The 68,989-nt window shown below is 58.2% G+C and overlaps 1 protein-coding gene and 2 long non-coding RNA genes across 7 annotated transcripts in view; 2 read left to right on the top strand and 1 right to left on the bottom strand.

The window, feature by feature from the left end:
* The first annotated feature begins 9,412 nt into the window (after positions 1-9,412).
* TOR4A (torsin family 4 member A) lies at positions 9,413-48,746 on the top strand. Of its 5 annotated transcripts, XM_075905534.1 has the most exons (4): positions 22,957-23,134; positions 26,902-27,004; positions 38,071-38,194; positions 46,137-48,746. In XM_075905534.1, exon 4 carries the CDS (start codon positions 46,174-46,176, stop codon positions 47,416-47,418), a length of 1,245 nt encoding a protein of 414 aa, XP_075761649.1. In that variant the 5' UTR covers positions 22,957-23,134; positions 26,902-27,004; positions 38,071-38,194; positions 46,137-46,173; the 3' UTR covers positions 47,419-48,746. The 5 variants fall into 5 exon arrangements, with proteins under 5 accessions (XP_075761648.1, XP_075761649.1, XP_075761650.1 ...); XM_075905533.1 differs by lacking the exons at positions 22,957-23,134; positions 26,902-27,004; positions 38,071-38,194 and adding exons at positions 9,413-10,521; positions 13,527-13,725; XM_075905535.1 differs by lacking the exon at positions 26,902-27,004.
* On the bottom strand, positions 38,829-42,950 carry LOC142819327 (uncharacterized). Its single transcript, XR_012897183.1, has 3 exons — positions 42,738-42,950; positions 40,715-41,006; positions 38,829-40,096 (listed from the first exon to the last, which is right to left on the bottom strand). It is a non-coding gene; the product is annotated as an uncharacterized LOC142819327 (long non-coding RNA).
* A 15,807-nt stretch (positions 48,747-64,553) lies between the features above and the next one.
* LOC142819354 (uncharacterized) overlaps positions 64,554-68,989 on the top strand; it is a 4,838-nt gene continuing 402 nt past the window's right edge. Inside the window, exon 1 of the long non-coding RNA XR_012897231.1 lies at positions 64,554-68,171. This is a non-coding gene — a long non-coding RNA (uncharacterized LOC142819354). The remainder of the gene's footprint in view (positions 68,172-68,989) is intronic.

Below are 68,989 nucleotides of genomic sequence, written 5' to 3'. Positions count from 1 at the left end.
TACATTGGCACAGACGCTTTCCCGCAAAAAGTGCTTTTGTGGAAAAGCATCCGTGCCAATCTAGACGTGCTTTTCTGCAAATGCTTTTAACAGAAAAACTTTTCCGTTAAAAGCATGTGAGGAAAATCCTGCCAGTCTAGACGCAGCCTCCGTGATCCTGGCCCAACCCCAGCCCCACCCTGACCTTGCTGTCCCTGTGGAGAAGAGGAAGCTGCCTCGCAGTTTGGGGACCCGAACTCTGACTGTTCAGGAGGCGTTCTTGAACAGACAGACACACAGACACACTCGCACAGACAGTCGATTACCGGGTAACACGTCCCCGTTGGAACAAGGCGCTAACACTTATCGACTGGAAATGCACCATCAGGCCTCTGAGCACTGAGAGGAAAGCCATGGCAGCCAGTCTGTCCCGGGAGCTTGTCTGTCTGCATCTTCCATCTTTCTATAGCAATTAGATAAAGTGCGCCTGTCTGCTAATTCTTATCTGCAAAAGCCCTGGAGTTTTGGGGTGCCTAAGTCCCCTTGGAATCCAGGATAAAGTTGCCCCCCAAAACTGAAGGGTGTGTCTGACATGGTCACTCAAAGCTCTCCCGCAGCTCCCCCTCCCCACGAATGAGGCAGGTAGGGCGCGGTGCTCGTGCAGGCTCAGGGATGGGGAGGGCACACTGGCTCGTGAGGCCTGGCCTGGGGGGGAGGCTGCTGGCTTGTGAGAAGTGGGCAGGGAGTCGCGCTGCTGCTGTCTGAACTCCGACAAGTCTGCAGGCTCCTGCCTTGCCTCGTGGGCGGCCGTGTCACTGGAGTTGCATCTCACAAGCTTCTGCTCGCCTCTTTCAGGAAACGAAGTCCTGTGCGCAAAGACAAGCCGCCGAGCGGGTAAGCACCAGGCAGCGCTGGCGAGGCTGCAGCCAGCTCCAGCAGCAGGGCGGGAGGTACCCGGTACCTGCCAGGGGCTATTGCTGGCTGCAGAGGGGGTTGGTGGGTAGGTCAGGAGGCAAGTGAACGGATTCTGCGTAGAATTAGAAATTGCATGAAGCGGCCCCCGTGGTTGAGAGGCTCGCGGAGCCTCAAAGGAGACGCTCTCCCTGGTGCAGGTTACAGGCTCCTGGTCCCCCGCGGAGCCCTGTGAGCAAACTGAAGGGAGCCACCATTGCGGCAGCTTCCCTGAAACCCCCGCGGGGCACGTCAGCCGGCTGGCTGCCCAACGAAGAGCTGAAGAAACTCTGGGCAATGTGGCCGCCGGGTCCCATGGAGCACGGCCCAGGCGGAGCGGGGAGGCCGGCTCCGGGTGGAACAAGCTTGTGTCTTGGAAACACCGGTTCCCATTGCTCCGAGTCCCCTCTGCCAGCATGACACACGTCTCCAGGGAGGAGGGACCGGTTTGGAAGCACCCAGTCGGCCTCTTCCCACCCCCCGAGGAAGGGCAGAGGGGCTCTGGCAGCCCTTAGATTTCAGGCCGGGCTCAGAACGCTTCCAGGAAGAAGCACCCAGAGGAGGGTCCTCGGGGGAGTTGCAGAAACAGGGCTGCTCTGGGGGAGTGCCCACGGTGTCAGCGCAGGGCCAGGCACGGGGGGGAGGGAGGTGCAGAGGCTGGCTCTGAGGTGCCACTCTGGCGGCTGCTGCTGTTCCCCAGGGGAAGGGACCTGGCAGACCAAGCGACCCCGGGAGGTGGCGCAGGATTTGCACGTGCCCAGGCTGTGCCAGGCCTTCCTCCCCTTATTTGCTGGGCCTGGCTCTGCCTGGCGTGCAGCCCGTTTGCAGGGAGTGGCTTGCTCCGTGCAAGGGAGCTGTCCGGCAGGGTGACAGCAGCTCTGCCTGCATCAGCAGGGCTCCCGGAGCAGACAGACCCGGCAGCAGCAACGGGGCCGCTGGGCTGAGATGGGGGCGGGGGGGTTGGAGGGATCTCTCAGCTTTTCAGTTCCGCCTGGGCTCCCTTGTACCATCCTTGGCTCTTGCCAGCAGGGCCCCGCTGCGTCGCCTCCATCACCTCTGCTCCCGGTGCTGGGATGCCGATGGAGAGGGCAGATGGGGGGCTGGGCGGTATCTGCCGTGGGTGGGACAGATGCCCTGGTAAACGGTTACACTCCCGGCCCCTCGCGCTTAGTGTCTGTGGCACATCCCCAGGCCAGAGCGCCTGCTTCTCCACCTCCGCCAGCCCGGCTCAGGCTGCGACGGGGGAGGGAACTTTTTAGACACCCCTCCGGTGACCCCCTCCCCCACTCAGCCTGCCCCTGCCCCGCGCTGCCGAGGGCCGAGCGCTCAGACCCGCTCCTGCCGGCAGGCTGTCCCCTTGGATCCGCTCGCGGGTGCTGTGCACGCTGGGCCCTGGGGGCTTTCCAAAGCCTGCACGGTGCGAGTCAGCTGCCTGGGCCTGGCTCTCCGCAGAGCCCCGCCAGCCCCCTGGGAGCTGGGGCCCACGGGGAAAGCCCTCCCCGCCCGCCGGCCGAGTCTCTGCGGGGAGGTGCTGTGTGCGCTGCCGGAGCACGGTGGAGCCATTTCCTGTCTGTTCCAGAGCCCTTCCTGAGCCCGGCTGCAAGGCCACGCCCGCGCTGAATCCTGCCCCGAGGTGAGTGCTAGAAACGGGGCCTCTGCCCGGGCTGCTTTCCCCGCCTGCTGCCTGGCGCCCTCTCCCCCGGCTCCAGTTCAGTCCCCAGCCCCAACGGGCGGAGACGGCGCCGTTGGCCCCTGCGCGTCCACCTCCTTGGCTGGCTCCTTGTGCCGCCTCCCGGGAGGCCAGAACCGGTTCCCTTCCCGGAGAGGCAGGTCAGCCACGCGGTCCAGGGGCGAGGTGCTCAAGGAAGCCGAGTGCAGTGGCCGTGGGCTGTTCCCGCCCCTCCCCGAGCCAGGAGCCTGTGCCTGGCCCGCAGCGGCGCTGAATCCTACCGCAGCCGGCCGAAGCCGCCGGTTTCTTAGCCAAAGGGCTGCAGGGCTTCTGCCCTCAGCCGGCGTCCGACTCAGAACGCTCAGCACCGCCCCCCCTTCCCTCGGAGCCTTCCCACGGGGTTCGGTCTGGGGGCTCTGGCTAGCCCAGGCCTGTCCGGCACTAGCGGGTTTCTTCCCCTTGCTCAGCCTCGGCTGACTGCGCCGGTCACTCCTCTGAGCCAGGGCGGCCGGTGGAAAGCAAACACGCAACGGGGTGGGGGAGGGTTTGGTTTCTCTTCTGCAGTCCTCTGGGGGCTCCAGATTTCCACGTCCCGAATGTCCGAGGAGGGCCGGGCCCGCCAGGGCTTGAGTTCAGAACACGTCGGCGAGTCCCCTCCCTTGCTGCCACCTTGGCGGGGGCACCGTGTGGGTCCTGTGGCCCCTTAGAGACTAACCAGCACCTAGCGAGCGTCATGAGCTCTCGTGTCCCCGGCTCCGCTCCCCAGAGGACGTGGCTCGGCCCACGCAAGCTCGTGCTCCTAGCTCCATGGTTTGGTTCTGCTCCGGGGTGCGGCAGGACCACGCGTTCCTCCGATCTTTTTGGAGGGGAAGTTTCGCAGCTGGGGAGGTGAGCAGGTACCAGCAGCCCTCCTTGCTCCCGGGGCGCCCGCTGTGTGCTTAGGCCCACAGGCTGCCTGCGTTCGCCCCTCCCCGCCCCCCAGCTCTGCGGGGGGGAGACAGGGCTGCAGGAACAAGAATCCCAGCAAGCTGGGCCCCGCTGCAGGCCCGGCCTAGGCCGCAGGCGCGCGCTCAGCCCGATTCGCGGCAATCCCCGCACTGCCCGGCGCGGGGCTGTTGGCGAGGCTGGGCGTCCTGGCCGACTCCCGCCAGCTGGGGCGTCCTCTGGGCCTGGCAGCGGCCGGCACCAGGCCACGTGCCAGGGCAAGTGTCCTGTGGTTCCCCCAGGCTGGAAGAGGAGCCCATTTACGAAGAGGTGCATTGACAGCAGGCCCAGCCGGCCGAGGGCTCGGCCAGGAAAGCGTCAGCAGCCTCCTCCCGGCGGGTCCCGGAGTGAAAGCTGGTGGGTCTCGCCATTAAAGCGCCGTGTGTTTCTGGGCCTGTCTGCTCTGCTCCCCCGGGCACTGGGCTGCGAGCGGCCGGCCGGCTCAGCTGCCTTGTTTGGAAACCAGGCTTCTGAGTCCGCAGGTGGGAATTCAACTGGCCAGCCTTGCAGGGGAGGAGAGGAGCGTGGGCCTGTGGGTGCCAGGAGGGAGCTGGGGGCGGGTGCAGGGGAGGAGAGGAGCGTGGGCCTGTGGGTGCCAGGAGGGAGCTGGGGGCGGGTGCAGGGGAGGAGAGGAGCGTGGGCCTGTGGGTGCCAGGAGGGAGCTGGGGGCGGGTGCGGGGGAGGAGAGGAGCGTGGGCCTGTGGGTGCCAGGAGGGAGCTGGGGGAGGAGAGGAGCGTGGGCCTGTGGGTGCCAGGAGGGAGCTGGGTGCGGGGGAGGAGAGGAGCGTGGGCCTGTGGGTGCCAGGAGGGAGCTGGGGGCGGGTGCGGGGGAGGAGAGGAGCGTGGGCCTGTGGGTGCCAGGAGGGAGCTGGGGGCGGGTGCGGGGGAGGAGAGGAGCGTGGGCCTGTGGGTGCCAGGAGGGAGCTGGGGGAGGAGAGGAGCGTGGGCCTGTGGGTGCCAGGAGGGAGCTGGGGGAGGAGAGGAGCGTGGGCCTGTGGGTGCCAGGAGGGAGCTGGGGGCGGGGGAGGAGAGGAGCGTGGGACTGTGGGTGCCAGGAGGGAGCTGGGGGCGGGAGGAGCAGGAGTGGGCCCGTGGGTGCCAGTGACAAGCAGCTGGCTTACACCTGCCCTGCCAAGGGGCTAGTGCATCTCCGCATGCAGCGCTCGGGGCTCCCTTACGGGGTGCGTGATCCCCAGGGTGCAGGACTGCCCAGGATTGTGTGTCTGGGCTGCTGGGCGGTTCGGAAGGTAAAACAGCCAGCCGTAGTTAGAGGAGCCCAGGGCGTTACGTTGCGAGGTGGGGGGGGGGCCTGTAGTCCCTGTGTGGCATGTGATTTCTACTGCCCTGTAGTAACCCTGTGTGTGTGCCTCAGTTTCCCTGGGCCCTGCACCACTTTCTAGCCAGGGAGGGGAATGCCGGGTGGGACTCGCTGAGGGGGATGCTCAGGCCAGCACCTTCACACAGGCCCAGGCTCCCTGCAATCTGAGCCTGGGAGAGGGGTGGGAGCAGGTGCCACCTTTTGCCCGGGACACTGGAGGAGGCAGGGCTGAGCTGCTGCTGGGGGAGAGGGGGGAGTTTTGCAGAGTTGAAGGGTAGAGATGGGGGGCAGGGCCCTGGGCCCCTTTCTCCCCCCCACCGTCCCCCCGCTGGTACTGGCTGTGTCTGGTCCCTCTGCTACCAAGCCGGTTCTATGCTGCATCTGAGCCCATAACCCTTCTGTTCTCCCTGCCACTGAGCGTCCCTGCTGGCAGCCGAGTGGGGTGTGGGGCCCGGTGCCACATGCCTGGGGGGGGGTCAGTCGGTACAGAGCTCCGGCCGCAGCATCGGTCAGGTGAGTGCCCCACAGCGAGTGGGCACCAGAGGCAGGCGCTAGACCCCCTCCCCACTGCCCCCAACCCTCTGCCCAGGGGAGCCTGCTTCTGCATGGCCTGGCGGGGGCCTCCCTTCACCCCGGGCCAGGGCGTCAGCGCTCAGCCCCGGCGCGGTACTGTCCCCTCGGCACGGCTCCCACCATTCACACCGTGGCTGCCGGGCCACTGCCCCGTGGGGGCATCCGAGGGGCTGCCGGGGTCTCTTCAGGGCCTCACAACTGACAAGCATGCGACTGGCCACACGCCACTTGGCCCCTTGTGAGCAGAGAATCCAGATGCTCCTGGAACAGCCCCAGATGGGCAGGGACGTGCCTGACAGAGACCCACCCCCCACAGAGACCGAGCCGGGCTTGCGGGGCCATAAACATTTAATGCAAATCAAAGGGTGGCCTCATGCCAGCGAGGGGCGACTGAGGCTGCGTTGCGCAGGCACCGGGCCAGGCAGGAGCAGGTCGCGCAGCCACTGGGACCAGGCCCTGCAGAGCCAGGCTGCTGGATTTGCCAGGCAAACGGGGCCGCTGCTGGTCGGCCGCTGCTGGGGATGCCGCAGGGCGTGGCTGAGCGGCGGGCCCTGTCGTCCCTCCCGCAGCCTGGGCCCGGCGGGGTCGCTCTGCTCCCAGCCTAGTCTCCTGCCCCCTCTCTCGCAAGGCTTCTGAACAAGGGGGGCAGCACCTCGCGGTTCCCCTCGCAGACCTGGTCAAGGACGATGCACTTGTAATGCCAGAGGAGCAGCAGCCCCATGAGCAAAAGGGCCGTCGCGATGCCCAGGGCCAGCAACAGCTTCTTCCCGGAGCAGGCGCCAGGCCCGGACGGCGCAGCCGCCAGGCAGGCCCTTCCCTGCTCGGCACTGGCCGAACGTGCCCCATGCTGGAGTAGCCATTTCAGTCTTGCGAGGAGCACGGAGCGGCTGCTTCCACCCCTCCGGGAACCTGCCCCAGCCGGGCGTGGAGTCTCCAGGTCCCCCCGATCCAGCCGTTCCGTCTTCATGGTCGCAGCCGCCACCAACGGGGCCTCAGTCTCGCGCCCCGGCCTGCCAGCCAGCCCTTCGCAAGGCCCTGAGGGACACGGAGCCAGGGGCTGCCAGCTAGGGGTGCAGCTTGTCCTGTGTGCTGGGGAGAAAGGGGGGAGCGTTGTAGCCGGTACCAGGGACCCACCTGATGGAGTCCAGGCTGGAGGCCTTTGCCTGGGCAGGCTGGAGGAATCGGGATGTTTCTCTGGTTTAATAGACTAGGAGCTGCCCCCGGAGGGTCTGCATTGGGCCAGGCCAGCCGGACAGATGAGCTGGCGAGCGACCCCAGGCCCAGAAGGGGTTTTGCAGCAAAGTAGATGGCTGGCTGAGGGGTCAGGCTTGCAGCCGGCACCTTCTGCCCTCCACAGCATGGGGGAGAGATGGGGGAGGGGACACAATTTGTAGGAGACACCCGGCTGGTCTTGGCCCCCGGGGACAGCAGCAGCAAAGCTCTCCCGGGGGGGGGGGTGCTCCAGCGCCACCAGCAGGACCCACCTGCCTTCTCCAGAGTCAGAGGGGAAAGTCCCTCTTCTGCGCTGGCAGCGCCGGTCACCACGAGCCGCCGGAGCGCGCAGGGAGCCTGGAGGGGGCGTCTCGGGCGCCAGCCGCCCGCTTCTATCGGCTCCGACGGGAGCCGCTGAAGCATCTCCAAGCAGCGGAGCCGGGAGGGGAGCGGTTACTAGAGGCTCTAGTCTAGGAGTCAGCCCGACCCCAGGGGGTGGGAAAAGCAGGAAATTAGCCTCCGGGGGCTGGAGGGAGCGGGCGCCCCGAGTCGGCTCATCTCGGACGCCCGGCCCAGCGGGGTCAGAGGACCCAGGAGGGCCCCCTGGCGTTGCTGGCCGCAGTGCCTCAGCCTGCAAGGCCACAAGCAAGGTCTGTGGGGATTCCTGTGTGCACCTAGCGAAGCCGAGCCCCCCTCCAGCCAGGCACCCCCCTCCCCACGCTCTGCTGGGCAGAGGTGCCCGCCCCTCGCCCAAACTCTGCAGAGCCGGGCTTTCCGTGCCGCTTCGGCTCCCCGGGCCCAGGCACACAGGGGCAGGGTGTCGACTGGTTCCATTGGGTGCCCACTGCCTCCTGTTTGCCCCACACGGCTGAGTGCCCCTCCCCGCGCCAGGGCGGCTGGACCCACACAGGGCCCTGGTGCCTGGCCCGGGGGTAGGGGCTCGGGTGTGGCCAGCTCGGCTCCGAAAGGGCCTTTACGAGGCCTGGATCCAGGCTCCCCATGGTCTTCCCGCAAGGCTGCACAGCGGGCGTGGGCTTGACTACCCCAGAAAGCCCCGAGCTGGCCCCCGGCAGAGTCCAGGGGCCTTTGGCTTTCGTGCCAGCGATGGAGTCGGGGGGACCTCGGTACAGGCAGGGCCCCTTAGGGGTGTCACAGGGCGAGACCGGAGCCCCTCCCCCAGCAGCTGTGAGGTGTCACATCACCTGCTTTTGGGGGGCAGGGCTCCTTCACAAGCACCCCCCGGTCATCCCTTGGAGGCCCCCAATGCATACAGCTGCCAGGCCTGGCGGCTGCTGATCGCCTCCTGCTGCTTCAGCACCCGTCTGCCAAGGGGGGGGGGGGGGGGGCAAGGCTACTCCCCGCCAGGCACCGGTCCAGAGGCTTTCCTAAGGGGGCAGCTGGGTTTGAGACAAGGGTGGCTGCCCCCAGGCCTGCTTGGGGCAGGGAGGCCAAACCGGCAGCAGCCCACTGCGGAGAGCCGCTTCCCTGCCCGAGACGGGACTTGGTCCTCTCAGCTCCAGCCTTTGCTTCCCAGACGGGCCGCTGACCACTACGGAGGCAGCCCGAGCAGGGCCTCGCGGGCCTGCAGCTCCCTGGCAGGAGGAGGGCTCCGCTGCGGCCAGGCGGCTCGGCTCGGGCCCTGGCAGGCTGGGGGGCTAGGAAGGGGAGCGGTGCACAAGCAGCACCTGCCTTACCTGAAGGAAAGGCCCCAGGCAGCCTGTCCGTCTGCAGCCCCGCTGCTCCTGTGCCGTTAGCCAGCCCGGCACCCAGAGCAGGTGCAGCCGAGCAGGTATTTACTGCGGCTCCTGGCCAATCAGGCCTGGCCACTCCTAGAGATGATCTCAGCTGCGGAGGGAAGGAGGCTGCCAGGCTCCAGCCACAGGCCTGAGTGGGGGGGGTGCCCTCCTGCAGCCCCCAGGCAAGTTACTGTCCCTTGTAAACACCAGCTGGGCCATTTTCTGCTCCGGAGCTGTTCCTGGTCCCCCGCGGAGCCCTGTGAGCAAACTGAAGGGAGCCACCATTGCGGCTGCTTCCCTGAAACCCCCGCGGGGCACGTCAGCCGGCTGGCTGCCCAACGAAGAGCTGAAGAAACTCTGGGCAGTGTGGCCGCCGGGTCCCATGGAGCATGGCCCAGGCGGGGCGGGGAGGCCGGCTCCGGGTGGAACAAGCTTGTGTCTTGGAAACACCGGTTCCCATTGCTCCGAGTCCCCTCTGCCAGCATGACACACGTCTCCAGGGAGGAGGGACCGGTTTGGAAGCACCCAGCCGGCCTCCTCCCACCCCCCAAGGAAGGGCAGAGGGGGCTCTGGCAGCCCTTAGATTTCAGGCTGGGCTTGGAACGTTTCCAGGAAGAAGCAACCGGAGGAAGGGCCCCAGGGGAGTCACAGAAACAGGGCTGCTCTAGGGGAGTGCCCACGGTCTCAGCGCAGGAAGCAGGTTGTGTGCCGACTGCCGTGCAGGAGAACAGGCCTCTCGGAGCAGCACATGCCTACGGGGGCGGGGGTCAGTCGGTACAGAGCTCCGGCCGCAGCATCGGTCAGGTGAGTGCCCCACAGCGAGTGGGCACCAGAGGCAGGCGCTAGACCCTGTCCCCACCGCCCCCAACCCTCTGGCCAGGGGAGCCTGCTTGTGCATGGCCTGGCGGGGGCCTCCCTTCACCCCGGGCCAGGGTGTCACTGCTCAGCCTCGGCGTGGTACTGTCCCCTCGGCGCGGTACTGTCCCCTCGGCACGGCTCCCACCATTCACACCGTGGCTGCCGGGCCACTGCCCCGTGGGGGCATCCGAGGGGCTGCCGAGGTCTCTTCAGGGCCTCAAATGACAAGCATGCGACCAGCCACACGCCACTTGGCCCCTTGTGAGCAGAGTAGCGGGATGCTCCTGGAACAGCCCCAGATGGGCAGGGACGTGCCTGACAGAGACCTCCCCCCACTTCCACACTGGCAGAAGTAAGTACCTAGAGGAGGGTTTACTAGCCCCGCAGGAGAATAATCGAGGAGCTGGTGACCGTTGCCCAAAGGCATATCGGGATTGGCCGTCTGAGGTACTTGCAGAGACCATGCCAACACGTTGCTCTGCGGCGCTCAGCCAGGCAGTAGAGGTCACATCTATAATCATGGGCTTGGGTGGTGTTTTGCCAAATTACGTGGGGAGTTTCGATTCTAACATTTATAATAGTGCTGGGGCTGTCCTGGCGCTTCCAAAGTAAATGAAAAAACCCTGAAACTATTGTATTTAACCTGGCGGGTTAGAGAGCCCTAAAGGCAAGAGGAAGGACCTGTGGGGGTAAACTGAGGCAGTCCGTGGTATCTTGCTGAGAACTGACAACTCAAATCCTAAATTTGAGGTAGGCTTGGGAACTCAGCCCAAACAGTTAAACTTGACCCTGGTTTCCCTGGCAACCACATTCCAACGGGGCCTTATCAGAGTGGCGGGTCCCACAACAAACCGTGCAGAAGATTTTCGCACAATCTCCTTATTCCTAGGAAATAAGCTTGGAGCCAGCCCAACAAAATCCGGCTCCCAGCAATAATTTTGCTGCCTTGCTTGCATCCCCCCACAGCTAATGGTTTTGCTGTTCTAAATCTTTGCTGAGCCCTCTGAGATCCTGACAGGGCGCCCGATGTGACTACCGCCAGCGCCCCGCTGACCTGGCCCCGATGGACAGTCACTTAATGGAGGATGCCATGCTTAGTTCCCGCCAGGCGCTAATGAAATGTGTTCGGTCTCTCTATTCCCAGGTAAAGGAAGGGGACCCCCACCGGCAGCTGTCTGTAGCACGGCCCAGCAGGGGGTGCCCTACCGCCCCAGGACAGGGGCTAAAACCAGCTCTACAAGGTAAGGGAAGTGTGCGCTGGGGGAAGGGGCAGTCTGGGGCTGGGACCATGAGGGGACAGACTGAGGTCACTGGGGCTGGGGGTGATGGACCCCAACCCAAGGGGGCTGAGGCATCCTGGCCCCAAATCCTGTAATCACCCCACGCCTGTGCTGTATCCTGGGCTATGTCTAGGCTCCATCGACGGAGCCATGTCAAATAGTTTATTCGGCTTTGTCAAAGCAGCGGGGATTTAAATAATCCCCGCTTCATTAAAATAAACATGGCCGCCGCGCTGGGCCGACGATCAGCTGGTCCGGCCCAGCGCGGCAGCCTAGACGCGGCGCGGTCGACAAGGGAAGCCTTTGCCGACCGCTCCGGTTTGCCTCGTGAAACGACGGAGCCACGTAGTCTAGACAGAGCCCTGGAGAATCAATAAAACCCCTCCATTCTACTGCTGGAGGAATCGGTTCTTGCTGCTATGGGGGTGCAGGAACGGGGGACCCCGACTGCGTCATCCCACACCAGCTGGGCCGTTTCCTGCTCCGGAGCCAGGCTCGGCCTCCCGCAGCGTCACCACCCCTGCTAGTGCTGGGTGCCCCAGGGACTGTCCAGGTATTGGCTGGGCCCCTTCCCCGGTGAGGGACCCTGGCCTGGGCCTGAGCTCCCAGGGCAGGGCTTAGGGGCCGGGAGAGCCTCTCATGGAAGATGCTGGCGCTTGGCTCAGGGCAGAGCCGCCCCGCTGCAGAAGGAAGGGCCAGTGACTGGAAAAGGCTCCGAGTGCCAGGTGCCCTGCTGGGAGCTGGCCCTCGAATGAGGATGGGGGCCAGTGTTCCCTGTAAGCTGAGCCCCTAGGCAGCTGCCCAGGGAAGATTTAAAGGCCGCCCAGCTGCTTAGCAGTGCGCCCACAGCCAGCAGCCTGTGTTTCTGTTGGTGGTGCACTTCCGCACATGCCTTGGTGCGCAGGATAAAATGTATCCCGCACATGGATGGGAAAGATTAGAGGGAATGCTGGTGGGGGCCCTGGCTGGGAATCAGACCCCAACCGACGGGGTGGGGGAAGATGTGGCACCTGCTGGCACAGGCACCCTGCTAGAGACTGGGCCTCAGGCAAGCAAGGAACCTGGCAATGTCCCAGCCCAGTCTCCCCCCCCCCCGCCCCGAGGAGGGAGGAAGGGCCCACGTGACACTGGCACGTTTGTAGCTCCTTACAGAGCTGGGGGGAAGGGTTGTGCCCCCCTCCCAACACTGGGGGGGAGGGGCAGGCGGCCAGCAGCTGGCAGGAGCCCACGCTGCCTGATGCGGAGCCCCCCTTTCCTGCCAGGTAGTGGGAGAGGAGGGGAAGAGGCAGCGCAGCCCCCCGCCCCCACACTCCCAGCCCCCTGCCTTAAGGCCCTAGCGGGTAAATGTGCTAGTCCATGAATAAAGGGGAGCTCAGCCAGGCAGGGGCTAGAAACTCCCCTGGGGCGTTAAAGAGCAGGCCCAGGCCCGTCTGCGAGTCTCCCTTCCCCTTGGGGTGAACATGGAGAGCTACATGCAGGAGGAACCTCCGAGGCCTCTGGGAGCTAATCCAGGGCTCCCCCGCTTTGGGGCAGGCTGGGGTCTCGGCTCAGACAGCTCCGAAAAGTGGGGGAGGGGCATTGAGGGGAGTCAGCCTGAACCCAGCAATTGTGAAAAGCATCCGAGAATCAGAGTCCACCGTTCCCTTTGGCTCGAGCCCAACCCGGCCCTCCGGCCCGAAGCGAGCGGGGGTTTGATTTCCAGGCTCTGGTTCACTCCGGAGGAAGGGAGACCCAGTCCCCAGCCGTCCCTTCTGGAACGGAGCCGGCTGCAGGGCTCTCCGGTGAGCGAACGGTTCCCTTTCCCCTCGGCTGCCTGCGGGCTGGGGATGCGAACCCGGGCGGTTGCTGCATTGCAGGAACGGGTCTGTCCCAGGCTAGAGGCTGTCGGGGGGCAGCGCTTTCTCCCGCTGATGCTGTTCCACCGAGTGTAGCCAGCAGGGACCTCGGCACCGCCGCAGGGATTACACACGGGACCCCCACGGCTCCAGGGAGGGTGCCGCGGGTCAGCCAGCGTCTCCCAGGGAGCCCTGCGTGTCCCAGCCCTGTCCTGCCTGCGCCAGCCGCTTCCCCGCCACGGGCTGTGTTGATTTGGTGGGAGGGCTGCAGGCGAGGGGATCAGTCCAGAGTAAACAAGCAGGAAGCAGGCCAGGGAGCATCTGCTTGTGAGGCAGCCCCTGGTAAATAGCCCAGCCTGCCCCCCCTCCCCAGAGCCACTGTGCAAACCGCCAGCCGGAAACGTGGGAGCAGGGGAATGTCGCGTCCCTTCAGAGCCGTGCTCTGGGCGAGGTCCCCGCGAGGGGCGGGTGACGCTGGCGGGGCCTTGGGCAGCAGGGGCCGGTTGAGGGCTGGAAGTGGCTCTCTGGGGGAAGCGGCCTGGCAGGTTGGGGTCCGGTTCGGCGGGACCGGCCCGGTTCCAACCTGCTCTGGCTCCGAGATGGGGAAGAGCCGTTTGCCCCTCTCCGTGTGCAAGGCCTGCTGAGGCTGCTGCACTGCAGGCCGGAGGAGCCCTGAGCACTGCTCCTGGGGGGCGAGCCCTCCTCCGCCCCGCTGTGCCCCCTCGGTCTGGGCAGAGGTTCCCCCTGGCCCTGCCTCACGACCGCGAACCCGCCCAGAGAACCCAAGAGACACACAGCTCACTCCCTGGAGCGAGTTCCAGCTCCCCACATGCCCAGGCCAAACCTGCTGCAAGCCATGCAAGCCCCCCAGTAACGCCTAGCTGCTCGCCAGGGCTGTCAGCCGGGGAGGGCCCTGCAGTAACGCGCCAGCCGCCCGTCTAGGAATCAAAACCACAGAGCACTAGATTCATCGAGAACATCGAATCAGCCAGTCCTAGGGTTGCCAGGTGGTTCCAACAAAGATACCGGACACACTTGGCGTGACCTCACAATCGACATCCCATCTGATGTACAAGGTCCCCGACAGTTCTATTGGCTCATTTCCATTTTCTCAATTTGTGTCCCGAACAGAGAGCTCAAACACTGGACTGTCGGGTTCAATCCCGGACACCTGGCACCCTATCGAGACCAGTCCCCTGCCTTCACGGCAGGACCAAGTACCTAGCTCGCCCCTGACCGCGTCTGTCCAACCTGCTCTTCAATATCTGCAGGGATGGAGATTCCACAACCTCCCCAGGCAACTTATTCCAGTGTTTGACCATCCTGACAGGTAGGAGTTTTTTGTAATGTCCAACCTGAACCTCCCTTGCTGCAGGTTAAGCCCCTTGCTCCTTGTCCTGTCCTCAAAGGGCAAGGGGAACAATTTCTCTCCCTCCTCCTCGGAGCAAGTGGAAAGCTTGGTGCCCCCAGCTCTCTTCTGTCTCTGAAGAGCAGCTACAGCTGCGCCTGGACTAACTCCTGCAGGGAGCCCACGCACCGGGGCGGGAGTGTCAGAGTGCAGGGAGCAGTTGGGAATGTCTGCCTGATACCCACCGCGCTGCCGGTGGCTGGGGGATCATGGCTGCAGCTGCCCTGCGCCTGCTGGCTCAGAGGCTCCCACCCTGCGGAACGCCTGGCCCACGGGGCACGTCCACCCTACAAAGCCGGGTTCCTTTGGCTTTGAGCAGCGGATGTCGCAGGTCCCCGCTCGGTGGCTGTGGTGGCCGGAGTACACCCCCACTGCTGGGGTTGCGTTGTCACAAGGTGCGGTGCCCTGGGGGAGCTACCCCACGGTCCCTGCCGCAGCCTGGAACTCTGGGTGAGGGTCCCAGCGCCTCGTGGGATGGAAACACTGCCGCGGGTGGTCATGGGTGCATGTTGGCAGCCTCCCATGTCTGTCTAAGCGCCTTTCTTGTCAGGCGGCAGCGCTGTGTGGCTCTGGGGTAGCCCGGATACACCAGGCCCTGCGTGATTACTGATTTTGGCCTAGTGTAGCCCTCCAGCCTAGTCCATATAGTTTAGTGCCCCTCTATCAGGGGAAATACAGCCCTCCAGCCTAGTCCATATAGTTTAGTGCCCCTCTATCCGGGGGAATACAGCCCTCCAGCCTAGTCCATATAGTTTAGTGCCCCTCTATCAGGGGAAATACAGCCCTCCAGCCTAGTCCATATAGTTTAGTGCCCCTCTATCCGGGGGAATACGGCCCTCCAGCCTAGTCCATATAGTTTAGTGCCCCTCTATCCGGGGGAATACAGCCCTCTGGCCTAGTCCATATAGTCAAGCCTTTTTCACCAGCTTGGATGCTGGATTACGGGGGTTTTGGGGGAGGTAGGGGGACCCGGGCCCTCCCGCTCCTCTGGGTCCCAGCGCAGGCCCTATTGGCAGTGTCAGTACCCACTGCCTGGTTGGTGGGGATGCCTGCCGGAACACGCCGACCGCCCGGAGGTCCTTCCGCCGCCCAGGGCTGCTTCCTACCTCTCCCCTGGCCGAGGCGATGTCCTGGGGTCTGTGCTTTGGCTTGCAGCAGGCCTTGCTCCAGCGGTAGCGGGGATGGCAGGTCTGGCTTCTGGGACCGCTCAGGATCTCAGTCCTTCCCCTTGGGCTACCTCCCCCGACTGCCTGCTTCCCCTGGCGTTTATCCCCGGGCCCGTTCGTGCGCCTGCCCAGCAAGGCTGCTGGGGTGGGGTCTGCCCTGCCCCCGCGGCCAGGTGCACTCTCTTGGCTGCAGTGCAGGGTCCTGCCGCCCTGCCACACCTACACACCAGTGTTTCTTTTGCTGCTTCGGTGCTCGGCCTCCCCCTTCCATTCCCTCTCCAGCAGTCAGAGCCACTGGCTCCTGCAGGCTCCACGCTGGAGGCGTTTGTCACCCGGGCCATGGTCCCCGGGCTGTGAGCTCGCCGCCTGCTTCACCAGGAGACGAACATTGAAACGTCCCCGGGGCTGATGCTGCCGCAGTCATTGCTGTGGGGCCGAGGGCGGGACTGGGTCAGTTGTTCACGGGTTAATTCCCCCTCTCCGTTGAACAACCAACCCTTCTGCCTCACCTGCATCTGTCTAGCTTCAGCATCCAAGTTCCTCCGAGAGCCCGAGCCGCTGGAGCTGAGTATCTCTCACTTGCTTTAGTGGCCGTGGCGATTCGATTGGACAGGAGGGGGGGGGGGGGGGCGACAGGAGTGTGTGGGGGGGTCCCCCCCTCATTTTAGATTTGCCGCAGGGGCCCAAAAACCATTTTGCAGCCTGACTCCCGAGTGTTGGCGACGGTGCTGGAGCTTTTGCTGAGCTGGTCGGCAGGGAAACGGCAGCGGATTAGCTTTGTTACGGGGAGGAGACATTACTAAGGTGCTGGGCTTCTTTTTCGGGGGGAATCTGAGGAGTGGCTGGAACTAGCCAGCAGGAGGCCAGAACATCCCACGGATCAGCACTAGGGGGTGCAGCTGCCTTTACATAGCAAGTAGCCGTCCAGCTGAAGAAAACGAGGGACCATTGCCCACAAGTTTCGCTGAAAGCTGTGCCTCCCTGCGGCGTCCTGCCTGTGCAGCTATGGCCGCGTGGGGGTGGTGTACTGCTGCTGACAGAGAGAGAGGAGAGAGCTCTTTTGGCTGCGTTGCACGGCTGTGCCGCTGCAGGGTCTGTAGTGTAGACGGAGCCTTAGGCTTCTGAGACAGTAAAGCTTGGGCCCGAAAGTTCCTGTATAGCAGAAGTTCAGTTGGTAACCTCCTCGGCAGCACGGGGTCACAGCAGGCATTCCTGGGGTGAAGAAGGGTAATGTCTGTTGTTGCTTTAAGACAAGTCTCAATTTTCTAGGTGGTGCACACTGATAACTAGTTGAATTGATTAGCATGCGGCTATTAACCATTCAAGCAGCTCATAGGCAGTTTACCACGAACTTCACAGAGAAATAAAGACAATGATCTTATTACCCCTCAAGTTCCATGTAAATGTTAATTCCCCCTTTTGAGTCAATAGAGTATAGGAATGAAACATAGTCAGGAGTCATCGTTCAGCATCTACAAGCTAATTAGATCCCCTTCTAACGAGATGTAGATAAACAGAGACAAATACAGTCAGGCCCTACTTCCGATTCGCTAACCCTACATGCCTACGTATGCAGGGCTGTAGTCTATTTAACGTGGCTTTGCCCTGTTTGCCATTTCAATACTCTTCTAATATGTCTTTGGGGGTTGTTCTCAAGTCTCACAATCTGCTGGTTGCTTAACCCTTGCTGGCTCACGCCTGGAACAGAATATGATGAAAGCCGCAGTTACTGGCATCCACACGGGTTCCTGAGTTTGTTTACAACACAGAGCTTTAAAACGGGAGGAGCTGAAATAGTTTAGTTGTAGCTTTTTAAAATCAACCTCCTGCTTTGGTCCCCAGAGTCAGCGGGGACTGGGCTGTAAATGGTCCCTCCAGGGGTTTTCTCATTGTACAAAGGCCTGCAGGTGTCAAAGACAATTTGTGATCCCCAGTTTGTCTCTTTGGTTCTGGAGCGTTCACTTCTCTAGTTGCTTTTCCTTTCTGAGGACTAGGCTTGATTTCATCTTTGGTTTCCTATCCCAAAAATTCAACTGGTGTAGGCAGCAAATACCCATACATTCCTGGTTTTCTGTAGAGCGGGTCACATTGATCTGCACCGTGCAGCCGGCTCAGAGAGTCTCATAATCGTGCCATTCTTCCTTATGTTCTTTAACTCAGCTTCTACTTCGTGAAGTCATGTGATAGGAATTGTGTGGGGTGCACGTGAAAACAGTGCAGTTCAGCCTTGTGCCTTGCAATTGTTTCTACTGGATCTCCCTTTAAAAGTCTGAGACCAGGGGTACGTCTGGACTACATGGCTCTGTCGACGGAGCCATGTGAAATAGTTTACTCGGCATTGTCAATGAAGCAGGGATTCAAATAATCCCCGCTTCATTAAAATAAACATGGCCGCCGCGCTGTGCCCACGATCAGCTGATCCAGCACAGCACGGGAGTCTAGACGCGGCGCAGTCGACAAGGGAAACTTTTGTCGACCTCTCGGATATGCCTCGTGAAACGAGGTTTACCGGAGCAGTCGACAAAGGCTTCCCTTGTCGACTGCGCCACGTCTAGACCGTCCCGCTGTGCTGGATCAGCTGATCGTCGGCACAGCGCGGTGGCCATTTTTAGTTTAATGACGCGGGAGTTATTTGAATCCCTGCTTCATTGACAATGCCAAGTAAACTATTTCACATGGCTCCGTCGACGGAGCCATGTAGTCCAGACGTACCCCAGTAGTCCATTGATTTCTTCTACCTTTCTCCTTCGGCCAGAGGTGGCCAATAAAACGGTGGCAATTCGCTGGCTTCACCCCTGCTGGGCTGCTGCTGCTAGATTTACCTGCGCCTCCGCAGGTCCCAGCGACTATAGCATGGGTTGGAAGTAGGGATGTAATGGTGCAGTCGATTAACCGATTAGCAAAAGCGTATAGGTTAATACTATAGATGACATGCAAACCCCCCCCCCCCCGCCAATAAATGTTTAGCACCCAGCTCAGTCCCAGTTTGCACTGGGTCCTGGACCTCCCCCCGCTGCAGCTTTGCATTTCAAGTGTAGTAGGACCCAGGCAGGCAGGCAGCCTGGCTCAGTTCCGGCTCGTGCCGGGTCCAGACGCTCAGGCCCCTCCGCCCCGGACAGGGGCTGCCTGTGGACTATAGAATAGTCACCTAATCGATAAGAATTCACGAGGTAATCGACTATTCAATAACCGACATTTCACATCCTTAGTTGAAGCTGCTCGGGGACTATTAGAAAGGGCCTCCTGCCCCTTTCCCTAGGTGGGGTGACCCAGACACGTATTAACGAGCCTGCGCCTGCAGGGCTCCTGTCCCTTGCACTCTGGATAATCCCCCGTGAGCCAGGAAGCAGCAGCCTGCAGGCTGAGCCAGCAAAGTGTGCCTTGTGCACAGCCGCTGGGTAGCCCCCTCCTCGGCCTGCGCCAGCACGTGCTCTGGGAGGCCCCACCCCACCCCATCCAGCGCCCTGGCCTAGGCCTCCCCAGATCCTGGCCGAGCACGGCAGCGTCACAAGTTGCAGCTCCTCCGGCTGCTCCCCTCCTGCACTTCCTGCTGTAACTTATCTGCAAATTGCGGCCACCTCTGGGGAGGGGCGGAGGACTCTGCTGCCCGGGCCCGTGGCTCAGGGAGCCGGTAGCTGCCCCATGCTCGGGCTGTTCGCCGGGGTGGCGTGTGCAGCGAGGTCGTGAACCTGGTGGGATTCACAAGTGCCCGGAAGTGGCCTTCGCTTCTCTCCAGGCACCTTGGCAGGGGCTCACGCTTCCTCCCTTTTGTTTCGTGCTCTCCCCCTCTGCCCCTTGTTTATCTGAGCTCATGCCTGAGGTTTGTGTTTCCTTCTTGTGCTTTCTTGTGTCCCTTCCCTCCGCTGCCGCTCACAGCCGGTGCTGCAAACAAAGGAAGGGCTGCCTCATTGTGATCCTGAGAACCCGCCTAAGCCAAGCCCTGTGTTTGTGGTTCTCGGCCTGGCGTTCTGTGGGGCAAGGCAGACTGGAGCCAGCGTGTGCGTTTTGGGTGCCAGAATGAGGAAGTCCCTCGAGAAAGGCTCTGGGAGCGAGGGCTCCACAGAGATAACGGACCTTCGTTAGACAAACCACGGAAGTATGCTCCACTTCTCCACCCCATTCAGCACACGCAGCATGTAGAAAGGGCTTGCAGCTCTCGGGCAGGGAGACAGACCCGTGGTGCTGCAGAAAGCAGCCTGGCTAGGAAAACGATTAAAAGCCCCAAATATTTGTCTGTTTCTGAAACAAGCGAGCGGGGGGGGGGGGGGGGGGAGGAGTGGGAGGAGTAATGGAGAAGGTAACAACTTTGCATTTAGCTCAGCCACTCCATAATCTTCCCTGCAGAGAGCTCCAGCCAGACCAGCAGGGCTGAGCCCCATCACAACCAAACTAAGCAGGACCTAAGTGATTTTCTAAAAACCATGTTCTGGTGGCTCAGCACCAGTCTGAGGCAGGTCACGGCGTGGTGCACGTGTCTGTCCCCCAGAGGCCAGGGTGGAGTTGGGGACATCCTAGTTCCATCACACTTTGTGACTGTTGTGTAGGAGCAGGTTTGGGATGTGACCCTGGGTGGAAGACCTTTGTAATATTATAGTTACCAATATTACTACAGTGAAATGACTCGTACAAGCTCTGCCGTGGAAGGCATCAGTGATCAGCACTTTATTAATGACCGGGATGAGGGGATGGATTGCACCCTCTGCAATTTTGCGGCTGACACTAAGCTAGGGGGAGAGGTGGATACGCTGGAGGGCAGAGAGAGGGTCCAGAGTGACCTGGACAGATTAGAGGACTGGGCCAAAAGAAATCTGATGAGGTTCAACAAGGACAAGTGCAGAGTCCTGCCCTTGGGACGGAAGAATCCCAGGCATTGGTACAGACTGGGGACCGACGGGCTAAGCAGCAGTTCTGCAGAAAGGGACCTGGGGATTCCAGTGGATGAGAAGCTGGATATGAGTCAACAGGGCGCCCTTGTAGCCAAGGAGGTGAATGGGGGTATGTCTACACTACCCTCCTAATTCGAACTAGCGGGGTAATGTAGCCATACCGCACTTGCAAATGAAGCCCGGGATTGAATTTCCTGGGCTTCATTTGCATAAGCCGGGCGCCGCCATTTTTAAATCCCGGCTAGTTCGAACCCCGTGCCGCGCGGCTACACGGGGCTACACGCGGCACGGAGTAGCTAGTTCGGATTAGGCTTCCTATTCCTATACTAGCTGTACTCCTCGTGGAGTGTACCCTGGCATATTGGGCTGCGTTAGGAGGAGCATCGCCAGCAGATGCAGAGAAGTGATTGTTCCCCCTTATTCGGCTCTGGTGAGGCCACATCTGGGCTATGTCTACACTGCCCGTTTGACGCAAAAAACATGCAAACGAGGCAAAGCGTGGAATATCGCCGTAAGGGGGGTTTTGCGCAAAAATGGAGCCTCATTAATTATGCAAATGAGGCACGGCAATATTCCATGCTTCGCCTCATTTGCATATTTTTTGTGCAAACGGGGGCCGTGTAGACATAGCCCTGGAGAATGGATGTGGACGCATTGGAGAGGGTCCAGCAGAGGACAACCAGAATGACTCGGGGGCTGGAGCACATGGCCGATGAGGAGAGGCTGAGGGATTTGGGTTTGTTTAGTCTGCAGAAGAGACGAGTGAGGGGGGATTTGAGAGCAGCCTGCAACTTCCTGAAGGGGGGGTCCAAAGAGGATGGAGAGGGGCTGTTCTCAGTGGGGGCAGGTGGCAGAACAAGGCGCAATGGGCGCAAGTTACAGTGGGGAGGTCTAGGTTGGATATTAGGAAAAACTATTTCCCTAGGCGGGTGGGGAAGCCCTGGGCTGGGTTCCCTAGGGAGGGTGGAATCTCCATCCCTCGAGGTGTTTAAGTCCCGGCTGGACAGAGCCCTGGCTGGGATGATGGAGTTGGGTCGGTCCTGCTTTGGGCAGGGGGCTGGACTCGATGCCTCCTGAGGTCTCTGCCCGCCCTGGGGTTCTACGATTCTATATGCATGTGAGTCAGTAGCACAGGAAGGGACGTGCCTGTGGACAGGGACTCCATGAGCTTTCCCCGTGCCCCTGTGCTTGGGACAAAGGCCGGTCAAGCCACATGGCAGAGATATACAAAGGCAGCTGCATCGTCTCCATGTTTATTTGGTTTCTGCTTCTCACCTCTGGAGTAACTCCTCCACGAAGCGAGGCTTTGAACGAGGGACTGACGGGCCCACCCAAGCTGTGGCTGAGCTCCAGAGAGACTTCACAAGCCAGCCAGCTCCCCACTGCCAAGAACCTGATCCCTGGACTCTGTAGCTGGTCGCTTTGACCATGCAGCAGCTCTCTTGGGCATTTCTTGTATTGAAACCCCCCTTTGTTCTTAGACAGGAAAGGACGGGGCAGCAGTATGGTAATTGGGGCAAGAGCCGCCCCGCTAGCGTTGCCGTGGGCACGGGGTGGTGCCTTTGGGGGTCGGAGGAACGTTCTGGGTAGGAAATAGAGTCTGAAATAACGTCTATTTGCAGATTGTGAGCCGGGGGCCCGAATGCCCTGAGGGGGAGGGGCTGTGGGAGTTCTTCTTTTCAGCCAGTGGGAGGGATGAAGAGCCCAGTTTGTGACTGGTTTGTGAATCTCACTGCAGTGTTAACCACCAGCTGGGGGGAGGGAGGGTCTGCCTCCTCTGGGGAGCCTGGTCTGACCCGGGCGTTTCCAGCATGGGCAGCGCCTCGCCCCACAAGTGCTTTTACCTGGGTCTGAGCAGCGGTGACAGTGTAGCCCCCAGACTGTGTGGGGCGGGCCCTGCCCCCTGGCGCAGCACTTAGGCCTGTCAGAGAGAGAGAGAGAGAGAGAGAGAGAGAGAGAGAGAGAGAGAGAGCGTTTCCTCCGAGTGGCGGAGAGAGGCTCGTGCACTAAGCGCCGGAGGTCCCGGGTGCCGCTCCGCCTGGGGCTGGACGCGGCGACCTCCGGAGACCCCTCCCGGCCCTAGGGGTCGAGGAGCCAGTGGGCAGGTGCCCAGGGTGGAGGCGACCCTGGCAGGGCATGGGGAGGGCAACATCCTTTCTAGGCCCCTTTCAGCTTCTCCAGAGTGAGCCCTGCCACCGGGTGACCCGCCCCTAGATGGTCCCTCCTCGGAGCCAGGGCAGCCCCCCTCCCGGTCTGCTCCCTCGGTTCCCCTGTGCGCTGTCCCCGAGGCACCGGGGGGCGTTGTGCTGCGGCGCCTGGCTGGTGCTCCTTCCGCCGGGACTGCAGAGCCCTGGGCGCCCCCTCGCCATTCTCCTGCCCCTGGGGTTTTGCTCAGGGTGCAGGGTTCCCAGGCTTGCGGGGTGCCGAGCAGCCAGGGGGTGCCTGGGGCCCGAATGCCCTGGCTCGGCTGGGCCCGTGGATGAGAGGCGCCCGCCAACCGCAGCGGTGACGCATGGGCCAGTGCGGTGCCCGGCACCCGCGCGCGGGGGGTTAGGAACAGCCAAACTCCCGCAAGCCCCGAGCCCTGCGGAACCCTGGGGAACACGCGACGCAGGCTCTGCCGCCGCGAACCTCTGCAATGGAAGCGCCGGCCAGCCCGGGCCGGAGGAGCGATGCTCATGTATCCCCGGCGGCTGAGTCCCGCACCAGCTCCCGCTCCCAGAATCGGCCCCCGCCGGCGCGAAGGGCCAGTCGCGCAGCGAGGCGAGCCCATGGCCGGGGTGGTCCCGAGAGCGGGCGGCCCGTGCGTTCAGGCTGCACCGAGAGAGGCCCGGGGCTGGCCTGGTGCGGTCCCCGTGGTCTGCAGCGAGCGGGATGTGGCCGGGCCAGGTAGCAGCTCCTGCTCTCCTGCCAGCTCTCTCTCTCGGGGAACGCGCTGCTGCCAGGCCGCGAAGCCAAGCGCTGCAGCAGCCCAGGGGAGCGGGGCAGGGCCGACGCTGCACCTTGCGCCCATCCACAGCCCGCGGCGGCTGGGGGCGCGCTCCAGGAACGGGTCCGTGGAGGCTTGTTTGTGCATGATTTGCATTCTTTGCCGGCCAGCCCCGGCGCTCCAGGAAGGGCAGGGGGACTTTATCTCCCGCCCTCAGCGCGCACCGTGGGGGTGGGGGAGTCGCGGTTTCCTTTTCCCTGATGACTAGCTGAGCGCTGCACTGGTGTCACCCAGCTCTGCGCTGCTGGGAGCCGAGGCGGAAGGCATGCAGCCCGGCCGGCCGCTGCGAGGTGAGTCCAGCCGCGGGGGCTAGGTGGGGGCAGGTACCGCCTGGAGCGTCCAGCCTCTCTGCAGAAACTCCCCGAGAATTCGAGAGGTGGAGGGAAGGGGCCAGAGTGAGAGGAAGAGGTGAAGGATCCCCCCCCCATCCCAGCTGCTCAGGGAGGGAGGAAGGAGAAAGGAGGAACTGCACTTTCCTCCCCTCCCCCCCTTGTCCGAGCAGCTGGAAAGGCTGATTCACGAGCATCGCGAGCCGCCTGTAGCGTGAGACCACATTGAAAAGTTTGATATTTCAAGTTTGATACCACCCCCGGCTCCGGCACCGGCCCCTCCACCCCCGGCTCCGGCACAGGCCCCTCCACCCCCGGCTCCGGCACCGGCCCCTCCACCCCTGGCCCCGGCACAGGCCCCTCCACCCCCGGCTCCGGCACAGGCCCCTCCACCCCTGGCCCTGGCACAGGCCCCTCCACCCCCGGCTCCGGCACAGGCCCCTCCACCCCTGGCCCCGGCACAGGCCCCTCCACCCCCGGCTCTGGCACCGGCCCCTCCACCCCCGGCTCTGGCACCGGCCCCTCCACCCCCGGCTCCGGCACAGGCCCCTCCACCCCCGGCTCCGGCACAGGCCCCTCCACCCCTGGCCCCGGCACAGGCCCCTCCACCTCCGGCTCCGGCACAGGCCCCTCCACCCCTGGCCCTGGCACAGGCCCCTCCACCCCCGGCTCCGGCACAGGCCCCTCCACCCCTGGCCCCGGCACAGGCCCCTCCACCCCCGGCTCTGGCACCGGCCCCTCCACCCCCGGCTCCGGCACAGGCCCCTCCACCCCCGGCTCCGGCACAGGCCCCTCCACCCCTGGCCCCGGCACAGGCCCCTCCACCCCTGGCCCCGGCAAAGGGCCCTGCCACCCCCAGCTCCATCACAGCCGCCCTGCCACCCCCGGCTCCGGCACAGCTGCCCTGCCATCCCCAGCTCCATCACAGCTGCCCTGCCATCCCCAGCTCCATCACAGCAACGCTGCCACCCCCGGCTCCATCACAGCCGCCCTGCCACCCCCAGCTCTGGCACAGCCGCCCTGCCACCCCCTGCTCCGGCACAGCCGCCCTGCCACCCCCGGCTCTGGCACAGGGCCCTGCCACCCCCGGCTCCAGCACAGAGCCCTGCCACCCCCGGCTCCAGCACAGGGCCCTGCCACCCCCTGCTCCGGCACAGCCGCCCTGCCACCCCCGGCTCTGGCACAGGGCCCTGCCACCCCCTGCTCCGGCACAGCCGCCCTGCCACCCCCGGCTCTGGCACAGGGCCCTGCCACCCCCGGCTCCAGCACAGAGCCCTGCCACCCCCGGCTCCAGCACAGGGCCCTGCCACCCCCTGCTCCGGCACAGCCGCCCTGCCACCCCCGGCTCTGGCACAGGGCCCTGCCACCCCCTGCTCCGGCACAGAGCCCCAGGCGCTGCCCTGCCACCCCCAGCTCCAGCACAAGACTTTGCCACCCATGGCTCCAGGACAGGGCCCCAGGCCCAGCTCTCCTCGGGCCCCGCTTTACCGCCTCGGGCCAGAGGACGGTACTTGGGGTCTTTCCTGGATGTTATATCAGGTTACGGTTGTTTCATCACAAGGGTGCAGGCTCCTAAGGGCGCCTGAAGCAGCCCAGCCCTGCAAACATCCACCCTAGCTGCCCCCCCCCCCCCCCCCCCGTGCCGGAGCATGGCCACTCCCTCCCTCTCTCCAGTGCCTGAGGGAGAGCAGCCCCGGCCCCCTTCTCCCATGGCTTTGTAGGAGCAGCAGTCATGGGGGGACTGAGCACAGTGATACGTGAGCTACGTCCTGCGGCGGCATCCCAGACCTGCTCCATCAGTGCCCAGCCGGTGCCAGGCAGCCCGGCTGCAGGGCCCAGCTGTGTGCCAGCTCTTCCCTCCCATCCGGCTGCGAATGGGGAGGGGAATGAGCATTCGGAACAGCTCATCGAGGGCTGCGGGGGGGGGGGGGGGCATCTCTGGCATCTTTGAAATCCAGATGGGAAGTGTGCCTGGGGCGCCGGCCGAGCTCGGAAGGAGCAGTCAGGGCAGTGGCAGGGCGTGGCACAGGCGGGCTAGCCGGGGATGTGTGTGTGACTGCGCACTCGGCCCGTTCCTCCTCCTTCTGGAGAGCTCTGCCTCCTGCCGGAGCCAAGTCCCCTGCCTTTCCCAGGCGCTTTCTTTCCAGTTCTCCTGCTGCACGTTGCAGAGCTCAGAAATGCAAGGCAGGCCGGCAAGGGAGCAGCGGCTCGTTTCCCCAGAGGGAGGGTCCCACCGCACGTCGGCCGCCCGCAGAAACGCTCTTGGTGGATCTTTGCTCCACAGCCGGGAGGTGGCTCAGTGTGTGGGGGGGGATCCTCCAATCCACTGCAAGCCTGACTTTCGGTGCCACAGAAAGCCCTGTCGTCCGGCAGAGAATCCTAGAAGCCCAGGGCGGGCAGAGAGCTCAGGCGTCATGGAGTCAATCAGCCCAGCCAGGGCTCTGTCCAGCCGGGACTTACACACCTCCAGCGATGGAGATTCCACCCCCTCCCCAGGGAACCCAGCCCAGGGCCTCACCACCCTCCTTGGCAACGTTTCATTTGCTCTTCAAACCAGCGCACGAGCCAGCCTGGCAGGGATTCCGGGGCCGCTCGCTCAGCAGACTGGGGTTTCTCTCTCTTGGCTGGGATTCAAAGTCCTTGCAGACAACTTGAGACGTCATTTTGCATCTCGGGGGTCTGCCATCCCTGACACGTGCACTGCCTCTAGCGCTGCGCCTGCCCCAGGCCGACACATCCCAGGGGGTCCCCTGGCCTTCTCCCCCTGCTCTCCAGATCTCTGAGAGTGGCCCATCTTCTCCCTTCGTCTGCCAGTTTTACCTGTACATGCACGGCACTTGTCAACACTTATAATAAAACAAGACTAGATTGTCAACCTGTGGAACTCCTTGCCAGGGGATGCTGTGAAAGGCAACACTATAAAAGGGCTAAAAAAAGGAATGACAGAAGTTCGTGAAGGATGGGTGCATCGGTGGCTATTAGATAAGATGGGTGGGGCATGATCTCATTCTCTAGGTGTCCCTACGCCTCCGACTGCCAGAAGGAGGGAGCAGACAACAAAGGATGCATCACTCGGGGTGGTCTGTTGTGCTTTCTGATTTCCAGGCGCTGGCTCCTGTCAGCAGACAGGACACGGGCCTAGACGGACGGCTGGTCTGTCCCCGAGTAGCTACTCTTAGGTGACTAATAGAGAGTTAACTAACTACGAGCAAGACAGGGAGGGAAACAGCTGGTCACAGCACAAAACAAACTCATAAAATGCAAACCCGGGTCTGCACTTCTCAACAGGCCACTGCTTTCGAACCACGTTGCCCGTCTCTGCCGAGCGCACTCCTCGGCCGAGTCGGCTGATGTCACAAGCGCCCGGATCCCATTGCTCGTGGAAGGCAGGCTGCTCCGGAAGGGTTTTCCTCTGAGAGTGGCCTGAGTGCCTTTCCCTGCCGGCTGTTGCACTGAAACAGGCGCCTGTCTGTATCTGCAGCTAGGGCCTGAGGCGTGAAGCCTGATGAGTTATGGGCTTTACCTGTACACGTTACTCAGTGACTGTCCCATGGGGCGTGTTGGGTGTAGTGAGTTTGTCAGGCCTGAGAAAATAGCTGTGTGCAAAGGATGGAGGGAGGGCCAAGGAACCTCGGCGTTATTCCCCTCCCTTCCCCCGGCCATTGACCTGTAGGGCAAGCTGCTGACTCTCCTGCAGGCCTCAGTTCCCTCTTCTCTTTTCTGGACAGGGCAACTGTGACTGTGTTTTCTTTGCCTCTTGATGGTTGTGCACAATCTCCATCTCGTGGTGCCGCAGCTGGCCCCGCTGGTCCCGTGCAACCGCACCCCGCGGTGAGTGATTTAACACCCAGCACTTCTGTGGAACAGTCGCTGCCTGCGCGACATCCTCACCCTCGCCCTCTGCCCCCAGCGCTTCGTGCAGCGCTGCTCAGGGTTGCGTGCTTCGGAATGCAGTGGGGTCGCTTCCTCCGGCTGTATCGGAGCTGGCTCCAGTCCGCACTGGACTCAACCGTTCCTAGCTCCAGCACTTGGTTAAACCAGGGCTGGCTAGAACTTTTTGGGCAGGCCCACCGCTAAGACCCTCTACCAAGCTAAGGTCTAGGCCAGTTGCAAACAGATTCTGCCTTTAGGGGATCGGGATGAATTTACGTCTCCTGACCCGTGACCAAAATAAGACACGTTAGCTGCTCCAGTGTTGCACTTCGATGCCCATGAAACCTGCATCTCCGAGTCTTTCCATAGAATAGCCACATGATTTTTGTGCTCTTGCCAAGTGCTGCCAAGAATGGTGATAGCATCTGTACATGCGGGTGAGATCCTGTAGGCCACAAAACAGCTAGTTAATACGCCTCTGAAATGTGGCTTCTTGCACCGATCTGTCAGAATGGTCACCGTTCAAATTCATGAAGGCCCCAGTCGGGTCTGAAGGTCTAAAGGGATCTGCCAGGCTCTCCTGGGAAGGTCTAAAGAGCTCGGGGCTTTTGCACCGATACGTCTAGCACAGGGGTGTCCAAACTTTTTTCAAAGAGGGCCAGATTTGAAGAAGTGAACATGCGTGAGGGCCGTCCCTGCACTCTCAGCCCCAAGGCGGAGGGCCCGCAGGGTCAGAGGCGGGCGGAGAGCGCAGGGCATGCCGGCCTCACGGCGGCCCGGGGACAGGGCGAACCCGCAGCCGAGCAGGGGAGCGGAGCTGCGGACGTGCCCTACAGAGCAGGCTCTAGGACCGCGGAGGCCATGGGCGGCGGCGGCGCGGCCGGAAGCGGTGCGCTGGGCGCGCCAGTTCAAAAGAGCGCCGGGGAGCCAGGAGAGGGGGAGGAAGCGGGGGCCGTATTAAATCGGAACACAGGCCGCAATTGGCCCGCGGGCCGGACTTTGGACATGCCTGGTCTAGCAGGTCATCGGAGTCTGAGTCCTTGGCACAGGCAAGGAGCAGGTTCTGTGGCAGCAGTATGTTTTCTGTAGTCAACACAGAATCTTACAGATCCGTTCTTCCTGGGGCCATGACGCCTGGGGATGTGAGAGGTTAATCCCCGCCAACAGCAGATGTCTCACCCCTCCCTGGGGGTTAACCCTTCACCCCTTCTAGTGTTTGCCAGGGACGTTCCCGCCTGGCTCTCCACCGCCACGTCTATCTAAGGGGCTTTGAGCCACTTCTCCTTCATAAGAACATAGAACACAAGAACGGCCGGACTGGGTCAGACCAAAGGTCCATCTAGCCCAGTGTCCTGTCTGCCGACAGTGGCCAGCACCAGGTGCCCCAGAGAGGGTGGACCAAAGACAATGATCAAGCGATTTGTCTCCTACCATCCTTCTCCAGCCTCTGACAGACAGAGGCCAAGGACACCATTTTATCCCCTGGCTAATAGCCTTTTATGGACCTAACCTCCATGAAATTATCTAGCTTCTCTTTAAACTCTGTTATAGTCCTAGCCTTCACAGCCTCCTCTGGCAAGGAGTTCCACAGGTTGACTACACGCTGTGTGAAGAAGATCTTCCTTTTATTAGTTTTAAACCTGCTACCCATTAATTTCATTTGGTGTCCTCTAGTTCTTCTATTATGGGAACTAATAAATAACTTTTCTTTATCCGCCCTCTCCACACCACTCATGATTTTATAGACCTCTATCATATCCCCCCTCAGTCTCCTCTTTTCTAAACTGAAAAGTCCCAGTCACTTTAACCTCTCCTCATATGGGACCTGTTCCAAACCCCTAATCATTTTAGTTGCCCTTTTCTGAACCCTTTCCAAGGCCAAAATATCTTTTTTGAGGTGAAGAGACCACATCTGTACACAGTATTCAAGATGTGGGCGTACCATAGTTTTATACAGGGGCAGTAAGATATTCTGGGTCTTATTTTCTATCCCTTTCTTAATAATTCCTAGCATCCTATTTGCCTTTTTGACCGCCGCTGCACACTGTGTGGAAGTTTTCAGAGAACTGTCCATGATAACTCCAAGGTCTCTTTCCAGATTTGTCGTAGCCAGATTAGCCCCCATCATACTGTACGTATAGTTGGGGTTATTTTTCCCGATGTGCATTACTTTACACTTATCCACATTACATTTCATTTGCCACTTTGTTGCCCAATCCCTCAGTTCGGGCGATGGATCATTCCCAGCAGCCTCCCAGGAGTGGTGAGTTCCTAGCCCATGTGTGTGTGCAATCTGCGCGATGGGCTTGTGTGCTTTATAAGCCCCCTCGTTAACTGTCTGCACAGCCCCCAAGGGGCCTCCCCAAGAAACCTGCAGCTTGTGCTGGGAGGAAAATCGGTACCAAGCCTCCCACCTCAATGCTCTTTCCCAGGTATTCCTGCTGCACTGCTCTTCCCATGAAGCCTGGGTTCTGCTGTGCCACGTCCATCCTGGATTGGAAACCCTCTCCGAGCTTGGTGAGATATCCTGCGGTGGGCCCCCAGCTTCAGAACCCTTCCCCTCCGAGGAGTCTCTCACAACCCTAGAACTGGAAGGGACCTCGAGAGGTCGTCGAGTCCAGTCCCCTGCTCTCATGGCAGGACTCAGTACCAGCTAGACCACCCCTGGCAGGTGTCTGTCCAACCTGCTCTTACATATCTCTTGGGATGGAGATTCCACACACCCCCTTAGGCAATTTATTCCAGGGTTTAACCACCTGGACAGTTAGGAACTTTTTCCTAATGTCCAACCTAAACCTCCCTTGCTGCAGTTTAAGCCCATTGCTTCCTGTCCTATCCCCAGAGATCAAGGAGAACAATTTTTCTCCCTCCTCCTTGCAACACCCTTTTAGGTATTTGAAAACTGCCATCGTGTCCCCCCTCAGTCTTCACGTTTCCCAAGCAAGCCCAATTCTTTCAGTCTTCCCTCACAGCTCATGTTTTCGAGGCCTTGCATCATTTTTGTTGCTGTTTTCTGGGCCCTCTCCAATTTCTCCACATCTTTCCTGAAATGTGGTGCCCAGAACTGGAGAGAAGACTCCAATTGAGGCCTAATCAGCACAGAGTAGAGTGTGAGAACGACTCCTCGTGTCTTGCTCCCAACTCGTCCGTCAATGCAGCCATGAAGCTCTAGGGAGCCTCTGCCCTGTTTTCCATACAGGAAGTCCAACCCAGCAAACCTTACGGACTCCTGGGGAACTGCCCTGTAAGCAAACAGTACTTCAGGCAATTACTCATCCTCATCGCCAGCTGTTCCGTAGCGGAGCGTTCCATAGACTATTTTTCCAGGGGTGGTAAGAGACAGGCTTGTGGTTTTACCCCCCACTTCTTCCTCAGTTGACTAAATATTAGGGGCTCTAAATTCGCCTCTCTCTGATATGATCTCTTCGTAAAAACCCACTCTGCTGAATAAAGCGATTGGTGCATCTCCAACTGTCTCCACTTCCCCATTGGACGGGGCAATTGTCTCTAATTAACCATTGCTAATGTCTCCATTTTTGGATGGCCTGGAAAATGGCCCCTGATGTCCTTGGCCACCCCATAGAATGCAGGGTGATGGGTTCAAATCCCGCCCGCTCCCCACCAGTACCGGTCGCCTCCTGGATGGACCCGGCTCCGGCGCTAGGAAGGCAGGGTAAGGGACGTCCTCAGCTTAGGGAAGTGGGGTGGGTTAGGTTCTGGAGTGGCCTAGGGGCTAGGGCAACCGCCTGGGTGAGTGCAGGGTGGTGGGCTCAAATCCTACGCCCCCCCCCCCCGCCCCATCAGTACTGGTCGCCTCCTTGATGGACCCAGCTCCAGCGCTAGGAAGGCTGGATAAGGAGGGATAACGGGTGCCCTAAAGGTAGGGTGGTGGGCTGGGTTCTCATGTGGCCTAGGGTTTAAGATAGAGGCAGCAAGTGGGGGGAGAAGAGGGGAGCACTTCAAAGCAGCAGCGCTGCACAGAGCCTAGGATCAGCTGGTCCATGCGGTGCTGCCCGATATCAGGCTTCTCCCAGCATTTCAAAGCGGTGACGCTCAGGACTCCCCAGCTGATGCCGAGATCCATGCAGCACTGGGCTCCAAGCGACATTTCAAAGTGGCAGCGCCGCACGGGGTCAGTGGGGGTGTCGCTAGGCAGAGGCTCCCTATCGACTAATTGAATAGTCAATGCAAAAATGCATCAACTAGTCGATTAGTCAATTAGCCGATACGTAAGGCTCCATTCCAGCCTGTACTAAGAATGTTGTGGAGACAGCTGGGTTTCTTCCGCTCGTGACGTAAGTTGCATGCCCTGCAATTCCCTGCAATTCTCCTTTGGCTCAGCAAGAATGTGAAGTCAAAGATTCTTTTTAAAGCTTTTCAAAAATTCTTTATCGACACAGAACAGGTCAGACCACACAACACGCACTAGGGTCCCCTCAGGCATCTCCTTGTTAGTTTTTCATAGACTCCTCGACAAGTCGGGTTGGAAGGCCTGGACCATCCCTGGCAGGTGTCTGTCTGACCTCTTCTTTGCCACCTCCAAGGATGAAGATTTCACAATCTCTTGAAGCAATTTATTCCTGGCCTTCCCCATCCTGACAGTTGGGAAGTTTTTGCTAATGTCCAACCTGAACCTCCCTGGCTGCAATTTCAACCCATTCATTTTTGTTCTGTTGTCAGTGCTCAAGGTGAACAATTGATCACCCCCATCTTTATAACAAACTTTTACATCCTTGCAGCCTATTGTCATGTCCCCGCCTCCCTCAGTTTTCTCTTCGCCAGACTAAACAAACCCAGGTTTTTTCAATTTTTCCTCATAGGTAAAGCTCTGGGACACAGGAACCATTTGCGTTGCTCTCCTCTGCACTTTCTCCAATTTGTCCACATCTTTCCCAAAGTGTGGCACTCGGAACTGGACACAGCCCTAAGGCCTTTTCAGTGCTATAGAGTGCAAGAATTATTTTGTGAGTCTGGCTTACTATACTGCTGCTGATGTCTCCGCTGGAGGATTGCGTTCAATTCTGGGCACTTTTTTAGCAGCCGTATAACATTGTGGACTCGCATTTAGATTGATCATTACCCCAGATCCTCTTTTATAGTGCTGCTTCCCACGCGAAGGAACTGACCTGAAGAAGAGCTCTTGGCGGCTTGAAACCCTGTCTCTCTAGGGCTCCTTGCTAGGCAGTCACTTCCGGTTCCGTGTTTGTGCAGTTGAGTATCCCTTCCTCAGGGCAGGGCAGTGTGTGTGTCCTTCCTCAATTTCATCCTGTTCCTTTCAGACTGTCTCCAGTGTAGGCTTGTTTTGAATTCTAACCCTGCCCTCCAAAATGCTTGTGACCTCTCCCAGCTTGGTGTCATCCACAACTTCACAAGTCTTCGCTCCATGCTGTTATCCAAATCGCTATTCTGAAGATACCGAATAGAATCAGATGCCCGTAGGACCCCATTCGTTATGTCCTTCTTGACCGTGAGCCATAGATACCTGCTCTAGGAGTAGCTTTTCAAACCAGCTGTGCACCCACTATAGAGTAGTTCATGCAGACTGTGTTTCATTAGTTATTTATGAGGTCATGGGAGACAGTATCAAAAGACTTAGTAAAGTCAAGATATAGCACATCTACCACTTCCCCCACTCCATAAGGTTTGCTGTTCTGCCAAGGAAGGATATTAGACTGTTCTTGACAAATCCACATTGGCTGTTACTTGTCACCTTATTTTTTCCTAGGGGTTTGCAAACTGATTGCTTGATTATTTACTCCATTATCTTTCTGGGTACCCAAGTTAAGTTGACTTGTTTATAATTTCCTGGGTTGTCCTTAGTCCCCTTTTTATAGCTAGGTACTATATTTGCCCTTTCCCAGTCCTCAGGGGTCTCTCGCCCTCCATTTGTTCTCAAAGATAATGGCTAATGGTGCGGCGCTCTCTTCAGCCAGTTCTGTAAGTATTCTAGGATGTGTGTAATCCGGCCCTGCTGACTTGGCTAAGGAGTTCTTAGCTTGTTCCTTTCCTGTAGCCTCGGATCCTAGCCCGTTTACCAGACGTTCGCTATGTTAGTCGCCCAGGCAGTGCTAACGTTTTGGCGAAAACTGAAACAAACAAGGCATTTCATGTTTTCAGAACCGTCCTATCCACTGGGCAGTTTGAGGCAGCTGCCCCAGGCCTCAGCCTCTGGGGGACCCGGCAGAGGTCAGGGGTCTCCCGGGGGCTGGTATCAGCAGGGCCAGGCCCATCCCTGCACTCTTCAGTGGCAGTGAGAGGCACAGGAAGCAGTGACCGAGCCCCAGCCTGCTTTGCTGCCCTGAGCGATGTGACTGGGAGCTGGGCTCTGCTCCCCACAGCCGCGGGGAGAGCAGAGGAACTGGCCCCCCCAGGACTCCCCCGGGCATCTGTGGCTGGGTTCTCCATCTGGACACAGGCGCCGTTGGAGGAGTTGGGAGCCACGCTGCTCTTCTCCTGTTTCCTTCTACCGCCTGTCTGCTTTGCTAGATCTCCTGTTGATCACTCCTGGACCAGCCCTGCCCCCTCCTTAACACACGGGGAAGGGTGAGCACAAGGCTGATCCAGGGTAATCAAAGGACAGGGGGCTAGCGCCTTGCCAGGGCCCACCCAGCTAGCGGCTAGATGGCTAAATGCCCTGCGAGACGTGTGCTGAGTTTGTCCAGCCTGAGGTGAGAGGTTCCCAAGGAACAGGCGACCCATTGTCAAGGAGCCTCTGTGTCACACCCTCCCGTTCACTGCGGTACAGGATCATCTAGTCTCCTGGGCCTCGTGTTGGCTGCTGAGTTTAGGACAGGGGCGTGAGGTGGTCTGTGAGGTACAGGCGGTCAGAGCAATTATCCCCTGCTCCCTTTTGGCCTTAAACACTGTGGCTCTCGGAGAATATTTGTGAGTATTCTAGGAACACCATCAGCTTCTTTTAGGAAGGGGAAATGGAGACACAGAGATTACTGCCAAAATTAATGGCCACTATCGATATTCTGGTTAAATTACTAGCCCCATGCTCCAGGTGGTTGGTTGCACATTGCCTTAGGACCATCCTTTCTCCTCCCTTTCCCATTCACGACACAGAAATTCCATCACGTACAAATATTTGGTAGGCAAATTGTGCTTTGCAGAAGTGGGTACCCGCGACGTTGTACAGAAACTCTAGACACGTACGAAATTTGATCCAGTCTTTCCGAGTGTGGCTGAGCATTAAGTTTGTTATCGGGAAGATTCCGCTTGTAGTCCTGGTTCTGCCTGCTGTGACCTCGTGGAGTCCCTACAGTGTATCGACGTTGCAGTTAACACCCAGCTGAGGGGCTGTTCAACTGCAGCGTTAGACATTCAGGCTGGAGTCCGGGCTTCAGGACCCTGCCGGGTGGGAGGGTCCCAGGACTCAGGCAATGTCTACAGGGCAGTTTAACAGTCCCGCAGAGCAGGCCAGCTGGCCCAGGCCAGACACAGGTATCGAACTGCAGCATAGATGCACCTCGCAGGCCTCCAGCCACCCATTTTTCCAGTTGATTTGATTGTTTTGTATCATGTAGAGAGGATGCAAATCTGGTGTGAGCGGAAACTCAGCTGCACAACCTTAACGCCACAAAATCTCCATGATTTGGAGCTGAAACGGCCTCCGGCGAGTTCCACGGCAGGGTTTGCCCCGGGCGTTCCCATCAAGGGGTGCCCAAGATAAAGCACCCCAAAGGCAGTTGCTGTGAAAGACTTTAAGTCAGCAATTACTTCTAGGTAGGGAAAAACAGGAGGCAGGAAGTGGGGTTCTACTTTGGGAGACTTGTATCAGTGGAACGCTCCGCCGGCCCAGGTCCAGCAGTTGAAATGGTACGGGGTGAGCCGGCCATCGCTCTGGAAGCGTGGAACAGGCCAGCGCGGGTCTGACCACAGCCCTGTGTGCCGGCGAGCACTGCCGAGCAAAAGCCCTTCAGCCCAGAGCACTGGGCCCCGCTTTCTCACCCACATGCGCCGACACTGTCATTTCCAGAAATGATCCTCGCCAGAGGATGTGGTGAAGGCCAGGACTTTAGCAGGGTTCAAAGAAGGGCTAGATAGAGTCACGGAGGTTAGGGCCATCAATGGCTATTAGCCAGGAGGGGTAGGGATGGTGACCCCGGCCTCTGTTTCTCTGGAGGCGGGTGACAGGGGAGGGATCACGGGAGGATTCCCTATTGTGATCCCTCCCTCTGGGGCACCTGGCATTGGCCACTGTGGGCAGACCGGATGCTGGGCTGGATGGACCGTTGGTCTGACCCAGCCTGGCTGCTCTTATGTTCCTATGTTCCCTGGAGATGCTCAACCCCTGTCCCACCCCAGGCCCTGCCCCCACTCCACCCCTTCTCTGAAAGTCCCAGTTTTGCTCTACCCACTCCCAAGCCCCCTCCCCCCCACCCATCCTCTCCCCCAGCACCTCCGGCCCACTGCTGAGCAGCTGACTGCAGCAGGCGGGCAGCACTGGGAGGGAAGGAAGGTAGAGCAGACCAGGGGGTCGCGGGGGGGGGGGGGGGGAGGAGAAGAAGGGGAGAGGAGCTAAGTCCAAAGCTGAGTGAGAAGCGTTACAAAGAGATCTTACTGGACTGACAAAACGGCCAATGAAATTCAGTGCTAAGTAACCCACATGGGAAAGCAGAAGCCCAGCCTGACATGCAAATGAGCGGTTCCCATTCAGGAGAGAGATCTTGGCGCCCTCCTGGCTAGTTCTCTGAAAACCTCCGCCCCACGTGCAATAGAAGTGTGAGACGCCACGCCAGTGTCAGGAACCATTCGGAAAAAGAACAGGCAGAATGTCCTACTGCCACGGCATCAGCCCGTGAAACCCCCCCCCTTGAACATGCATTGCAGGTCTGGTTACCCCATCGCCAAGAAGATGTATTAGACCTGGAACATGTGCAGAGTAGGCTCACCCCAATGGATAGGGGTGGGGAGCCGTTTCCTTATGAGCAGTGACTGAAAAGACTGGAACTGTCCAGCTTAGAAAAGAGATGCTGTCTGAGGGGAGACTTGGAAAATCAGGCATGGCGTGGAAAAAGCAAAGAGGGAAGTGGTCATCCCTGCATGTAACATGCGAACCAGGGGCACCCAGTGTACTTAACAGGCGGCGGGTTTGAAACCAGTCCTCCACATACTGCACAATCAACGTGTGGAGCTTGTTGCCAGCGGATGTTGGGAAGGTCAAACATAGAACTGGGTTCAAAAAAGAATCAGGGGCGTCCATGCAGGATTGCTGTGCTGATAAACTGTATAGGCAGTTGCTTGGCTGCACTTTGGTCCATTTTGTACTCGAGAGACCAAGGGACCAGTGTCAGTCAGGGTTATGAATATGGCACAGGGAAAAGGATCTGTCTAGCACCCGTCTCTGAGGGTACTGTCTGGTACCCATCTGTCTAGTACCCGTCTCTGGGGCATAATGGATGTTACATTCACCTTATACAGAAAGTTTGCTTTCCAAATTTACCCTTCTAAATTCATCATTGTATGTGAGATGTATGTGTATGTACCAATAAACCCACCCCCATATAAAGGTTACTCCTACATATTTAATTTTAAATTAGATCCAACCTATGACCTTTGTATCTTGTTTTTCCGGTACCACAGTGTACCTCTTATCTTTGTTCCAAAACCACTGTGCATTCCAGGGCAGGACACACACTTACCTTGATTCTGGGCATTTGCATTCTAGGTCCTTAGGGCGTGAAGACACTTCCTGGGCCTATTCCAATATAAATAGATTTGTAAGGGTAACTACCTTTCTGTTGTTATAAGCCAGGAAACTACTGTACGTCTGATGCTGACAATTTTCTTGCCGACTGAAGCCAAAGCTTCCCTCAGCACCTGTTAGGTGTTACGGGATCCTTAGCAAATGTGAACAGGATTATAGAAAAGGGATAGAGAATAAGACAGAAAATATTTTATTGTCTCTATATAAAACCATGGTCTGCCCACATCTTGAATACTGCATCAGATGTGATCGCCTCATCTCAAAAAAGATCTCTTGGCATTGGAAAAGGTACAGAAAAGGACAACAAAAATTATAAGGGGTTTGGAATGGGTCCGATATGAAGATTGATTAAAAAGTCTGGGACTTTTCAGCTTAGAAAAGAGGAGACGAAGGGGGGGATAGAGGTCTATAAAATCATGACTGGTGTGGAAAAAGTAATTAAGGAAAAGTTATGTACTTATTCCCACAATATAAGAACTAGGAGTCACCAAATGAAATTAATAGGCAGCAGGTTGAAAACAAACAAAAGGAAGTTTTTCTTCACTCAGCACACAGTCGACCTGTGGAACTCCTTGCCAGAGGATGCAGTGAAAGCTAGAATGTTAACAGGGTTCAAAAAAGAGCGAGATAGATTCATGGAGGTTAGGTCCATCAATGGCTATTAGCCAGGATGGGTAGGAATGTTGTCTCTAGCCTCTGTTTCTCTGGAGATGGGAGACAGGGAAGGGATCACGTGAGGATTACCTGTTGTGTTCCCTCCCTCTGGGGCATCTGGTATTGGCCACTGTGGGCAGACAGGACACTGGCTAGATGGACATTTGGTCTGACACAGTCTGGCTGTTTTTATGTAAAGGTACAGGCTAATCTGTGCTCTACAACTGTTATACTGACATTTAATGTGTACTTAATGTTTAACTTATAGGTAAGCTAGCTGGCATTTCAAAAGGGCTTGGACAGTCGTATTCTTTTATGACTAATAAGACTACCCCGATTTGTCATAGTTCGTGCCGACAAGTTTTGGAGGAACTATTAAACGTCATGCTTCTTGCTTTACCAATCTCTAAGTACAGGCGGGATTAGGAGGTTCTCTGAGGTGGGCAGGAAAACCCTCTTCCCTCTGCCTAGGGCAAGATTCCCTACACTTTGCTCTGGAATGTCAGGTATTGCCACTTTTAGAAACAGGGCAGATGGATCCTGCAGGGCCATCATTGCCCATACGCAGAATGTGCAGCTGCATGGGGCACCCGAAAATTTGGGGCACCGCTGGGCCTTAATGTCCATCCACCTGTCTCTTCCTACCCCCGTTGTGTAGCTCCGAGAGGATTGAGTGAACTTCCAAGTGACAAAGCCGGCCGGAGCGATTAGCGAACATGGAACCTGGGAAAGAGCCGTTTGAGCGGGAATGGAGCTATCGAACAGGCATTTGCCAACCCCAGGTAGATCCCGTCCGTTTCTGAATGCCTTGTGTTACTCCACAGGGCTTAGTTACCGTTTGCTCTGGAAATATTCCATGGGTGGGTTGCTGAAGATTATAAAATCACACCTCTAAACACCCATCCTCTCCCTGCCATCGGGCAGAGGGGCACCAGTTTAACGGCACAGCGCAGGACCCTGTACAGCCGAAGGATGAAGCGCTGGTGCAGTCTGGCATCACGGTGCCGTCTGGTTTCCCCTGCCTGCCCCTTTCCCCTCGGGCTGTGTTCAGGGCAGGGAATTCTGAACTTTCTATGGCAGCTGCTCCATGTCCCCATGCTGTGCCGTGCTCGGCAGGCCCGTGCCTGCCCCGCTGCTTGCGGAGGGCTGCCCGCCTGACAGTGGATTTGGAGGCACCAGACGGATGGAAGGGCGCGCAGCTGGAGCAGCAGCAGAACCGAACCTGGAAGCCTTTGGTTTTGTTTCTTTTCCAAGGGCTCCGGACAGAGCGAGGGAATAACGTGCCCATCTCTTGCCCCTGCTCCCGGCTGCTCTGTGTCAGGGCTATATCCCGCCTGCCGCTCCTTGCGCCCCCGAGGGCTCTGTCTGTGACAGGACATTTCTGACCTGCTTTCCAGCAGGCTGGAGAACGGGAGTGAAACCCGGTGCCGCCGTCGGTGTGGGAGCCCTGCCGAGCACCCCAGCAGGCCAGCAGCAAACTCAGCTGCAGATATGGCTTCATGCGACCGGGAGAAGGAAGTGCGGAGAAAGGGGCCACTTCCACTTGTCGTTTCCTCTCTTCTCCCAGACCAGCGAGTCTTCGGCTCTGGGATCCCTTGCTCACCCAGCCGGAGTGCTGCTCTGGCTCCGCTGCCTTGAGGGCAGGGACAAGGCCTGAGGCTCTCCCGGTTAGCCCCAGAGGAAGAAGCTCTCTGGTAACCGTGCTCTTGCTCTCACGCTCCTCAGCCTCCTCCCTCTCTGAGTTGCCTTTGTCTCTGCCAAGGGCCCCATCACGCCGGCTCCGTCCCCGTGGACGGGGGTGGGTCTAGCTCTCTCTGGGCTGCTGCGCTCCCTCTGTGGGGCCACGGCGCTTTCCCCATTCTGTGGCCGAACCGCCGTCGTGGCCTGGCCTGGCATTTCCTCCCGGGCTCGCCCCAATCTAGGGAGGAGACACCGTGGGGCGAGGAGACAAACCGCTGCAGCATTTCAGTTCCCTTCTGCACAGCTGGGCAGGGCCAGGGTGCGGAGATCCCACAGGGATGGGTTGGAGGGTTGGGTGGCAGAGCCCCAGGGAGCGGTACTTGAGAATCTCATGCCCTTTGTCCGCTCTGGGCCAGGCTTTCTGGTCTGACTACAACTCCCATGAGGCTCTGTGGCCTTTCAGGAGGAGATTGAGGCCCCGCAAACATGTGTTGCACTGCAACAGGGCAGCAGAAATGTCAAGGGAAATGTAGTCCAGTCCAGGAGCCCAGCCCAGATGGGAAAAGGCGGTAGCCAAACTCCAATTCCCATGTGTCACCATGGCGATGCAGGTGGACACACTTCTTCGTGATGTTGCCTGGAAATAAAACGGTTCCGTTCAGCTCAGCAAACGTCAAAATTTTGGTCCGAGTCATCCTGCTGTGAAACGTAACGTTTTGTTGAGATTTTCCATGGCTTTTGGTTTTCCGCCAAAGGATCTTGAGTTTTCAACAAGCTCCATGTACCAACGAGCTGTACTGGTCCCTGGTGTGTGTCCTGGTATGGCCAGTAAAGTATCATTTTGGGAGCTGATTCTGCCCTTTCTTGAGGACATCCTTGGCACCTGTTAATTTCAGTTCCCGCAGTAGTTAACCACGTGATAAAAGCGCAAGCAGCAGAGGCGGAGCTGTGAGTACTTTCCTACAGTTCCCTAGGGTAGACTTGGTCACGGAGTAGCTCCTGTTCTAGTTTGGAGAGAGAAATTTCATTCTCTTCACTGGCTGGCTGGCAATGTTCCACGTATGTTAATTTCAGAAACATTTCACTATCCTGCGTGTGGCTAGGGTTGCCAACTCTGTAATATTTAAAAACCGGACAAGCCCGCAGGAGTGCCAGAACCTCCCCCACCCTGCCTCTTCCTCCTGCCCCATCTCTTCCCCCTGAAGATCTGCCTCTGTCCCCCCTCTTCCTCCAAGGCCCTGATCCGGTTCCCTCCTCTTTTCCCCTCTCCCCACCCGGATCAGGAAGGACTTCTGCCGAGTCAGGGCTAGAAGCTCCAGCCGCCTGATGAGGTAGGAGACAACCTTGGCTGAGCAGCAGTGATGATCCGGCCCCTCCTCCACCCACAGTAACCAAACTTTGGGTGTTTGACAGGACAGTGTCAGTTCCCTTTTTATACTAGACTTTCCGGTCCACCTGACCACCCTGCCTGTTGAAGGAGCCAATGTCCAAATTTACTTACATGCGAATATCCGGGGGGGGGGGGGTGTTCGTCTGTTTCAGCAAAAACAATAAGGAGTCGTGTGCCACCTTAAAAACTAACACATTGATTCGGGCATCAGCTTTCCTGGGCTGCAGCTCACCTGGTCAGGCGGAAGCCTCATGGTGTCAGCGATTTACACATAGCAACCAGGATGGGAGTGTCACATTACTCTATGGAACATCAGTTTAAATGAGGCCATTTTCAGCAGCTGAGAAGAGGGTGAGAATTCCTCCAGGGGGAAGTGAGCGGGCCATTCCCAGTCCCTGTTCAGACCCATTCTGATGGTGTCAAGGTGGCATAGGAATTTCAGCTCATCAGATTCACGCTGTATGGAGTCTGCTTTTGAAGATTTTTGGACCATAGTTCATTTGCTAGGTGGCTTTGTTGGACAGCTAGAGGGTAATACAAAAATGCAAAGGAGTAAGAATATTTCCAAGGATCGGTTTTAAGGTCAAATTTGCCAGAGTCTAGAGCCAGATTTACAAAAGTGTTTCAATACCTAAAGAGCCAGGTAGCTGCTTAGGGGATTTTCTAAAGCAACCCTAACTGCCATTGACTTTCCCTGGCCTGTTGGTTTGCTTAGTCAGTCATCTGTTATGCCTTGTTGTGAAATTGTAGCCACTGGGAGGCAGGGACAGATGGTTGCTATCTATTTGTATAGTGTCTTGTTTGGTGAGCCGGCTGAGGCTCTAGGGCTCTACACCAATATTAATAATGGCAAGTTTATTCATAGCAAATCTCCGGAATGCATTGTCAGAGCAGTTCACTAGGGATGCCAACGACAGACGCTGCAGTTTGGCCCAGAGTAGGACTAAATGTTGTTATTCAAACTTCCCAGTGACAGACGGTCTAATGTCACTTTTAGCCCAGAGTTGCTCTGCTAGGAGATTCCTGTTTAAGCTCAGAGCTAGTCTTTGCATTCTTGTGGGTGCCGATTTCTTTGCAGAGCATGCGTGAAAGCGGACACTGATGGTGCGGTAGCTGGGTTTGCTTGCTAGGCTCATTACCTGTCAGTGAGCTCGTTGTAACGCGGGGTACAATTTGATTGAAATGTTGAATTTGACATTAAAACCAATTAAGTTGTGAAGCATAAGAACGGAATTTGTGCCGAGTTTAACTCGCTGCAGCAATGCTGGGTGAGTCATACGGGGGACCTGAATCATTCTGTGTTAGTTTTACTCATTCATTTGTTTAGAGCTGTCGGTTCTAGAATCATTAGGGGAATTATTGTCACTCGTGGTTATTACGGTAGTGCCGACGGGCAGCCTCATCATGGCAGACCCCACGTGGGGCTTTGTACCCTTGCAGATCAAGTCTCCCCCAGCTTGGTCTCCGTGCTGTAGGAGTTTTTGTGCCCTGCGCAGCCTCTCTGTGGGCGGAGCTAGTCCTGGGGGGGAAGCAACCCTTCTGCAGAAGGGGGGCTGTGCTCAGGGCCGTGGGGGACAGGAGCAGGGCGGGGAGGCAGCAGGGTTCAGGCCCACTCCACATTCACGGGCAGCAGGAAGTGGGGTGACCCGGCTCCAGCACACTCCACTACCCCAGCTGTGTTGCTCAGGGGAGGAGACCCGGGGAAGGGGTGGAACCGTGTCCCCCACTCGCCGAAGGCAGGAAGCGGAGTGACGCTGAGTCCCCTGGGCCACGTTGCTCAGGGAAGGGGTGTAGTGTGGGAGGGCCTGGGGGGGAGTGGGAGGGTGTCCTGAGCCCTGCGCCCCCCTAGACATAGCCTTGCTCGTGGGGGGCAGCCAAGGCACAGGGCTGGCCACCGGAGCCTCTGCCGCCCCATGTGTAGCATGAAACTGCCTCGGGCACCACAGAATTTGGGGGAAATTGGTGCCCCAAATGTTGCGGTGCCCTACACGGCTGTGTGCTTTGCATATTGGTAGGGACGGCCCTGCTTGCCCCTCCCTCACGGGGAGCCACCCAAAGCCACCGCTAGGAGATGGGGAGGAAACGAGTGAAAACGGAACTGAAAAGTGCCTGGGCCCACACAGGGAAGCCTCCATTTCCGGCATGTCTAGGAGCCTGTGCACCCCCCCCCCCCCCCGCCCAGGTCATTCAGCTTAATGACTTGTACTTCCTGGTTTGGCCTGTGGCGTTTCCATGGTTACTCACGGGCAGCTCACCCATCTGGTTCTGCTACTTCCCGCAAAGTCAGGAAGGTGACAGGAGCCAACACCTGCCACGGACGCGCTGTCGGGAATCCATCTTCCGAGAGACTGTAACATACTCGGGAGAGTTTTGTCATGAGACTCGTGGTCACTATTGTTTCCTTAAACCCCAGCTCCGGCAGTGAAGTGGGGTGTGCAATGAGTGCAGTGGAGAAAACACACACACACACACGCGCACACACACACGCGCGCACACACACACACACACACACACACACACACACACGCTCAGTGAAGAGAACCCTGCCACTCCTATTGGTGCAAACCCCGCTGCTCCTATTGGTGCGTAATCTCGTGATTTTAGGTAGGCCTGATTTTTGAGCATTTGGGGTTCAAATACAGGTGTCCCCGACAGGTCTGTGTGTCACGGCTCCTCAGCGCCTCTTGGTGCACAGTTTGCTGGCTCTCAGCTGTAGTGACGGAAGGGCACCCGGGGAAGAACCAGGGACTCTCAGCTATTTGAAAGGCAGAGCTCTCGACACAGAAGGAAAAGGGGGTAATGCATTTGCTCCCCTTGCTTGCTTAAGCCATATTTAAAATGTGCGATGTCTAGGCCTGAAGAAAGTAACTGGAGCGAGGCCAGCAGCAGCTACCTTGGGGGTGGGGGAGAAGAGGGCAGAATTCCTTAGTGCTTGCTGTCCCTACGTGCCGTTTTGTTGTCTTTTAATTTGTTCTGTGGTGAATGACTCATGATTCACTCTCACGGTAGTGAAGCCAAAGCCCTGGTGAATAGATCGGTTCGCCAGGGGTGGCGGAGATGTTTCCTGCGACCGCAAACGTAACGGAAAGAGGGCAACAAGCAAACCTATTTGCTTTGCTTCGGGAGTCCCGCCGGCTGAGGGGGAGAGGGCTGTGTGGGCCGTGTCCTGTGGATACAGACTTTCTCTCTCACTGTTCCTTGCCCCTGGGGTCTGCGCCTACAAGGCCATCACGAGCGGCACGACGTGGCCCCTTTTGTGGCAGCCTCGGCTCCGGCCGGGAAAGGGGAAGGCTGTGGAGAATGAAATGCCCTCTCCCCAGGGGGCTGCTCTGTCCAGGTGCGCGGCATGGGAAGGGGGAAGAACGCCTGTGGCGTGGTGGGTCGGACGAGGGGGGGAGCCCCTTGCCACCTGCTTTTTGGGCCCAGGTTCTCTGGGCAGACCTACCCCGTCTCCTCCCTCTCTCCCTCTGAGGCCTGTCTCCCTTCTAGGTTCTGCGTCTCACTCCGCTGCTTCCTGTGGGGCTGGAGCCGGGCCTCCCCCGGCCCTGCCGCCGCCCAAACTGCCTGCCCACAGTGGGTCAGATGGGCTGGGGCCTGGGAGCACGTGGTCCTACAGCCTGCCCGGGGAGCAGCCACGGCCACATGCCAAAGGCAAAGTTAAGGCCCCAACTCCCCAGGGGTTGATTTGTGCGAGGGGCTACAGGGAGGGGAATTGATAACACGTCCCGGCAAAGCCCTTGTCTCCTGTGGGCGTCATGAGGCCCGTGGCCCTGGCAGCTCAGCTGTTTCTCAGCAGAGGCAGCTACCCTTTGCCTGCCTACGCTCCCGCCATACGGCAGGGTCTTCCTCACTCCCAGGGGGGAGGAAATGGGTATTTGTGTCGCGCGGCTGCCGCAGTCGCACCCCAGAGGTGGGTTGCGTGTCTGTGGCGAGTGGAGTCGTCCTGACAGCCTGGGATCCGACTGGGTGAAATGCCATGAACTGTACAAGTGACGCCAGTCCGAGCCACCCCCGGATGGCTACTTATGATGCCCTGGCTTCATTTGTCATTCCTGTCCATTCCTAAAGCAGTGGCAGGTTGCTGGCTCTGTCTCTCCCACCGTCAGGCGAGGAGTTTCCTAGTTGCTTTTTGCTCAGACATAAGAATATAAGAACGGCCGTACGGAGTCAGACCAAAGGTCCATCTAGCCCAGTGGCCTGTCTATCGACAGTGGCCAGCACCAGGTGCCCCAGAGGGGGTGGACCGAAGACAATGATCAAGCGATTTGTCTCCTGCCATCCCTCTCCAGCCTCTGGCAAACAGAGGCCAGGGACACCAATTCTATCACCTGGCTAATAGCCTTTTATGGACCTAACCTCCATGAATTTATCCAGCTTCTCTTTAAACTCTATTATAGTCCTAGCCTTCACAGCCTCCTCTGGCAAGGAGTTCCACAGGTTGACAACACGCTGTGTGAAGAAGAACTTTCTTTTATTAGTTTTAAACCTGCTACCCATTAATTTCATTTGGTGTCCTCTAGATCTTCTATTATGGGAACTAATAAATAACTTTTCTTTATCCGCCCTCTCCACACCACTCATGATTTTATAGACCTCTATCATATCCCCCCTCAGTCTCCTCTTTTCTAAACTGAAAAGTCCCAGTCACTTTAACCTCTCCTCATATGGGACCCGTTCTAAACCCCTAATCATTTTAGTTGCCCTTTTCTGAACCCTTTCCAAGGCCAAAATATCTCTTTTGAGGTGAGGAGACCACATCTGTACACAGTATTCAAGATGTGGGCGTACCATAGTTTTATACAGGGGCAGTAAGATATTCTGGGTCTTATTTTCTATCCATTTCTTAATAATTCCTAGCATCCTATTTGCCTTTTTGACCGCCACTGCACTCTGTGTGGAAGTTTTCAGAGAACTGTCCACGATAACTCCAAGATCCCTTTCCTGATTTGTCGTAGCCAAATTAGCCCCCATCATACTGTACGTATAGTTGGGGTTATTTTTCCCGATGTGCATTACTTTACACTTATCCACATTAAATTTCATTTGCCATTTTGCTGCCCAATCACACAGTTTGGTGAGATCTTCTTGGAGTCCCTCACAGTCTGCTTCTGTCTTGATTATCCTAAACAGTTTGGTGTCATCTGCAAACTTTACCACCTCACTGCTTACCCCTTTCTCCAGATCATTTATGAATAAGTTAAACAGGATTGGATTTGCTGGCTACCATCTACTGGCACCTTATCTATCAACTAACTACCACGTACAGTTCCAGTGTTTATAAGCGCGCGCGCGTGTGTGCGTGTGTACGTACATGTGTGTGTGTACGTACATGTGTGTGTGTGCGTGTGTACGTACATGTGTGTGTGTGTACGTACGTGTGTGTGTGTGTGTGTGTGTACACGTACACCTTTCAAGGTGTGGAGTATTTTTGCTTGTGTATGTCCTTCATTTTCTCTCTCTGTGTGGTTTTATTTAGCAGATACAATTTGTGCCTTCTTTTGCACTTGAATTTGTCCTATTTTAACTTCCTGCTGTTGGTTCTTGTTGCTAGAGAACAGAGCCTGGTGTTTTCTGCACTTGAAGATATTTATGCACCGTGATCACATCACCTCTTGCTTTTCCATCCATTTTCACGCTGTCTTTGTGTTTTTTAGGGAAGACACTCTGAATGGTTTGTGAGAAGAAAGCAAGATGGATGGAAGTCAGCCCCGCAGCGAGACTCCCATGGCTTCCCGGAAGATCAACCTGATTTCTTCTCCCATGCGGGCAGTCATCCGCCTGCGACGAAAAGTCCTGAAGAAAAGCCGCTTGCACCTGGACCTTGCCAGAGAACAATCTCCAGAGCTGGTCCAAAGCAGGCTTCTTCAGAGGCAGATTTCCTTGTCCCTCTTTAATCAAGCCAGCTTTGATAATTCTCAGTACTTCACCTTTGACACCTCTGTGGACCAGTCAGCGCTGAATAAATACAAACGGAAGAAGAAGCGCCGGAAGTCCAGGGTAGTGTTGTATCCAGACAGCTCCAAAAAGTACCTTCCGGCAGAGCAAAAGAGTAAAGCAAAGCGCTGTCTTCTCCTGCTCATTGGCATCATCTGCTTCCAAATACTAAATGCTATTGAGAATCTGGACGACAACCTTCAAAAGTACGACCTGGACGGGCTGGAGAAAACCATGCACCGGGAAGTATTTGGGCAGAAGGTGGCTGTGGAAAGAATTATGGAGTTGTTGAAAGACTATCTAGCCACCCACATACACAACAAGCCCTTAGTGATCTCCTTCAATGGCCCAACGGGGGTTGGAAAGAGCCACATGGGACGGCTGCTGGCTAAGCACTTCCGCTCAGTCATGGACAATGACTTTGTGCTGCAGTACTTTGTGATGCACCACTGCCCGAATAAGGAGGCTGCTCCTGCTTGCCGGTCGGATCTGTCGGAGAAGATTTCCAACATGGTAACCAGAGCAGAAATCGAAGAGAAAATCCCACTGTTTATTCTGGACGAGGTGGAGCTCATGTCTCCAGTCCTGTTGGAGACACTCAGCGGATTCTTCCAGCCCAACCAGACCAACGAGTTCCTCAATGCCGTGTACATTCTAATAAGCAACGTAGGGGGCAGCGAAATCACCACCTTTCTCCTCCAGAACGTTTCCACCGACCTGCTGCACCCGCAGAGCAAACTCCAAGAGCTGCTGCACATTCTCCAGCCTGTGCTGAGCCGCTTCCACCCTCTGTGGAAGTCTGCAGACGTCATCCCCTTCGGCCCGCTGGAGAGGAGTCACGTCACAAAGTGCTTCTTGGAGGAGATGCTGCGGGAAGGGCTGTACCCCGATCAGGGCCATGTTGAGAATCTGTCCAGTCAGCTCAGCTATTACACGGCGGGAGGCAGGGAGTACGCCGTCACTGGCTGCAAGCAGGTCGGGGCCAAAGTCAATCTACTGTAGCGGCGAAGGCAGTGAAGAGGCACTTAGCGGCCAATGGAGAGAGCCCGGCTGCACGCTGGCATGACTGGCAGCAGATTCGGGTCCACGACGCATTTCCTAAGAGGATGGAGATGAAGCTGTCCCCATGACCAGGAGGTAGAACAGGAGCTGCCACCTCCTCTAATATGAGCTCTGTTCCCCTAGTGATGTATTGGACTTTAGTCCGCGAACTCCCATGGTCTGGCAAATAGTTCCCTAGCGACTAAGGCCTTGATCTCGTGGAGGGTATGTCTACACAGCAATGTAAGCCCAGGTCTCCTCCTTGTGTCCACACTGCAGATGTGCTAGCCTCGGGCACGGATCCAGGGTCCTAGGACCCTACAGGACTGGGGGAGAGTCCACGCCGTATTGCTTTCCTGTGCGCATGCGGCCCCAGCTAGACTTGGGTCCCAGATGTTCTCCAGCTGTATCCCAGAGTTCCCGGAGGCAGAGGAGCAGCGCTGCAGGCAGCCAGCACAGCAGCTAGACGAGACATTAGTGCATGGCCCAGCGCGCTCCCCTAATGGCTCCGGCTCGCTGCTGTGCAGAGCTTGCCTGGAGCAGGGAGCTAAACTGACAGGCGGGAGCTGGCCCCTGGGAGTGCTGACTCAGAAGCTCTGCCCCTCATCCCTGTGCAGGGGGGTACTTGGTGGTCCTCTGCACTCCATCCCTGGCTCTTAGCTGCCCCCCCTCCCCCCCGCCCTCCCTGCAGCTGGGTACATGCGCTGCTAGAGCAATGAGTAGGAGCCAGTCCCCAAAACTGCCCTGCAGCCTCCCAGGGATCCCTGATCCCTGCTGCTGAGTGTGGCAGGAGCAGGAATAAGAAATTCCTGGGTGGCGCTGGAGCAAGCTCTTGCGATGCACGTCACCATGCAAAGTTGGGAAGCTGCCTTGGAGCGTCAGGCTCAGGGAAGACAGCCCCCAGCCCAACCTGCCCTTCTGCCTGAGGCTGTCCCCCTCCTGGCCCTCTTCTCCTACTGAAGCCCAGAAGGGTCCTCCCCAGCTCCCATGCCCCCAGCCGCCTCCCCAGAACTGGGTGGTCTCAGCCATCACACGTCCCACAGGCCAGCCACCCTAGTCCTGTCCCTCCATCCTTCCCAGAATAGGAGCTGGGGTCCAGGAGGAAGCAGCAACTTGGAGGGGGCCTGGTGTGTGGCCACACGGGACGGGGAGTTTTATTCTCTCCAATTGGCAATACTGTCTGTTGTCGAACTTTTCTGTGTCCTCGTGGAGCTCCCAGTCAGCTTGTTGCCTTACTACTTCCCACGCGATATGCAGAGGGAGCGCTGATAAAAGCAGCATGTAATTAAGCAGAGGTTTGGTGACTTTTTTTAGCGGAGTAGGCCCAGTCCTGTTTGCATTGATTTCATTAGAATAATGTGAATAATTATTTTATTACTGAACATTCTGAAAAAAAATGTCTAGAAAATTTGGTTTGGCCTTTTTGGAGTGTTGAAAAAATGTCTAAAAATAAAATTGAAGACATTTTCAAAAAGTCATTTTGAATCGACCTTCCCTCCCCCAAATGTTTCCTTTTAAAAATGCCCAAACGGGTTTTGTAACATTTTTTCTTCTGAAATGTCTTAGGGAGGGGGAAGCTTTTCAGGGAAACAGTTTAGTGAACACGACACAAATTCATGGAATGTTTCAGAATCTGCATTTGTCAAGATCTCCAGGTACTCAGTTCGCTCCACAGCTGACTGTGAATGCCTTTGGGTTCACGGGGAGGCCGTCGCCTCTGCCCTTCTAAGGGTCTGTCTACACTACCACCTTAGTTCGAACTAGGGTGGGAATGTAGGCAACCGGAGTTGCAAATGAAGCCCGAGATTTGAATTTCCCGGGCTTCATTTGCATGTTGCTGGGCGCCGCCATTTTTAAATGTCCGCTAGTTCGGACTCCGTGGAACAAGGAGTACAGGTAGTTCGGAGTAGGAAGCCTAGTCCGAACTATCTAGTTCGTGCCGCGTGTAGCCGCGGGGCACGGAGTCCGAACTAGTGGACATTTAAAAATGTCCCGGGAAATTCAAATCCTGGGCTTCATTTGCAACTCCGGTTGACTACATTCCCACCCTAGTTCGAACTAGGGGGTAGTGTAGACAGACCTGAGACTGGCTTTCACTCACTCGTAATCAAAAATCATTGCCCTTGGGTTTGTGTTTTTAGGGCTCCTTCTCCGGCAGCTGTTGTGAAAATCGAGAAGGCCAGATTTTGGTGATGCCAGCCCCGTGCAGGGGTGAAAGCAGGGCTCTGGGAGGCGGGGGGAGGGGAAGGGCTTGAGTGAGCTGCTACGCCAGCCTTAGGTCACCTTACCTAGTATGTGCTTCCCTGGTAGCCTGAGCCCTGCCTGCCCCCCATGCGGGGAGTGGGGCATAGGTGAGTGTTTCCGGCCAGTTCTGCGGAGGTGTGGGAGGGCTCAGACTAGCCCTGCACTGGGTCCTGTTTCCCCTTTGGAATATAGGGCCACCCTATTGAGGACTGACTCGTAAAGCCCTCCTGTTGGCACATGGCATGACTGCAGGACCCTGGGCTCCTTGGCCCCAGCTGGATTTGGAACGGACGGGCCTGGTTAACTCCTGTGATGTCAGGGCAGAATCTGACGCACCTTGTTTACCAGAGGAAGTGTTGCCTGGTGGGGAGAGGGGGGCGTGTGGTTAGGGGTTAGGACCCAGCATTTCAAGATCTGGATTCTTTTTCCAGTTGCAAGTCACCGCACCATGTGGCTCCCTCTGCTGGCTCTCCACTTTCCACTGCGTCAGTTTCAACACGACTCGTTCTCTCCTTCAAGTCCCTTTATGAGCCTTCCCCTGCCTACTTCTCTCCATCTCTCTCTCACCGCATTCCCCAGCCCACCGCCGCTTTTCACCAGCGAGGCCGGCTGTAGTCGCACACACAGCTCCAGACGCTCTTCCCGGAGCCCCCCTGCACACGGAATGCGCCCCGACCTCGTCCATAAGCAGCTCTGAGTGCCGGCGAGGGGGAGGGGCAGTGCAGAGTCGCTGCTATTTCGGTACCTCGTTATTTATAACAGAATATAAACATGCTGCCGCGTGATGCAGACCCACCCAGCTGAGTGCGCCGCGCTAGCCCATTGGCCTCGGCAGTTTGGTATCAGTCTCTGTTCGTAATGGGGGTGCAAAAGGACCAGCCAAGAATGTGGCCCTCTTGTGCCAGGCACTGCACGCAGAGCAGCAGATGGGCCCAGCTGGCAGCACGGAGGCTACGGCTACTCTGCTGCCTTTTTGCAGAACAGAATATGCAAATTGTGCTCGCATTTGCATATCTTCTTCCGATTGTTTTGCGGAAGAGGTTTTGCCGCTGAAAAGCCCCGTGTAGGCAGGGCCGTTTGCCGGAAAACCCCCCTCGCAAGATCCCTTATTCCTCAAAATCCAGCTTTACAGGATCTTGTGAAAGAGGGTTTTTCCGACAAATGGCCCCGTCTACACCGGGCTTTTTATCGGCAGAACCTCTTCCACAAAAAGAATCGGAAGAAGATATGCAAATGCGAGCGCGATTTGCATAGTCTCGTCTGCAAAAAAGCGGCAGAGTAGCCGTAGCCTGACAGTCTAGAGCAGCGTTTCCCAAACTATGGGCCATGGCCCGGTACCGGTCCGCGGGAAAAAAATACCTGGCTTCAGCGCGGCTGCCAGGGTGAGCTGGGCTCCCGGAGTGCCTGTGCGGCACCGGGTCCCCCAAGCCCTGGGCCGCGCTGGGCAGAGGATGCAGCCGGCTGTTCCAGGCTCCCGCCAGAGGTGTAGTGAGGGGGAAAGCAGGGGGGGCACTTGCCCCCGGGCACCACACTAGGGGAGCACCAGGCTGGGCTGCGGGGGTGGGGAGGGGGAGGTGCGGGGTGCTGGGCTCACCTGGGCTGCAGGAGGAGGGAGGTGCCAGGAACCGGCACTGGACTCAAGGGGAGGGGCAGGGAATCAGCACTGGGCTCAGCAGTTCTGTGGGGCTTGGAGGGGGGTGCAGTTAACCAGCGGGGGTGGGCAGCTCAGGTGGGCTGCAGGGGAGGGAGGTGCAAAGAAGCCTAGTGGGGATGGGGGGAGCCAGGAGCCCTGAAATGCCCTCCCCTGGTCCAAAACATCCCTCATCTGGGACCAGTCAGGTCTAGAGGGTGCCAGACCAGGGAGGTCCAACTCCTACCCAAGTCCCCTCCTGGCACCCTCCCTCCTAGCCCGACACCCCACCCCCAATCTGCTCCCACCTCCCAGAGTGCCCATGTAGCACTGGGTCCCCCGAGCCCTGGCCCAGGCTGGGCGGAGGATGCAGCCGGGTGAAACACTGAACATTTATTTATTTTTCATTCTTTTTTTATGTGTTTTATATTTTTGGGCTGTAAAAAACAGTCCTGAAAAAACATGGATTCCAACTAAAGTCAAAAGTTTGGGAACCCCTGGTCTAGCCAGCTTTCTGTCCGTCTTACCGTCCATTTATCCAATCCATATCCCTTAACTTGCTGGCAAGAATATTGTGGGTGACTGTATCAAAAGCTTTGCTAACGCTGGCACTGAGGGTTTTGGGAGGACCAGAAACAACTTATTTGCATCTTCACCATTTGCTTAATGAATATGCAAATGAATGTTACTGGTCCTCCAAAAGCTCGTGAATGGATTTACTGGTCCCCATGTCAAAAAGTTTGGGAACCCCTGGTCTAGAGGGATCAGAGGGACGCCCGGCAGGGGAAGGGTAGAATGCGCCAGCAGGGTGAACAGTGGCCTGGCAGAAGAGTAAACCTGCCCCTCCCCAGCAAATGGCAGCACAATATTTGCTGGGGGGGTGCGAGATTTACTCAGGGGAGGATGAGTGAGCTGGGGAGAGAGCGGCAGGCCTGCAAAGGAGAGAGGAGGGGCAAGTGTGTGGGGGGGGGAGGGGGGAGTTGGGGCAAACAGCCAATCAGGGCAGGGCAGGGCAGGGAACGTCTAGTCACAGCTGCAGACAGTTCTCTGAATGGCCGAGGTCCCTGATCTGGCTGGCTCCTCCATGGGTTGCCCCCAAGCCCTGGCGGTGGGCACCACTCTCCGGGGCTACAATTCGTGCTTTGAGGAAACGGCAATATTCACGTGATCGTTCTTCTCTTAAGCACTTGGCCAGCGATTGCAGCCTCGCCCCCCCAGCAGAGGGGTTTTACCAGCCTCCCCGGCCCCGGAGCATGGGGCGGGTGGGCGCTTAGGGGCAGCAACGCTCCGCCCCCAGGACACCTACCGTAGGCGGGGTGTGGGCGGGGCCAGGCTGGCGGTTGGGGAAGGCAATGCCTACATACCCACCGCCCCTGGTTTCAGTGCAACAATTGAGGTCCCCCCGTCAGAGGCCCTGTGCTCTGGGGGCAACCGTGTGGCCAGGACTGTTTGGAGCAGGAAGACTGCAGCTCCCCCGCTGTCACTGTCATCACAGGCTCTTACACCACAGGGACCCGGTCACCTCCCCTGCTTCCGTATTGGCAGCTGGGCCTCCCCTTGCCATGCTGGGGTTTGACCGTTCGCCCCAGGGCTCTGCAGGGTGCTGCTCCGGTTTCGTTGACCAGACTCTGCTCCCTTCCTTGTGCTGCCGCATGGCCTTCCTAATCCCCGCCCCCTTCCCTGAGTGCTAGGATCCGCTTCCAGTCGGCCCAGATGCTCTGAGGTTAGCCTGAGGGGTGGTTTGGTTCGCAGCTAAGAACAGCAGCCGACGGGATCCACAAGAGGTAAATGAGACCCAACCAAAACTCACCCAGGCTCTCTCAATGGGGGGGGGGGGGGGTATTAATCTTGTCTGGCCTCAGCTGCCTGAAGAAGCCTTGTTCAGAGCCAAGACCAGCAACACCCTCGAGGATGCTCCCCTATTCAGAGGACTCCCAGCCCACGCAGTCCCACACTGGAGAAAGTATTTGCTGAGCACAAAGAAACTGGCTGAAAAGTTGGTTCGGCTGACGCTTATTTATGAATCAGCTCCCCCTCCCAGAGGCACGAGCCTCCGCCAGCGAGTGTCTGAACTTGTACAAGGAGCCAGCAGAGGAGATCAAGAGATGCAGAGGAAAACACAAATCTGTTTGCTATGCTGGCTTCATTGTCCCAGCTGCAAAACTGAAACTGACCAGACAGTGAGGCTGTGCATGGGCAGCAGGGATCACAGGATAGTTAGAGACCGGACAGCCATCCCCGTTTCCCTCCCTGCTGTAAAAGGCTTTCTTAGCACGTGTACACTCTCGCTTACCCAGCTAACATGAACACTGCCTAGCCCAGCGTACAACAGGGCCGGGGACTGCTACAGACTTTGCCATGCTCAGGGATGATTTTGCCCTGGAATAACAACCCACTCACTCACCGGCTTACAAATGCAGGTGCACAACTGGCTTTGGCACTCACTCTGCAGGGACAACACAGTGCCGGGGGTGTGGCAATGGCCCGGACAACAGGAACAGCGTGTGGCAGTCATCAAGTGCATGTGGTGCCAACGTTTCCTCCATCTGAATAGGAGTTGTAATCGCAGGCAGGGCTACTGGGACATCCCCGGACTCTGGTACTAACTGAGGCGCCACCGGGCGCATCCGTCGTTTCCGTAACACACCCTTAGTTACTCTTAGCCCAAAGCAAACAGGCCCCAGGCATTTTACAAGATCTCCAGGTACCCAGTTCGCTTCACAGCTGCAGTCGTGTCTCCAACTGGGAAAGAACGAGGGTTCCCCTCAGCGATCAAGTTACGTAGCTTGGGATTTGGCTACACGTGGGACGGTATCGGGATGGAGCAGGTCCCAACAGGAACGCAGACGTCACATTCAGAAAAGAGTTGCGGGTGACTCCTGCCCAGTAGCACACGGTGTGTCCTGTAGGCGAGCAGGAAACTCCACCGGTCTGTTTGGAGCCAGATGGCCAAGAGTGGAGCGTATGCGGTTTGTTCCCTTCAAAGCTTGGAACCTCAGCAACTCTTCAGAAGAGACCCGAAGTCCATTGTCGCTCACCCGATGCAATGATCAGCCAAGCTGGTTGAACACGACACAGGGAGGGTCTCGGGAGCTGGAGGAGGCGTCATTCTTAAGGCTTTCAGCCATTTTGAATGGGTGTCGACTATGACCAAGAACGTGTAATCTTCTAACAGGCCAGCAAAATCCACAGGAACGTGTCCACAGGGTCCGAGGCCACAACCAAGGGTGCAGATGAGCAGGGTGGGATGCTGCTGAATTTGCTGACACACAGTACAGCACTTCACCGTCCTGGCCACCAGGCTGTGGCCTTCATCTGCACAATCCTAAGCACCAGCTCATGGAGAAATATCAGTGGGTTCTCCCACTCCTCCCACCCTGCCGATCAGCTTCCAAAAGCTAAGGGGGGGCGTGATTCTGGAATGCTCGCTCGCATTCCCCATTGGAAGGCGCCGTAATCACCAGCAATTCATGTTGACATGAAACGAATTCAAGAAACTGGGGATCCTTTTGACCCAACATCGTACCTTGTACTCCCATCCCGTTCGCAAGAGAAAGTCCACCGGTCTGTGTTGATGCTTGCGTGAGCGATGGGCGACTTGCCCATCCAATCGAGAGGGAATGTTTCATCTGACGTGTCTTTGGGTTGACGAGAACCTGGGCATGGCCAGGACATCAGCGCTGCTGGGCCGAGACCTTTCATATGGGGATGTATAACCATGAGCCAAAGGTAGCAAGGCCCTTTGTTGCATAGCGGCAGCAGCTAAAGATGGAATTCTCTGCTTTGGCCCGTGCGGTCTATTGGACTCCACGCTGCCCGCCTGCCTCCGCCCAACGCCGCCCACCTGCCTCCGCCCAACGCCGCCCACCTGCCTCCGCCCACGCCGCCCACCTGCCTCCGCCCACCTGCCTCCGCCCACGCCGCCCACCTGCCTCCGCCCACGCCGCCCACCTGCCTCCGCCCGCCTGCCTCCGCCCACGCCGCCCACCTGCCTCCGCCCACGCCGCCCACCTGCCTCCGCCCACGCCGCCCACCTGCCTCCGCCCACGCCACCCACCTGCCTCCGCCCGCCTGCCTCCGCCCACGCCGCCCACCTGCCTCCGCCCACGCCGCCCACCTGCCTCCGCCCACCTGCCTCCGCCCACGCCGCCCACCTGCCTCCGCCCACGCCACCCACCTGCCTCCGCCCGCCTGCCTCCGCCCACGCCGCCCATCTGCCTCCGCCCACCTGCCTCCGCCCACGCCGCCCACCTGCCTCCGCCCAACGCCGCCCGCCTGCCTCCGCCCACGCCGCCCATCTGCCTCCGCCCACCTGCCTCCGCCCACGCCGCCCACCTGCCTCCGCCCACGCCGCCCATCTGCCTCCGCCCACCTGCCTCCGCCCACGCCGCCCACCTGCCTCCGCCCAACGCCGCCCACCTGCCTCCGCCCAACGCTGCCCACCTGCCTTTGCCACCCGGATGTTTCGGTTTTTAGGGTGGGCTACCTGCCTCCGATGGCCTTGTGCTCTCCTGTGCCGTGGACGGTCTTTGGGCTCCCTCTGCTGGCTGTGGACCCGCAGGGCAGGCTCAGGCTGCTGGCCTGCCTGCTTGCAGGATAATCTTAAAAACAACGAATAGTCCTGCAGCACCTCCGAGGCCAAGGAAACGTGGATGGGATGGAGAGCTTTCGTGGGCCCCGCCCCCTTCTTGCAGGATGCCAGTTAGTCCAAGAGAGCTGCTTCTTCCACTGCACTGCCCCTCCTCTTTCCTCCCAGGCTCCGCCCCCTGTCCAACGAGACAAGCTCCTCCCCCCTGGGACAGGCCACCCTCTCCCAGCAAGTGAGTGGTCCCAGCCTCGCCCCCAGCCTGGGAGCACGGGGCAGAGGAGAGAGCAGGCAGGTGCAGCCTCCGCCTCCCCCGCCCTGAGCGCAGCAGTGTCCCATGGTGTGGCTGCTTCCTCCTCTCCCCCCATGCACAAGCTGTGTAGGGCATCCCAGGGACGGGGCGGCCCGAGCTCTGCCTGGCCTTCAGCACAGGCTCAGTTTCTTCTACAAATCGGAGGGATTTGCGAGGGAACCGGCGGGAGCTGCAGGTGCCGCTGTTGATCTTGCCGGAAGGAGCAGGACCCGTCGCCCGGCTGAGCCCCAGACTGGCTCCGGGGGTGACACTCGGCCCGGCAAGGGCACGGCCATTGCTCGCAGAACAGTGCGAATGTGACAGGGAGGCCTCCGGCCCTGCCCGCCTCGTCCCGGGAGAGGGTCTCCACGTAGGCCTGCCGGGCAGGCGCTGCAGAGCCATTTCAGGGCCTTGCTGGAGCTGGGCGAGTGCAGGGGGGCTCCTGGCTGGCCAAGGGGACCTGCGGCACATCGGGCAGCCCTGGGCTAGCCGGGACCGGAGCCGCAAGGAAGAGCTGGCCGGCTACTGGGCCGGGGCTTAGAAGAGCCGTGGACTGAGGGGGAGGCACCGGTGGAGGCTGGGGCCACGGGGAAGGGGCAGGGGGAACTGAAGACAGTTGTATTGAAGGGGCTTGGTGGCACGTGGCTGTTCTGCTAACGGCTCCTGGCCTGGGACCTGGTGTAGCGGCTGGACCTAGTCCCTCCCCCATGGCCACTGGGGAAGGGCCTACCCTGGGATATCAGCAACCCCCAGCAACTGTCAGGCGGTCCAGTGAGGACTTGGGCCAAACCAGGCTCAGAGGGCAAAACCCCAAGCCCCGGCGGCCCTAGCTCCCCGAAGAGGAGCAGCCAAGGGGGGAGGGCAAAGAGGAGAGGGCTCGGGAGGGGCGAGGGCCGGACTATTTGGGGAGGTGCTCTCCATGCTCTGCTCTGACAATATTTGCAGGCACTGCTGAGCCAAAGGGGCCCTAAGAGCAGGTCCTGCGCTCTAGGGCAGGGCCAGGGGCCAGCCGGGATCAGGAACTTCCTGCCACGTTTTCATAGTGACCCCAGAAACACACCAGCAGCCAGGGGCAGAGCTGCTGTCTCTGCTGGGTCTCAGCACGCTGGGCACCACTCCCCAGGCCCTGCCCACGGGCGCTGCCAGCTGGCTCTGACTGAACTGCACGGGAGCCCGGGCGCTTGGATGCCGGTGCCAGGAACCCAGGAACGGCAGGAGTCCTGCACTGCCGGCCACGACGGGCTCTGGAAACGGCCAGAGTGTATCGGGAGAGCCAGGCTGAGCGCAGGGGACGTGCGACGGTCTCTCTGACATGAGCTGATGGGTACTTAGCTCCTGCTGCCCTTCTCGGGGACCCTCCGAGGCAGGGCTGGTGGGTGACCGGAACCCAAGTCTCATCAGACCCATCCCTTTGCGCTGAGCTGGAAGTCTCATCCGTGAGCAAGTGCACGAAATGCTGCACTGGGAGAGGGCTCCGTGCCGCATGCCTGGAAGCACATTCCAGCCGCCTCCCCTGGGTGGATACGGGGAAGGCTGGGAAGTCGTTAAGAGCCTCCCCCCCCCCCCCCCCCCCCCGGCTGCAAGCCCAGAGAAGTTGGCAGGATTGCCTGAGAAATGGCTTTGGCCTTGTGGGCCTGAGCGCTGTAAATATTTACTCCTCTGAGTGGTTGGCATGGTGACCCGCGGCGTGGGGAGCCTGCAGCGTGGGGTGAGGGCGCCGGGCATGGCACGGGCTCCGCTCTCCTCTCCCGGCTGCTCCACGGCTGTTTAACTGCTGGCGTGTCTGGCGCCCTGCCCGACGCGTCAGCCCGTTTGTAGAGCACAGTGAGTCACGGGCTCTGAGCCGCTTGTCCTGCGCTCCCTTCCGGCCATTCAGCGCCAGCTTCAGAGGGGCCTCTGTGACGCTTCCTTGCTCCTCTTTCATAAGCCACCGCGCCTTCCTCGTGCCCCCGGGTGTCCTGCCCGCATCCAGACCCGGGGCCCCGCGTTGCCCCCAGAAGATCTGTCCAGGCCCAGGGCAGCTGCCCACCCCTGGTGCTGTCCGGCCAATGAGAGCAGCATGGAGATGGACAAGGGTCCTGCGAATGCTTGTCCCGGGGGCTGTGCCGGTCGTGTGCGCACACCCCACGGGATGGAGGGCCCCTGGGCTGGGACTCAGAGTTCATGTTCTAGTCCCAGCTCTGCCCCACGGCGGCCGGGTGCCCTTGGGTAAGTCATTCCCTCCCCAGGCCTCAGCGTCCAGACCCGTGGCATGTGGCCAGCCAGACTGGACTGTGCAAAGGCCCCGGGAAGCTGTGCATGGCCCTCCCTGAAGGAAAGCATTGGGAGACACGGCAGGAGCCTCGGCGCTGGGGCCTGGCCTGCCAGGGTGGGCAGGATGGCAGCCGTGCAAAGGCAGGCCGCGAGGCGCCACTGTCCTGCTCTGAGCCAGGCAGAACGTCCACGCGCCCAGCCGAGGGCTGCCCAGCGCAGGGCGGAGCTAGGAAAGCGACGGCCGATGGCATTTCTCTGGAATAGCTTTCGGCTTTCCTCTCTTTGCCTGTTGCTAATCCCCGTGAGTAGCTCTGGATAGTGGAGGTGACTGGGCACGGGACTGGCCCCCGGGTGCATGGGCAGAGGGGTGTGCTGGGCCCGTATCCTCTCACTCAGCCTCAGCCGGCCAGCGCGCCGTGAAGCAGCCGGGGTGGTGCTGTCTTGAGTTGCTTGGTCACTGGGCTCCCTGCACAGCCCTGAAGCCTCACTGAGGCTGGGCTCAGGCAGCCCACCCCACCCCAGGCCGAACTGGGCCCAGGGCCGGTGGGTGCTGAGTGACCCTGGAGCGCTCTGGATGCTCAGGGGGCCTAGAAACCCAGAGGTCTCGCCCAGCCCCACAGACGTCCGTAGGCTCGGGGCACTGCTGTAGCTGCCTCCCTGGTGAGCGGCTCAGCAAAGGGCAGGCAGCCGTGCCTGGCTAAGCAGAGGTGAGGGAGAGAAGCGGGAAAAGGACGGAGAGGAAATCAGGCAGGGAAGGAAAACTCCACACGGAGGGGAGGAGAAAGGACACAGACCCGCGGCCCTGGTGGTGTCTGGGATTTAGCCAGAGCCAGTGGCAGGGGCGACATCATCTGGGTCTGGCCTGGTCTGGCCCCTACCACAGGCCCATGGAACCACCCCAGCCAAGCGCAGGACCTGGGGCCTGGCTCGTGTGTGTTGTTCAGAGAGAGGGGGCTGATGTCAGGCTGCCCTTCCTCCTCCACTGAGCTGGGTCTGGGTCAGGGGGAGCCTGGCTGTGCTGATCCCTCCGGGCAACCTCCTGAATGCTCTTAAAGAGACAGTGTGCACATGCACATGCATGCGTGCACACACACACACACACACACACACACACATGCGTACGTGCACGTGCATGCACACACACACACACACACACACACGTACGTACACGTGCACGCACACACACACACGCGCGCGTACGTGCACACACACACGCACACACATTCACCCCATCACATAACACCAGCAATAGGGGTACCCTCATGGAATGAATAGCCTAGCCTGTGGAATTCCTTGCTGGGGATATCGTGAAGACCAAAAAGTGTCACAGGATTCAAAAAGAATCCGGTAAGTTTGTGACGCCAGCGGAGCAGGTGCCAGCTTGGCCCTATGCCTCGTTGAACACTGACAAATGCACAGTTGGAAACCAGTCTGGCTCATCCGGGTGTGAGTCTTGTTGACATAAGTATGGGATTGTAGGAGGTGTGTGTAGCGTTTGGATTGTATCAAATGCCTGTGAGTTGCTGCCTGCATGAATCCCCCTTATTTGGCGTGTCCCCTGTACAAGGTGATATTTCAGCATCGGCTTTGTAACTAGAGACATGTTTGCTGCGAGACTGGAGACCCTCAGTCAGGAGCGAAGCCTGGCCAAGTGCGAAATACGAGTTTACCACAGGGCAGAGACTCAGAGACTGGTAGGATGGGACGGGGACTCGTCCAGTCCCCTGCGCTCATGGCAGGTAGGTATTCTACACTATCCTTGACAGGTGTTTGTCTAACTGCTCTTAAACTCTCCAGAGATGGAGATTCCACAACCTCCCTGGGCAACTTCTTCCAGTGTTTAACCACCCGGACAGTTAAATCGCTTTTTTTCTAATGTTCAGTCTAACCCTCCCTTGCTGCAACATAAGCCTAGCGCTTCTTGTCCCATCTTCAGAGGTTACAGAGAGCAAGTGTTCTCCCTCTTCCTGGGAGAGCGCTGGGATGGGTTCCCTGGGTGTGGAATCTCCATTGCTAGAGGTGTTTAAGTTCCAGCTTGACAGAGCCCTGGCTGGGCTGATTGAGTTGGGATTGGTCCTGCTTTGGGCAGGGGGCTGGATTGGATGACTCCTGAGGTCTCCTCCAGCCCTAAAAGTCTGATTCTATGAGAAGCCTTTGAAAAGGATGAGCAAGATGTGGGTTCTATCCCCATGGAAATCCACCATATTCCAACTGGGAACAGCACTCTGATAAAACAGAGACCTTGGAGAATGTCTCCACAAGTGTTTCAAGAGGTTAAAAATCATGTCCAGGGTCTGGCATTGCAAACTCCCTAAAGAAAGTCACCGTTCCTGGGCATCACCTGCAGTGATCATGATAAAAAAGGATGGTGGACCAGGACCTACTATTCTTTCAGGAAAATAAAGCGACATGCAAAGATGCCTACCCACTGCCCTGTGTGGCAGAATCATTAGGTGCACGGGGAAATGCAAGAGTGTTCTCCAATCTTGATCTGACATCTGGCTTTTTCCAAGTAGCAGTGTTGGAACAAGAGACAGTGACAACTCTTGGGGCTGTTTGAATGGACATACATGCCCTTTGACTTGTGCAACATGTTCACTATATTCCAGGGCCAATGAAAGCAGCATTGAAAGATTGCATTCTGGACACATGATTGGTAGAGCTAGATAATATTATTGTGTTCTCCAAATACTCCAAAAGTCATATGGAAAAGATGGATTTGGTCTTTACACGTTTAAAACTGAATCCTCGTGAGTGTTGCTTCCTACAAGAGGAAGTCAAATTCTGGGGCCACGATCTTGAGAGATGACATCCGGGCAGACACAGAGAAGAACAAGGCACTGAAAACCGACCTGTCCGGCATTGAGTTTCATGAATTACTGCGGATGACTCATCCCCAAATTCAGACACATTAATGCACCTTTACATCAGCTAGTGGCCAAACTGCTCTGAAAGGAGGGGAAGGACCAAGCGATAAGCCTGTGTGGGAAGCCTTTACTGAGCTAATATGAGGATTCGTGATGCCACTTGCACACCTTGAGCGTAGGCTGCCTTTCATAGCAACTGCAGATGGGTGCTTCTGCTGGAGGGGCGCGGTACCGCGTCAAAAACAAAGGGTGGGGACTGCACGTGGAAGATGCGGGTGAAGGCATTCAATGAAAAACAGGGACTGCCGTGACGTCAGGCTGGAGCGGCTTGCTCTCGAGTGGACCGACACAGAAAGGTTGAAGGGCTATTAAATATATTCAAAACAAATGGTGGTTTCACACTGTAGTCCTGATACCTGGCAACGGCCAACTTTATGTGTCCCGGGAGAGGGAGGTCGAGCATCCAGGAGCACAACTCAAGCAAGCGAACGGGGCTGAATATGACTTTGGAGGCCCTTTCAAAGAGCGGAGCATCCTTGAGGTAAGTTATTGGGTTATTTAGTGATGTCCAGTCCTGGGCAAGCGATGTGCCCGAGCGAAGGATGCACCAGCGCTCCTTGGCTTTGCACCAATGTTACAACCCCACAGACAGAGTTTGGCGTCTGAGGTTATCACCACATGGGAAGCATCACGCACGATGCCAGGTGGAGGAGGAGTCAGGTGAGGGGATGGTTCTAATCTGGCAAACCGAGAACCCAAAGAACAGGGTGGGCAAACTGAAACCCTGACAAAAATGGCAAGATCGGGGCCCCACATTTTAGGAAAAATGTAAAGAAATCGGAGACAGTCCAGAGGCCAGCACACAAATGGAGTAAGGGTCTAGAACACATGGCCTGCAAGGAAAGACTGAAAAAATGGAGTTGTTTAGTGTGAAGGAGGCTGAGGGTGCATGCGTGTGATGGAATCCCTTTGTACATACACCCGGCAAGCTAGCTGAGATACTCCACAATGGCCAGTGACTCATCCAGCTTTATGACTGCCCCCAAAATAATGTAGATGTTATGAGATAATAGCTGGTGGTTGACAGGACTCCCGACAGCAAACCGCACCTGAAAGATGGATTGATGAACATTTAATCCAGCTTAATGTTTTTCCCTCCCTAATGATTCATGTGTTTGATAACAGTGAGAAGTAATTTTAGAGCATATGCCTAGATTGGAATCAAACGATTTATGCAGGAAATGCTTGTGAATTGAGGAAGGCCGCATTTGAAAACACCTTGATTCTATATTCTCTCATTCTATTTTTCTATATTTAGAGCAGGTTTATTATTATTATTATTATTATTATGTATTAATGTATTTATTTAGAAGCAGGAAGGAGTACTCAGGAAGGAATCTAGAGGTCATAATGGACTACAAGTGAAGTAAGTCAACTGTGTGATACTGTTGCCAAAAAAAGCAAACATGATGCTGGGCAGCATTAACAGATGTGTTGTGAGCAAGACACGAGAAGTCGTTCTTCCGCTCTACTCTGCGCTGGTTAGACCTCAGTGGGAGTCTTGTGTCCAGTTCTGGGCACCGCATTTCAGGAAAGATGTGGAGAAACTGGAGAGGGTCCAGAGAAGAGCAACAAAAATCACAGAACCCTAGAACTGGAAGGGACCTCGAGAGGTCATCAAGTCCAGTCCCCTGCCCTCATGGCGGGGCCAAGCACCATCTAGATCAGGAGCAGGGGACCTTTTTTGGTCTGGGGGCCACTGACCCACACAAAAATCAGTCGGGCGCCGCTCACAAGTGAGGAGCAAAAAAATCTCCAAACAAACAAAAAAAAAAACCTTCACGGACATGGCTCCCAGCTGAGAAGCAGAAGACCCTCCCCACATTCCCCTCACACACCAGAGCTGGGGAGGGGGGAGAGTGCCAGCGCGAGCTCCCCAATGCTGGAGGGGGAGCCCTGAGCCTTGAGGGGCCAGATCTAGGAAAGTTGGGGGGGGCCTTAGGTTCCCCACCCCTGAGATCATCCCCGACAGCTGTTTATCTGCCCTGCAATGTCTCTGCATTCAGAGGGTAGGGACTGCAAAGAAAAGCAGCAGCAGGGCAAACGTCCATCCACCACCTCCCTCCGCCAGCGTTCCGTACCCTGACCTCCCGGGCCGTGGCGAGGGCTGACTGGCTCCTTCACGTCCTTCCTGCTGGGCTGGGAAGGCGTCTGTGTGTTCCAGAAGCGTTCGCTCTCGTGGCAGGTTTGTGCTGCGGACGCATGCTCCCCGGGAACTAACTGGAGACCCCCCCATTTCACACACAGGGTCTGCCGATCGCTGTAGCTGGGGTTAGGAAGGAATTTCCCCCTCATCCTGGGGGAGGGGCTGTTTGCCTCTGCAGCGCGAGGCAGGGGCCGCTAGCTGGGTAGAGTTCGAGTAAACGGCGAGTGCTGTGTAGCTTGGAGCCTGCACATCCTAGAGAAGGACGGCAGTAACTCAGCCAGCGGTCATGGGTCTATGGGGGTGCGGTTCTCTGAGCGGCCACGTGCAGGAGGCAGCCTGTGGCCCATCGGGGTTCATGCGTGGCTCGTGAGACGCGGTGTTGTCTGTGGCGCACGCGCAGGGCTAACAGATCCTGCAGGTTTCTGTCCACGTTGGTTTTTTCTGCCGGTGTTGAAGGGACACACATGTAAAGCCAGGGCCTGGGAAGGGAGGGGGCTGCGGATTGGCTGGGAGTGCCCCGTGCTCCTTCTGCATCCAGTCCCAGTGCTGCTACGGGCCCGTCGGCCCACCCCGCGAATTGTAGGGACACGAGCGCGGTTGCCAACGCTACCCGAGCCCGGGAGACTGCCGTGGTTACGCCTGTCTCGCAGCCACTCGCACGTCCCGCTCACTCGCCTCGGTTGCCCATCACTGGACTCAATGACCAGGATGGTCCCTTCTGGCCTTAGAGTCTATGGGCTCGTCTACACTGGCCCCGATCCTCCGGAAAAAAAGCCCTTTTCCGGAGGATCTTATTCCTTTGAAGTAGGAATAAGATCCTCCGGAAAAGGGCTTTTTTTCCGGAGGATCGGGGCCAGTGTAGACGCTCTTTTCCGGCTTTTCTAAAAGCCGGAAAAAAGCGGCGGACATTTTTATTTAAATGCCGTGGGGGATATTTAAATCCCCCGCGGATTTCCCTATTACGACCTGTGAAATTAACATGCCCCTTTCGGAAAAGGGGCCAGTGTAGACGTAGCCTATAACTCTGTGAGCTGGCTCAGACGCCAGCAGGCAGAGGCCGCTTATGGAGGGCTCATCGTGTGCTCCCCGGATCTGCCGCTTGGCTGGTAGTGAGCATACTCAGTGGCCCTGCTGAACTCGGCTGCCCTCGCTCTGCCCCGACAGGGTCAGGCATGGGCCATCACTGCCTGAGGGCAAAGAAAAAGCCCCCCAGGGTGGTGCGGTTTTCTAAAATATCGTGATTCGTAAGCCAGTCTCCTGGTGGCGGGGGTGAGTGATGGGTGTGGCACGTGTTGGTCTGGCAGCGTGACAGCTGGAGTTCTGAACAAGGGGCAGAGCCGAGAGACGCTGCCACTCGGCCTGGCCAGGTTGCTGAGGGGGATCTTGTTCAGGTAAGGGCAGGTTTCAGGCCCACCTTGATGATTAAATGTAGTTGCCAAGCACAGAGGGTGCGAGGGATTTTTGGCGAAGGAACAGACCCAGACTTAGGCTTGCTCTAGGGACTGCTCTGCCCTGATTAGATTTAATTGAAATAATTGGTTGAATTATTTTGGAAGCAGCATCTTTTGCCTCAGACTTTACCTCACCTTGCAGAAGAATCTTACCAGTCAATCCTATTTTTAGGCCCCTGCCCGTACCTCAGTATTAAATACTCAGGCAAGTTTTCCACCTGAGGAACAGCCTGTCAGACTTGGGTTCAGTCAGGAATACGGTGGTCATAAAAGCCGCAGAGCCGTGTGGCAAAGCAGAGCACACCCTCCCCCGTCCGGCTGCTGGAGTGAGCGGATGGCAGGAGGGACGGTGGGTTACGTAACAGCGGGCAGTTCTGTGTGTGAACAGCGGCGAGAGGGCGCCTCCCATCGCTGGCTTTGCCTCCCCGCTTTACATAACACGGAAACCAGAGCCGGCCGCATCCGACCTGCCCCCTGCATTCCGGAGCCGCCTCCCGAAAGGAGGGGGCTAACCGTCGACCTCTGCAACTACCCCACCCACAACGCTGCGCTGCTGCGTCTGCTCTGTGCAGCCACCCGCGCCGCTCCTGCACCTTGAGCGCAAGGCCAGGGGAGACGGCCGCGCTCCCGGCAACCTGCAGAAAACGTCGGCTCTCCTCTGGGCCAGCTGCAAAGGGGGGGAGAGACCCTGACGATACAAAGGGTCCCCCGCCCAGCTGTTCTAGGAACACACGTCTCATTCACACTGGGAAATGCTACCGAACTCCGGCTGCGGGTTCCAGCAGTGCCGCTGAACCAGCATTAGTGCCGGGGGAAGCCTCCCCAAGCAACGGAAGGGCCATGGGATAGGCCAGCGGGTTTCAAACGACGGGGCGCGACCCACGCTGGGGGGTGGAACGTCGGGCGCTGGGCCCCCTGGCTGTAGGGGGATCAGGTGAGCAGGGGGGCAGCCCCCTGCCTGTCCTGCACTGCAGGCTGTGCTGGGCCCCAGAGGCGGCCGGCAGCAGGCCTGGCTCCTAGGTGGGTGTGGGGAGCACACAGGCCTCCGTGCACTGCCCCTGCCCTGCGCACCAGCTCCGCACTCCCACTGGCTGGGAACCTGCTGCTGGGCACAGCATGGGCAGCGGGGCCAGGCGAGGCAGGAAGCTGCCTTAGCCCCCCCACTGTGCCCCTGCCTGGGAGCCGCTGGAGGTAAGCCCCTCCTGCCCCAGCCCAGAGCTGGCGCCCCCTGCTGCACCCCAAAGCTCTCATCCCCTGCCCCACCCCACACTCCAGTTACGTTCTGCTGGGTCGCGGCATCAACGATTTTCTTCAACTGGGTCACGGGAAAAAAGTCTGAAACCCCCTGGGCTGCCAGCTGTAAAACCGGGGGTGGGGAGTGAGACTGCCGGGGCTTGGAGCGTGTTCTTATGTCTCTGCTTATTTTAAGCACCCCTGGGCAAACCTGAGATGCATTCGGGTGTTGCTGGTGAGTCAGATGAACTCCTCCCACGACAACTTCTCTCCAAGTATTTATAGCACAGGTAGGAATGGGGAGTGCAATCAGATAAGAGCTCCCCTGAAAGGCACAAATCACTGCAGGAGGTCAGCTCCTGGCAGCTGCCTTCCCAGGAATAAAGAAACGCGCGATTATTTTATGGAGCGACATTTTTTAAGACAAAGAACAGAAAAGCCTCTTGCACAAAAGCGCTTGGGTGCTACAGTCCAGAGGTCCCAGCACTCCCAGGGCCAGCTGCATGGGGGGGCTGTGAAGGGGATGCCATCTTTCCCAGGAGAGAACCTCTTCTCTAGAGCAGGACTGGTGGAAAGCACACCGAAGACTCTGCCCAAGCCGATGCTTGCTAAGACGGCAGCTGGGCTAGTGCCAGGCCATTCAGCCAGGAGAAGCAGGAAACCCAGGCGAGTGCTGTATCCATCCCAGGTGAGGCGCTACCTGCCCAGGCGGGAGGCAGACTCCACCAAGAGATGGCTGCTCTTCCTCGCTGGGGTCGTTCTCATGCAGATCTTTACGGAGGATCCTGAAGACGATAGACTGGACGGTGGCAACGACCTGGGTGAGCATCAGCCTTGTGCGTCAGCAGCACGGGAGGATAAATATGCAAGCCAGGACTCTGCCCAACATCTCAGGAGAAGAGACAGCGATTCTAGAAGCCACACCAGCCACTTTCTGCTCAGCTCGAGGGAGCCAAACTCTCCTGCAAACTGCAGCCGATGCACTGCATGGAACCCGAGCATGGCTGTGTGTCTGCCAGCGACAGACACTGATCAGCAAAGAGCCCCAGTCCTGAGTCTCCCCGCAGCTAACGGAGAACACTCACCACCGAGAAGGACCTGGCGGAACTGCTGCTCATTCCCGGAAAGCCAGAACCAGGACTGAAGGGCTCACGCAGCTGAAACGGGGGCTAACTAAGGCCAGAAAAGGCGACCTCACCAAAACCCTGGTGCTCTGGAGCACCCTGGTGCAACTTGTTTGCTGATGATTCATTTTGAAACTATAATTAGAGATCCGGTTTCCCAGGTAATGTTGCAGACAGCTCCTGGAGAGGAAAACCAGAGGCATTCGGTGTCTCTGTGCATGTCTCAGGATTGTGGTGGGGAACATGCACTGGGTTGCATGTGGCTGTCGTAAAGTTCTCTCAGCACCTCCACGTAAACCTGTTCCTTTGAGGGCCGGTCGCTCAGCTAATGGTCACGAGGTTGAAGCGGAGTTCTGGCTCCGGAGAGGTGTGAGCCATTTACAAAAGTTAAGAAAGTCTGAGCTGCTTTTGCCCTTCTGTAACGTGGTTTAGAATGAAAACGTGGAGGTCGTTTTCCGTGAGTGGCCAGCTGGGTCTTGGAATTAATATGTTTCAATAAAAAATGACAAAGGTGCTACTTACTTGGAAAGGAACTTTTTTTCCCAACAGATTTCCCCGAAAGGCTTTCTGCGTGGATGTACTCAGCTCTGTCTGCGGGTCGCTACTGTGGCGGTGACCCTTTGACCCTGCAATACAAGCATCTTCACTCCGGCACGCGATCCCGCCGAACGCACCGGACTTAGATTTTCACAAGCCTGTTTCTGAAAGGCCGTCTCAGCGCCGCTTGAGCCTTCCTGCTGCGCCTGTGCCGTGCTCCCCAGCCTCCAAGGAGAGAGGCCGGGACAGAGCTTCAGCCTCTAGGACACGTTCCCGGTCGGTGCTGTTTTAGGTCAGTCTGGGATCTGTTGCTCCAACGGGCTGCCTGTGTTGTGGGTCATTAATGGGTGATAGAGCTGTATTTCAAACTTGTGCTTGTTTCTGGGTCACACTCCGGAGCGGGATGGTCACCCCGCTGCAGGCATAAAAAGGGTTAAAACAGCCCTGGCAGAGGACCGTAGCTAGAGGCCAATCACAAGAGTCCTTGTGGCAGCCAATCAGAACCCAGGAGGGCTGTATAAAAGAGATGGCTGGCCAGGCTGAGCTTGCTCTCGCTCCAGCCCTGGAGGGAGAGGGACCTTGCTGCCTGCTAGCTGAGGTACCATGGACAGAGCAGTGCTGGGGAGAGCCAGGGGAGCTCCAGGCTGAGGCCCAGTGACAGGGGACTGAGAGTACTAGGGAGGCAGCCAGGGCAGGCAGAAGCAGCGGGTCCACACCCCCTTGCCTATGGTGAGTGGCTATGTCAGGCTGCAGTTTGCCCCTGAGCTAGGGACTAGGTGGCGACTGGCAGTGGGTCACTGAGGCAAGGTGGGTATCAGGGGTTGGGGTTCCCTGAGGGGGAGGACCCCAGGGTGCGAGGGCCCAGCAGCAGAGCCGTATCTAAAGGGGTGGGTGCTGTAGTCTTGGGGGGACCCTAATGTCAGGTGGCAGAACCATGAATAAAAAACCAGGGAACAGTGGGTGTGACACTAGCCAGAAGGGGGCGCTCCAGGGCGGAGTGGAGCTCATTCCCAGAGTGACCAGCAGGAGGCGCCACAGGGGTGAGTCGCACCCGGTTCCACACTCCCAAGCAGAGGGGCAACAGCCCTGGCTAGCCCGCTCAATGGCCCA

Source organism: Pelodiscus sinensis, chromosome 22, assembly GCF_049634645.1.
Source record: "Pelodiscus sinensis isolate JC-2024 chromosome 22, ASM4963464v1, whole genome shotgun sequence".
Lineage (NCBI taxonomy): Eukaryota > Metazoa > Chordata > Testudines > Trionychidae > Pelodiscus > Pelodiscus sinensis.
Note: the sequence above shows the minus strand (reverse complement) of the source record. Positions and strands in the feature narration are given on the sequence as shown.

Bases quoted from the DNA above. Each gene is read 5' to 3' on its own strand.
- TOR4A (XM_075905533.1), top strand. From the start codon at position 46,174: ATGGATGGAAGTCAGCCCCGCAGCGAGACTCCCATGGCTTCCCGGAAG.